The following is a 72089-nucleotide window of genomic DNA, read 5'->3' on the forward strand; positions in this document are numbered from 1 at the left end:
ACGCAAGATGCAGTGCACAGCAGCACATAGGCAGTGCCCTTGCCTAAAGAAGAAAAAAACCCGAGCCTGAATCTAATCAATCAGTGGGTCCGACAACACGTTAAACAACATCAAAGGATACAATTAGTTTAAAGCTACCTTTATGTTAAAGAATATCACCACTTTCCAGAGCATCGGTATATACAATTGAACTAGTTCCAGACAATTAAAAATTTACGCACTTACCATAGTGAACGAGCATTCATCTTACTGAATCTTGACCAGAATTGCTTACTGTATAATTAATTTTAAATAATGTATACTATTTGAATTAGGCAAAATGGCATTTGTTATTGCATTAATTTGCATACAATTGAGGCTAAATGTAGTTTTGCCTGTTAAGTTATTTTTTCTTTTTCCTTTTTTTTTTAGAATTGTCTATTTATTTTTTTTGCCTATTGATCTGTTGGATCCTTGGCGGTTTTCTTGCTTCTACTGGAGGCCTTTATTTGATAAAGATATTTATTGCAATCTTTTTTCCAGCTTCTAGTTGGTCTTTTAAAACATATAATTTCAAATATTTTAATGCTAAGTATACAGCTACTTTCCTTTGAGTTTCTAACATTGCTCTTAAAATTAGGAAGTTATTTCTCATTTAGGGAGATATTCTGCTTGATGAATAGAATCTGCAAGTCTGTTTTTTTCTATTTATGGCTTGATGCTTATATATTTAACTCCTTGATCTACTTACACATCTTTTGGTATAAGGTATGAAAATAGGATCTAACTTTTTTTTCCTTCAAATAAAAAAATCCGTGTCTTGAGTACCATATTGAATAATTCCTATTTTCATGTAATTATTAGTAAGTGAATTTATAGTGTCATCAATACCTCATGTTCTTTCTTTATTCCTGGTCTAGAAAGACCAATTTTTCCAGATTCACAAGTTCATAGCATACTGAATGTCCTCCATTCTAAGACAATGTTAAGGTTTAATAAGAAGCAACATATTTGAATGACAGCTTTCAGGGGGCATAAAACTCTATAGTAAATCTATACCTTGAGTGAAAGATGCCTCCCAATTTTGGAAATGTGAAAATGCATAACTAACTAACTAACTAACTAAATAAATAAATAAATAAAGACAGGGAAGAGATATTAAAAAAAAAAAAAAAGAAATAGAAAGACCAATTTTGCTAAGACCTCAGTTGCTTTGGTCTGGATATATTTTGCTCTATTTTGTTGTTTCTTTGAGGTAAAAATGGAGGTTAGCTTTTTCCCCCCTTAAATTACTGAATAACACACAAGAGATTGACTCATTTGCACTTGATATTAGTGAATATTTTGCCTGTTTCACATTTTGTAAGTTAATATCATTTAATTTTCACTACCAGCAATGCTTTTTGCTTTGTTTGCATGCACTAGTCTAAAACTAGGAAAGCCAATTTCTTAAATTACTAAAGGTGAAATCCTGACTGATTCTCGCTTTAAAATATACTCTTAAAGGGAAGTTCAAAGTTAAAAAAAAAGTCAATTCACAAGCCGAGAAAATAAATAACAGCCAACACGTCTATTGAGCTAAAGGACCGTATGAAATGAAGAAAAGTGAGCTTTGTTATGGGAGGAGGGGAGAAGAGGGCTGCCTGCCCAAGGACAGCACTGGAGTGGGGGCTGCCCAGACATCCCAGAGTCACGGTGAGGTCCTGAGAGAACCCAGCGGGGCTGCATGCTGGTATGCTGCTGGAAGATGTCTTTTGACATATTTAAAACCCCGTGGTGAAAACATTGTCTGCCTCAGGATACACCACTGGGTTTAAATATACTAAATGATGCCAAAGACGGAGCACATGCCAAGTTTATATGAGCCTTCCACAGCCACTCCTGCATGTCAGAATTGAGCACAGGTACTAGGATTGAGTAGAAAAATCATCCAGTGAAGATAGCAGCGTTGTGTTATCCATCAAATTATTGATACATTATTAAATTATTTCACTCTTCACACATCTGACATTTTGAGTTCATTCTTTTACAAATTAGTAAACAAACAAGCAAATTCTTTAAGCTAAATTATACAAGCTTTTCAAAGGTAAGAGCAGAAGATGTTCAGAAAGTGTTCATTGAGGGCCCACACTAGGTAGACCAGAATATTTAAATAAATTAAAGCTAAAGTTAAACATGCACCTTAGTTTACCATGCTTTGTTAATAAATATAAAGTGTTTGTATTGACATGGTACTTTATGTTCCCTCCCCATGGGGGAGAAAACCTCCCCCAGAAATGTCTGTCCTTACAAGCAGAGGGTATCATGGTATTGATATGACTCATCACTAAAGGGCATAGCTAGCCTGGGAAGAAAAAGGAAAGGTTTGGAACAACCTATGCCTTCGCTGGACATGTAAAACATCTTCACCTGATGTTGTCATTAACAGCGTAATGGAACACTCTGTGACAACGCCTAGGGTCTATTTAAATACAGGACCAAGGTGGAATTGGCCGTGCAGATGTGCAATACAACATCTTCACGTGTCTGCTATGGGTCTGTCCCCAACCACTGCATTCAACTCTTGGGACCCTGTATGTGTCTCACCTCATCCATGAGCTTGCAGGGATGGGGCACTAACCCCTGAATATTCCTGCTTCTGGTCTAGCTCCCAACAAACTCTCCTATGTACTCACTGAAGAGCATTCCAAAGGGGCCCACAGTTTATAGAGACGCTGTCTGGAAGGTCTCACAGACATTAATTTATATTTGGAAAAGAAGAAAAAGAAAACATTTGGGAGAACCATGGCTACTTTTGTGTGCAAAATAAAACTTTGCACACAAAAGACGTTTTGCCTTTTAAACAATGGATTCTTTTGCAGCTGAACTTCTAGACTGAAATCTTTTAGACCTTGAATTACACTTGAAAAATGAGCACAAACAGATGGTGAAACATGATTGCGAGGTTGTGGAAATTACTGACGTCAGAGTCAGAAGAACAGAGGTTTATGTTTCTGCTCATTTAGTTTCTAAATATGTGATCTTGAGCAATCCACTTGACCCATATACAAAAGACATAAACAAAATAGGAGAAAAAGTTAATATTAAAGCAGATACATGCAAATATGGGGTTGGCCAAAAAGTTCATTCAGTCTTTTCCAAGATGGCTCCAGTGGTGCTTAGCTGTCCTTAACGTCATTCGAAATGATTTTGTTAGATTGTATTGTGACAGCTGTCATATCAGCATGCATTAAAAAAACTTATCAAAATTGGTGAATTTTTGTGTAGCCATTTTAATATTGAAGATGGAAGAAAACAAGCAACATTTTCAGCATATTATGCTTTATTACTTCGAGAAAGGTTAAAAAAGCAACTGAAATGCAAAAAAAAGGTTTGTGCAGTGTATGGAGAAGGTGCTGTGACTGAGCAAACATGTCAAAAGTGGTCTGCAAAGTTTCGTGCTGGAGATGTCTAGCTGGACAATGCTCCACGTTTTGGTAGACCAGTTGAAGCTGACAGCAATCAAATCGAGACATTCATTGAGAACAGTCAACGTTATACCAACATATGTCTCTGGAGATAGCGGCATACTCAAAATATCCAAATCAAGCTTGAAAATCATTTGCTCCAGTTTGGTTGTGTTCATTGCTTTGATGTTTGGGTTCCACAGAAGTTAAGTGAAAAAAACCTTGACTGTATTTCCACATGCCATTCTCTACTAATACGTAATGAAAATGTTCTGTTTTTAAAACAGATTGTGATAGGCGATGAAAAATGGATACTGTACAATCATGTAGAATGGATGAGATTGTGGGCAAGTGAAATGAAAAACCACCAACAACACCAAAGGCTGGTTTTCATCCAAAGATGGTGATGTGTATAAGGTGGAATTGGAAGGGAGTCCTCTATTATGAGCTCCTTCTGGAAAACCAAACGATTAATTCCAACAAGTACTCCCAATTAAACCAACTAAAAGCGGCACTCGAAGAAGAAAAGTGTCTGGAATTAGTCAACAAAAAATGCATTGTGTTCCATCAGGATAATGCAAGATCGCATGTTTCTCTGATGACCGGGCAAAAGCCGTTACAGCGTGGCTAGGAAGTTCTGATTCATCCCCATATTCACCAGACATTGCACCTTTGGATTTCCATTGATTTCGGTCTTTACAAAATTCTCTTGATGGAAAAAATTTCAATTCCCTGGAAGACTGTAAAAGGCACCTGGAACAGTTCTTTGCTCAAAAAGGTGAGAAGTTTTGGGAAGATGGAATTATGAAATTGACTGGAAAATGGCAGAAGGTAGTGGAACAAAAGTGTGAATACATTGTTCAATAAAGTTCTTGGTGAAAATGAAAAGTGTGTCTTTTATTTTTACTTAAAAACCAAGGGACAGGGACTTCCCTAGCAGTCCAGTGGTTAAGACTTTGCCTTCCAATGCAGGGGGTGTGGGTTTGATCCCTGGTCAGGGAGCTAAGATCCTACATGCCTCATGGCCAAAAAACCAAAACATAAAACAAGCAATATTGAACAAATTCAATAAAGACTTTGAAAATGGTCCACATCAAAAAAAAAAAAAATCTTAAAAAAAAAAAAAGGAGCTTTTTGGCCAACCCAGTACTAATGTATTTAACATCTCATTTCCTCTAAATAATCATTACAAGATTATTTTCTGTAGTAATCAGTAATAATAATTTCCTGATTTGTTCTTTAGTTTTTTATATAACAATTTAAAAAGAATTGATATAAATTTTAAAGGTATTTCACACATGAAGTAAAATTTGCACTTACCAATAAAGTATATATTTCACAATTGGCACGCTATTTCAGTTTGCAACTTTATTTTATTTTTAATATACATGTTCTTAAATTTATTTATTTTATTTTTTATTTATTGACTACATTGGGTCTTCATTTCTGCACGCGGGCTTTCTGTAGTTGTGGTGAGCAGGGGCTCCTCTTCATTGCAGTGCATGGGCTTTTTATTGCAGTGGCTTCTCTTGTTGCGGAGCGTGGCTCTAGGCACTCAGGCTTCAGTAGTTGTGTGCATGGGCTCAATAGTTGTGGCTCTCGTGCTCTAGAGCACAGGCTCAGTTGTTGTGGCACATGGGCTTAGTTGCTCCGAGGCATGTGGGATCTTCCCGGACCAAGGCTCAAACCCGTGTCCCCTGCATTGGCAGGTGGATTCTTAACCACTGAGCCACCAGGGAAGCCTTCAATTTTAAATACAAGTGAAAACTCCAAGAGGTCACAAAGAGTGATGGAATTGAAGTAACTCAGGCTCTGCTTCATCTTTATAATTCGTGCCATCATTGCTTCATTTCAAATTTACTATCTAAATGCATCTAAATGCACCTAAAATCATATCGCAGGCTCTGGAGGCACACCACAGACAGCTTGAACAATCCTGAATGGTTTGAACTTAATCTCAAAACAAAAGTGCATGGCTGAGTGTGTTGGGGTCAACTGTATAACTGGGAGTTGTCCAAATTAGTCTCCACATAAAGCATAATGCTTACCAAAGTATAAGTGATAAACAAATGTACTAATTCAAAACTTACATATGTTCTTAAAACTCAACAATAACTGCTATTGTTTAGAACATAGACCAATAACATTTTTTTCAGGGAAGAGTATTTTTTTTTTTAAATGTAATTGAAGTATAGTTGATTTACAATGTTGTGTTAATTTCTGCTGTACAGCAAAGTGACTCAGTTATACATATCCATATATTCTTTTTCCTATTCTTTTCCATTATGGTTTATCACAGGATATCGAATATAGTTCCCTGTGCTATACAGTAGGACCTTGTTGTTTATCCATCCTATATATGATAGTTTGCATCTGCTAATCCCAAACTCCCAATACTTTCCCCCTCCTGGGGAAGAGTATTTTATCACTGCCATTTTTAAGAATTGTCAGAAGTAGTGATAACGAAAAGCAGATCAGCTTTCAGTCAGTTTTATTATTATTTTTAAATTCTCTTCAATGTTCCCCTGTTGCCTGCTTACCTTGGCCTTGGTAATCCACCCTCCCAAGTCTCTTGCATTTTGCCACTTTAATGGTGAGATAACCACTGACTCACACCCCCTCCGACCCCTCACCAGCCTATCATGGCCCAGACCTCATAATCACAGAGGGTTTTACATTTAGATATACCATCTGTATGAAGCTATTCTTATGGTCATAGAGACAGACCAACAAGAATGAAGGAAGATGTTCACCTTATAATTTTTAATTTGTGTCATTACTGGGCTGCTGCTTGTAGATTAATATTGCTTAAAATTCTGAAATTATCTTGTAACTAGCATGAGCATAATGGATTGTTCATTTGGGGTATTTACAATAGGTTATTTTGTTTTATGTAAATGTTAAAATGTGCCACAATTTTTAATAACCATTGTGTCATTTCTACAAAATGACAAAGTGATAGATGTAGCTCAGCCTATTTGCACTGCTAGGGTGACCAATCCTATGAGTTTTCTAGGAACTAAGGGGTTTTCTGGGATACAGGACTTTCAGTGCTAAGACTGGAACAGTTCAGGCAAACCAGGGTGGTTAGCTACCCTACCTAAACCCCTCAGAGAACAGCACACTCTGATCTTATAGGATGGCTGGTTTCTCACCAGCTGAGTCTGGGAGTCTTTTCTAGAGAGAAGCAGAAGTCAGCCATTTCCCATTCATGCTGAAACAGGCACTCAGACTAGGAGCCTTCAGCCTAGAAGCATGGCCACCTCCATACACCGCTGTCCTCTCCTGCCTGAATTGACGACCTCTCTCTAACTCAAACAGAGCATTTATTTGATGACAACAATAACGAAGGCTATTAGGTAATGTCCTTTATATAAGTCGCAGTAGAGTGTTTTACAACTAAATACAAGATGAATGTAGAAATTTTGCAAATTTTAAGAAACACAGCAGAGATTTAGCTTTCCGAAGATCACCCAAGGCTGCTGCTGCACCTGTGTGATGTAAATCAGAACTGGGATTCCAGAGATGAAATTTGAAGTGTCCAAGATAATTGAGGGACCCAGACTTTTGAATATGTAATGAAATAAGAGGCTTGGAGAGTATATGGTCCTGCTAAAACTGTACCCCTTGTGAGTTAAATAACGAAAAAATCAATACACAATGTTACTGACCACGAAGCTATTGTCTTGCGGTGATTTTGTGCTGAAACAGATAGTAGTAAAAGAGAATGATGGTGTTTTTCGTGCATCATGTTGCCCTCCAACCAATGGCATGATCTGGGGGAATCCATAAATAATGATTGATGGCAGGACTCAAGTGTTGAAATAAAGTCACTTATGATCAAGTTTGATGAAAATCTTTGCCTGTTTTTACTTTAAAAACAATAAAATAAAAGACATCCAAGTCTGAATGATAGTCATCAACATGTTAAAAAAATAGGTTATAGAAACTTCATTAACTGACCACCTAAAGTTTGGTCTTTTGCAGCACCCATAAGATTTAATCTGCAAGGTCTGTCAAAACAAAGGCAATTGTTGTTGATGAATGATTGAACATCCATTAGCTTTACGACAGTGGAGAGCCAAATAGGAAGGTCCCAGAACAAGGCTATGATTTGAACATTCACATCTGTGTTTGTTGGAAGGTATATTGGTACAAATATTTGGAAGGCCATTTGGCCTTCTATGCAAAATTTTAAATACAGTGTTCTCTGACTGAGCAAGGCCATGTCTAAGAATTTGGTGCATTGATATATTGGCCTGGATTTGCAAAAATATATGAACAAAGAAAGCTTCTTGCTGAATATTTATAATATTCGTGATAGTGAAAAGTGGACAACCTAGATGTCTCATAGTAGAGTTAAAAACTTTATTGTAGATCCATACTGAAGAATACTATGCAGCCATCAGAAAGAAGAAGGTAGGTTTATGTGCATTGGCTTGGAAATAAGACTGGGGTATATTGGGGTGAAGACGGCAAGTTGAAGAGCAGCATGTGCGGTATGACTTTATTTTGTAAAATAAATTTAAGAAAGTAATCTGAATACACATTTATATGTACACTCATAAATAATTCAGCAAATACTATGAGGGTGAGTCAAAAATTATCTGCACTCTGGCTGTAGCATTTATTTTAATTAACTTTTGGAAAAGATAAATACACTGTTTTTTGACATCATCTCCTTGTTTTTCAATACACTTTGTCTATCTGTCAACAGGGCTCCTTATTGCGGTGTCTTCTCTTATTGCAGCGCATAGGCTCTACGTGTGTAGACTTCAGTAGTTGTGGCACGTGGGCTCAATAGTTGTGGCTCTCGGGCTCTAGAGCACAGGCTCAGTAGTTGTGGAGCACAGGTTTAGTTGCTCTGCAGCATGTGTCGAACCCATGTCGCCTGCATTGGCAGGTGGATTCTTAACCACTGCACCACCAGGGAAGCCCAATTCTATGGTATTTTTGGCAAAAGAATTCAACTAGGTAATGTACTAAAGTCGCTTATCAAATAAAGATAATATATTATTTAAGGAATTAAAGTTATGTATTTGTACCTATTCATGTTGCTCTATTTTAAGTTTGGAGGATGGAGAATGCTTTTTCCTCTTCCCTAAGTTATTTCTCATTTCCTGGGTCTTCCCAAACTTACATCTGTCTCTCTCTAGACACCACTCCATTAAAGTAAATTTTAAGATATTTTAAAACAGGAAGCAGAAGCTATCTTGTGAGTGGCTCTAAAAAAAACTGTTATTTCTGGAAGTTTTCAAACAGGCTAAGGGAATAGAGTGGGTCAGGGCATACTTGTGCGATCCAACAAGTAATCCATCAATCATTAAGAGACTGAAGAGCAGCTATCCAAAGACCAAGAGGAACTCACCAATATGGCACTTCTTTCTCCACCTGTTAACGATGCCTGTCAATCAACTTAGCACCTGTGAAAGCAACCAAAGAACTAATGGAGAGAATTAAAAATATATTATTCAACTGCTTTGAATAATAGTTTAATCTTGGAAAACAACATTTGAACACATAAAGGGATTAAAAAACCTTATAATTGAAGTATAGTATACCAACACAAAAGTACACATATAATAAATGTACAGCTTGTTAAATTTTCATAAACTCAGCACTTCCATGTAAGTAGCATCCAGATTAAGAAATAGTACATTATCAATACCCTAGGAATGCCTTGTTGTTTTTAATGTCAGGTTACAGTATATGTGTGGGCCTGTTCCTGGGCTCTCTTGGGAAGGATCAATGTTGTCACAATACTGAGTTCTCCAGTTTATCAACATGGCCTATCTCTTACAAAGGGAAGCTTTATGATTCAACAGCCTCCCTGGGAAATGCAGGAAAATCAGCAAAAGAGTGATTAAGTTCATCAGTTTCTCTGGGGCTTCTCAGAGTCCCTCCAGGGAGATGTCCTGCTTCACCACTTCCTCCAGGAAGGACGTGGATATGCTCCTTGGCTTCATGGAGTGGGTAGACTTGCCAGGTAGAGCTTCCAGTTTACTAGCCATCACTCCCATTTCACCTTCCCAATCACTGCCCGTATGCAGTGTCTTCCTCCCTCCATAGGATATACTCCATCATCTTATATCACTTTTTCCTCCAGTTCCTCTGCTGAAAATTTTTAGGATGGCCCAGGGCAAAGCACTTTGGTGGCCTTCCATCTTAGTGTGGAGATCTTGGTCCAGCCTCCTTCCTTGCTGGTCACTTCTAGTGGTGCTGCTGGCTGTTCCTTGTGGACTTTGACCACCTATCCTGGGACTTTCCTAAATTTATTCTTCATGCTTGTGTGTCTTAAGGGCAAACAGGGATACATTCTTATTTTTTATTGACATATACGTGATGTACAATATGTTACAGATATGCAACATAGAATGCACAATTTCTAAAGGTTATACTCTATTTATAGTTATTATAAAACTGGCTATATTCCCTGTGTTGTATAATATATCCTTGTAGCCTATTTTATACCTAATAGTTTGTACCTCTTAATCCCCTCCCCCTATTTTGCCCCTCCCTTCTTCTCTCTCCCTACTGGTAACCACTAGTAGAGCCACTATAGAACCTCTTATTCTCTGTATCTGTCAAGTGATATCATATGGTATTTGTCTTTCTCTTTCTGACCTACTTCACTTAGTATGATAATCTCTAATTGCATCCATGTTTCCGCAAATGGCATTGTTTTGTTCTTTTTTATGGCTGAGTAATATTCCATTGTATTTATGTACCACATCTTCTTTATCCATTCATCTGTCAATTGACATTTAGCTTGTTTACATGTTTTGGCTGTTGTGAATAGTGCTGCTATAAACATAGGGGTGCATGTATCTTTTGAATTACAGTTTTGTCTGGGTATATGCCCAGGAGTGGGATTCTTGGTCATGTGGTAATTCTATTTTTAGTTTTCTGAGGAACCTTTATATTGTTTTCCATAGTGGCTGCACCAACTTACATTTCCACCAACAATGTAGGAGGGTTCCAAAAGGGATACATTCTTAACCTGAAATGCTTCCCCCTGATTTTCTAATTTCCATGATAAAAATTTTAACACAAAGAAAAAAAGAACAAATTGAAGGGTTCATACAAATCAACTAGAGTTAATAATTGTTAACATTTGCCATATTTGCCACACTTATCTTGTTAAGGTGTTGTAAAGTAAATACAGATATTATCATATTTCACCCTAAACATCAGAAGGCATCTCTAAAAAGTTAGTACCTTTTCCTACATGACCAGAATAACATTATCATCTCAATCAATATTAACAATAATTCTATCATATAGTCTAATACTTAGAAGTTATTCAAGATTTTCCAACTGTTCTCAAAACATCTTTATAGCTGGTTGATTCATGTGTTGTTTTGTTGTATATTTCTTCATCTTGAGCTACCTTACCATCCACTGTTGAAGCCCCACCATCTGGATTTTTTTGCTGAGTTGTTTCTTTACCTCTTCTACTTCCTTTCATCTAGAAGTCAAATATTTTTTGACAAAAAATTACTTTATAGGTGGTGGTGTATACTTTATATTTCATAATATTAGAAGTCACATGAACCTTGTGCTCTCAATATTTGCAATGTTGAGACTGATTCTGGCGTTAAGATGATAACAGCCTGATCCTAGGATTATAAAATTACATTTTCCTGATTGTGCTTAGCAAGTAGTCCGTGAGGTGAAATTTTGCAAACATGTAAAACACTGGCTCCCCATTGATCCTTCACGTAATGCATTTAACGCCTTTTGTTGATGCTTGCCTGAATCAACTATTTCACTAAGGGGTTGTAAATTGATTTCCTGATTCTATTATTTATTTTACATTTATTATCTGGCATTCTTCTATAACTAAGATGTAAATGCCTACATTAAAAAGAAGAAAGATCTCAAATCAACAAGCTAAATTTACAACTAAGGAACTAGAAAGAGTATAGGAAATTAAACTCACAGCAAGCAGAATAAAGTAATAAAGATTAGAGAGGAGACAAGCAAAATAGAAAATAGAATTATCTATTCTTTCTGTAGAGATTATCAATGAAATCAAAAGTTGGTTCTTAGAAAAGATCAACAAAATTCACAAACTTTTAGCTAGAATTACTAAGGAAAAAAAAAAGAGAGAAGACTTAAACAACTAAAATCAGAAATGGAAGTGGGGCCATTAAGACTGACCTTACGTGAATAAAAAAAAATTGTAAGAGAATACTATGAACAACTGCGTGCCAACAAATACGATAATCCAGACAAAGTGGACAAACTCCTAGAAACGTACAAATTACCAAAACTGGCTTAAGAAGAAGTAGAAAATCTCAGCAGACCATCAACAAGTAAAAAGATTCCATCAGTAACTTAAAAAAATTTCCAATAAAGTCCAGAACAAGATGGTTTCAACAGTGAATTCTATGAAACTCTAAAGAAGAACTAATACCAACTCTCCTCAAACACTTCCAAAAAATAGAAAAGGAGGGAACGCTTTCTCACTTATTCTATAGAGCCAGTATTACCTTGATGCCAAACAAAGATGTCACAGGAAAGAAAACTATAGACCAGTATACAAATATAGATATAGAAATTCTCAACAAAATACTAGCAAACCGAATTCACAGCATACTTAATAAAGGCTATACACCATGACCAAGTGTAGGTTGGCTTTTTTCACCAGAATTCCTTGAAGATTCATCCAAGTTGTCACATCAATAATGCTTTCTTTTTTATTGCTGAGTAATATTCTGTGGCATCGATATATCACAGTTTGTTTAACCATTTATGCATTGAATGACAGTTGAGTTGTTTCTGATTTTTTTGGTTATAATCAACAAAGTTGTTATGAATGTTCACATATAGTTTTATATAAATATATTTTCAAGTCTCTTGGATAAGTGCCCAAGATTGTAATTCCTGAGTCATATAGTTGTTTTAGTTGTTTCACGTTTAGTTGGTTTTTTTAAAATTAATTAATTAATTAATTTTATTGGCTGTGTGGGGTCTTTTTTTGTTTTTTGCTGTGCACAGGCTTTCTTTAGTTGTGGTGAGTGGGGGTTACTCTTTGTTGTGGTGCACGGGCTCCTCATTGCCATGGCTTCTCTTGTTGCGGAGCATGGGCTTGAGGCTTGTGGGCTTCAGTAGTTGCAGCATATGGGCTGAATAGTTGTGGCTCACGGGCTCCAGAGCACAGGCTCAATAGTTGTGGCGCATGGGCTTAGTTGCTCCGCAGCATGTGGGATCTTCCTGGAGCAGGGCTCGAACCCCTGTCCCCTGCATTGGCAGGCGGATTCTCAACCACTGTGCCACCTAGGAAGCCCTCATGTTTAGTTTTATAAGAAAATGACAAATTGTCTTTTAGAATGGCTACATCATTTTACATCCCACCAGATTTATGAGCGGTCCTGTTTCTCTACATCCTCAGCAACATTTAATGTTGTTGCTATTTTTCTTTTAGCTATTCTGATATGTGTGCATCTCATAGCCATTTTAATTTGCAATTCTCTAATGACCACTAATGTTGAACATCTTTTCATGTGTATTATTTGCCATCTCTATATCCTCTTCAGTGATGTGTCTGTATCTTTTTCTCATTTTCTAATTGAATTTTTTCTTTTGCTCTTGAGTTTTGAGAGCTCTTTATATATTCTAGATACTAGCATTTTGTCAGATTTGTGGTTTTGCAGATATTTTTTCTAAATTGGTAGCTTATCTAGCTCATCTTTTCATGTTCTTAACAGGTATTTCTTAGAGCAAATGTTATTAATTTTGATGATGTCTAACTTATCAAGTTTTTTTCTTGTATAGATCATGCTTTTAGTGTCAAGTCTAAGAATTTTTCACTTAGTCCTAGATCCTGAAGATTTTCTCCTGTTTTTTTTTTTCTTAAAGTTTTATACTTACATCTGTGATTCATTTGAAGCTAATTTTTGTATAAGGTGTGACATTTGGGTCTAGTTTCATTTTTAAAACTATGAATGTCCAATTGCTCCAGCACCATTTCTCAAAAAGGTTATCCTTTCTCTATTGTTTTGTTTTTGCATTTCAGAAAAAGTCAGTTGGGCAGATATGTCTGGTCTATTTCTGGATTTTCTGTTTCAATGATCTGTGTATCTATCACTCTGCCAATACCACATAGTCTTGATTACTGGTTAATATTTTTTTTAAAGCTTTGCCCTAATTATAAAGTACAATAAGGACTGAGACCCACTGCTGGAGCTAAAAATAAAGGTTCCAAGAGGTCTAATAGTCAGTGAAAAGTTTGCTGTACTTAGAGTAAAAAGACCTGGATTTTGTAGTCTAATTGCATCAGGATATGACTGTGTGGCCTGGCCAGATCTTTTAGCCCAGGCCTCATTTTTCTCATCCATAGAACTGGGATGCTAATACCTGTGTAGCTCACTCTCCAGTATGCTTGTGAGTATAAAAGGAAATATAGAGTCTATAAGGTTTAGATTAAAGCTAGTATTCAAATTTAAAAGGTTATTATTTGATAGACAAGGAAAATGAGATCCATAGAGACCAACATCCTTCTTACCTAAGGTCACCTTCTATTTGATTTGGCAGCATCAGCCAGAAAGTTTCACATGTTATTCAACAAATACTTATACATTCTTCCAGGCACTGTGAAAAGTCCCTGGGACACAGATACAAAAAGACATGGTCCTGTCCTTACGAATCTTCCTTTTTTGTGGGAATATATTCCATTTTTCAAAAGTTAAATGAATTCAAATTAAATGTATATTGAGCACTCCTTTGTAAAGAAAATTGTAGTTATCTTAACTACTCCCTTTTATTGAAACAGTTTTTTATTTTTATTTTTAATTAATTAATTAATTAATTTTATTGGCTGTGTTGGGTCTTTGTTGCTGCACACGGGCTTTCTCTATTTGCAGCAAGCTGGGGCTACTCTTCCTTGTGACGCACGGGCTTCTCATTGCGATGGCCTCTCTTGTTGCAGAGCACGGGCTCTAGGCACGTGGGCTTCAGTAGTTGCGGCACATGGGCTCAATAGTTGTGGCTCATGGGCTCTAGAGCGCAGACTCAATAGTTGTGGCACACAGGCTTAGTTGCTCCGTGGCGTGTGGTATCTTCCTGGGGCAGGGATCGTGAACCCATGTCCCCTGCATTGGCAGGCGGATTCTTACCCACTGCGCCACCTAGGAAGTCCTGAAACAGTTTTTTTTTTAAGCTCTTTATTGGAGTATAATTGCTTTACACTGTTGTGCCAGTTTCTGCTGTACAACAAAGTGAATCAGCTGTATTTATACATATATCCCCATATCCCCTCCCTCCCGCAACTCCTTCCCACCCTCCCTATCTCACCCCTCTAAGTTATCACCAATCATGGAGTTGATCTCCCTGTGTTATGCAGCAGCTTCCCACTAGCTATCTATTTTACATTTGGTAGTGTATATATGTCAATGCTACTCTCTCACTTTGTCCCAGCGTCCTCTTCGCCACCTCCCCCACCTCGTCCTATGTCAAGTACATTCTCTGCATCTGCATCTTTATTCTTGCCCTGCCACTGGGTTCATCAGTACCATTTTTTAAGATTCTATATATATGCGTTAGCATACAGTATTTGAAACACTTTATTTTTATTTTTAATTTTTTTGGCCGTGCTGTATGGCACATGGGATCTTAGTTCCCTGACCGGGGATCAAACCGGCGCCCCCTGCAGTGGTAGCACAGAGTGCTAACCACTGGACCACTAGGGAAATTCGCTGAGTGCTCCTTTAGAATTCCGGGACCCTTCTAGGTGGATGGATCCATGGAGCACTAAATCATTGTTCTGACCTCTCTGTAAGTCATCAGCTACATCATCAGACTTTCACAGGGCTGCACACTGACTTCAGTAGAATCAAAAGGAAAGGGGGAAGGTTTTCCTGGACAAAAGTAAAAACACTCTGAGGCTCGCATTCTTGTAACCCCTTCCCCTCTCGTCCCATCTCCAGTCCAGGATTTCTTTGCCATGTATTTATTAAAACAAAACAAAAACATTCCATGGAGCCAATTCAGAGTTCTGTACTATGAATAAAAAATACATTTTGCCTATCTCACATAGGGCAGAACCTGTTGGAAGGGTCAGCCTGCCTCATCTGTATTTTCCCAGGTCTCATTTTACAAATTGATTTCAGCCCAGGTTTGTCTTCAATGAGCAGACAAACCTGGGCTGAAATCAATTAGTAAAACGAAGTAGTTTTAACAGTCAGAGAAAGACTGGATATGCATCATTCCTCTTGAGAGCCTGCAATGAAGATCTAACTTGCAGAAAAAGGGCTATTATTATTTAATCATTTAAAGTATTTTTACATGCTATCTGGTGTATTTAGAAAGCAAAGCATGAGAGTAAAACAAAACACACAATAACAAAACATGCTCCAGTGCAACAAAATCATAATCCTGTTCCTAGACTCATAGCTGGAAGGATATTTGGAGGTAATTCCAAACACCTTCCCAGCCATTGGTAGGGCTCTGCTGCCCCCAGGTGGCTGAAGCCCTTCTCTGACAACGCTGGTGCTCTAGAGCTGATGTTAGGGTGATTTTTAGAACGGGGAGTGGATGGATGAATAGGGAGGTGGGTGGATTCATTCATTTACTCATTCATTTAATAAACATAGAATTCAACTATTTTGCCAGGCACTGTGACGAGTGCTGTTAGGAAGTGACATTTGAGATGTGAGATCTGAAAACTGCCTTGGCGTTAAGAAGACAAGGGCCATGGTCAGCGCTGCCCTGTGCATTGGTCCCAGGAGAATAGTAGTGGCAAGGGTTGGGGAAATGACCTATGATAATGGAGGCAGGATTTCTCAAATGTGCTTCTTCCCCCCAGGGGCACAAGCATATCTCACAGCCTATTAGTTGAAATCCATTGGGTTAACAAGAGAGAGAATAGAGAGTAGGTAAATGTGAGCTTTGGATATACACTAGAAAGTTTACAGGGGAAGTTTGAGGTGGGGACAGGAAGATAGTAGGCAAAACCCTTTGCTTCACTGAAAAAAATAAGTAAAACAGATTAAAACAACAGGATACCATATTTAACATGGCTTATCCTGAAAGATTATGACACCCAGTATTATTAAAGTCATTATAGTATTGATGGGTATGGAAACTGGTGCATTCCGTTTGACATAGCAATTCCACCATTAGGAATTCATTGTCCAGAACTTCTTGCAGAGATATGTAGGGAAAAGAGCAGGTGCCATTCGTTTCACCTGGACTTAAATGATGGCATCACAGATGCTTAGAGCTGAGGGGTTCCTTCTTGAGATTGAAAATTGCGCTGGCAGTTGCCTCTGTGGCTGGTTACTATTCTTATCTCCCTTTAAGATCCTGTAAAAGCCTTTATAAAATTCCCAATCTTTTAATTTCAATTGAATTCAAACCTTCATCTATTGAGCACCTGGTGAACGCAAGACTTTGGCTGGTTGGGAAGACTACAATGGAGGGATGACTTAGATTTGCTTCCCTGCGCTCAAAGAATTTGGTCTAGAGAAGACTGACTTGTGAAAATATGAAATACAGTAATTCAATAAAATAATGGCTATAACATAGCATTATGGAAATATGGGATAGGGAAGATACAGTACATTCTAATTAGAGGGATAAGGGAGGGGTGGATTCCTAGCAGATGTGATATTTGAGCCTTGAAACACAACAGGATTTTGATATGTCTGGGAGGTTGGGCGTAGGGAGGACCCTCTATCTTTAGGTTGGAAGAGCATGAGCTGTTATTTATTTACTCAGTCATTTAGTCTTTACCGAGCACAAGAAGGGGCTGTGTGAAATAGAGGAGCATGAGAACAACTATTAAGGGGAGATAAAAGTAGATCCCTGGAAAAAAAGTCATGTAATACTAAATGATCCAGAGGTGAAGCAGAAATGCAAGCTAAATACTATTTTTTTTTTTTGGTAGTGAATTAGCCACTTTAAAAATATTTCAGTGACTTAGCGGGCTGGGATAGGGAGGGTGGGAGGGAGTCGCAGGAGGGAGGGGATATGGGGATATATGTATAAATAGAGCTGATTCACTTTGGTGTACCTCAAAAACTGGCACAACAGTGTAAAGCAATTATATTCAAATAAAGAGCTTAAAATTAAATTATAAAAAAATATTTCAGTGAAGTCAGCAGGAGAAAGCATGAAGCATAAGATACATGTTTTTACCGCTGCCCCCCTCTCCAAGCTTCCAGATTTTGTAAAATGTTATTGTTTTATTTTCTGTTACATGAGCAATGCATGTTTGGAAAAATCCGAGGGATGAGAAAAATATTTAGAGTACAATTCTACCTTTAAAATCTCCTGCTCTTCTCCCATTCTCATTTTCTTTCCCTAAAAGCAAGTAGTGCTGTCACCTTGGTGTGTTTTCTTCCAGAATGATTTCTAGTGTATTTATGTAAATACATAACTCTGTTTTACATAAATGGATACATGTGTTTTCCTGCACTCTTTTTTTAAAACTCAATACCATATTTTGGAGATTTTTCTATGTTAGTACATAGAGTTAAAACTCATTCTTCTTTTTTTTTAATGATTTTCTAATTGAATTTTTTTTTTTTTTTTGGCTTTGTTGGGTCTTTGTTGCTGCACATGGGCTTTCTCTAGATGTGGTGAGCAGGGGCTACTCTTCATTGCAGTGCGCGGGTTTCTCAGTGCTGTGGCTTCTCTTGTTGTGGAGCACGGGCTCTAAGCGTGTGGGCTTCAGTAGTTGCAGCTTGTGGGCTCAGTAGTTGCGGCTCACAGGCTCAGTAGTTGTGGCGCACAGGCTTAGTTGCTCCAAGACATGTGGGATCTTCCTGGCCCAGGGATCGAACCCGTGTCCCCTGCACTGGCAGGCGGATTCTTAACCACTGTGCCACCAGGGAAACCCAAAACTCATTCTTCTCAACTAAAATTCCACAGTAAGGCTATACCTCAGCTATTTCACCATGTCCATTTTGATGGCCCATAATGTGAAAGCCACTAAGATCTTACTTGATTTATGTAAACAAACAAGCAAAAAACAATCCCAACTCTGGACCTAACAAAAACAGACATCTGTTTTTCCTATTTATTTATTATTGAAGTAGCTCCTAAAATTATTATTGAAGTATATTTACTTATTGAATATTTATGTATTTATTATTGAAGTATAGTTGATTTACAATGTCTTAGTTTCTGGTGTACAGCAGTGATTCAGTTTCAAATATATATATATATACTTTTTAATATTCTTTTTATTATAGTTTATTAATTGAACATAGTTCCATGTGCTATACAGTAAGACGTTATCTACTTTACACATAGTAGTTTGTATCTGCTAATGACAAATTTCTAATTTATCCCCCCCCCCACCTGCCCATTTGGTAACCATAAGTTTGTCTGTGAGTCTGTTTTCTATGTTTGTGTCTGAATAAGTTCATTTGTACTGAATAAGTTCATATTTTAGATTCCACATATAAGTGATATCATATGATTTTGTTTTTCTCTGATTTACTTCACTTAGTATGCTAATCTCTAAGTCCATCCATGTTGCTGCAAATGGCATTATTTCATTCTTTTTTATGGCTGAGTAGTATTCTATTGTATTTATATATAAATACCACATCTTCTTTATCCATTTATCTCAACAGATATCTTATTTGAAACTCTCACTTAAAGTTCCTCACCCAATTCCCTTGAACTCTACCCTGGAAAGGGAGACACAATCTTTGCAACCCCCAAACCTGTCCAGGATTCTGTCTGCAAACTGCAAACTCCCTTCTCTGCTCTCAGAAATTTTATTCTGCACGGGGGAAGCAGACCTTCCATCTCCCGAATTCACCTCCAATCTATGGTTTTTGCTCTCCTGTTTCCTTGACTTTTGATATCCAAAACGAAGCATGTCCACTAAAACACCAACAAAACAGATTAACAGAACTTTTTACCTAAGCAGTAGCTCCTTAAAAAGTGCTTTGACTTTCAACCCCACCATGAATTGAGAAAAAAAAAAGCCCCTCTTTTAGGTCTCTGAGATTCTAGCTGGTCTTCCCTGAGGCAAGTGCACTGATATCTCAATGGTGGAATGAAAGGTAACAGGACAAGGAAGCCCAGGAAGGGTGAGACCTGAGTTAATACCTCAAATATACAAGGGTGAGTCAAAAATTACCCGCACTCTGGCTGTAGAATTTATTTTAATTAACTTTTAGAAAAGACAAATACATCATTTTTTCGACATAATCTCCTTGCTTTTCAACACACTTTGTCCGTCAACAAGCTTTTGTATTCCCTCATTAAAAAATGTTTTAGGCTGAGCTGTGTGAGCCATGAATGCACCTCTGTCTTCACTTCTTCATTCAGAAGTGAATCTTTGTCCCTGTAGGGCTGCTTTCAAGGGACCAAACAGGTGAAAGTCCAATGGAGTAAGATAAGGACCATAAGGAGGATGTTTTAACACCTCAAAATGAAGTTTTTTCAGAGTGTCAACAGTGTGGGCAGAAGTGTGAGGACATGTAGACCCTCAGACCACAAAAAATGAGTCACTGCATGTGGCTCTTCTTTTGTGCAAATCACAAGTGGGGCATCCATTTTTGCTCACACCACAGTTACAAATGAGCTGATGTAACACGTTCACACCTACGCAGCAGTGACTGGGGAGACAGTAGCCTTGAACGGAAAGCAGTGATAAGACAATGAGGCCGACAGAAGTTTTAATATAACTGGAGTGCGGATAACTTTTGACTCACCCTCATAATCTACTACAACTTGAACATTTTCCCCCAATTAGGTACACTTTACAAGCACCATTTTAATGGCTGCCCAGTATTCTAGCCAACAAATATAATTTACCATTCTCTTATTTTTTAAAGTTATATTACAGATGATCCATTATGGTTATCTTAGGACATACTCCCTCACCCCATCACAAATTTATATTACATAATTTACATAGTAGTGTTATATTATGTTAAGGCTTTTGTTACTCATTCCAAATTGCTTTCCAAACAGTTGTAACTGTTTGAGTCTAGAAGGCTGCTGTACTTGCATTAAGCACCGGTAAAGCACATTAAATACTTTGCACCAATCTTGAAAAAGTTGTCTGTATTGGCTGTCACAATGTCCTCACCTCTTACTCATTCCTCAACTCATTGTGGTGTGGCTTCTGCTCAAACCAGTCCACTGAAACTGCTTCTGCCAAAGATCTTGTTGCTAAATCTAAGTCCTTCTCTTGTTTGTCTTCCCAAAAGCATTTGAGAAATTTCTATGCTCTCCTAGATTTCTTCTCCCCATATTCAGTCTCTTTTGCAGGTCTGTTCTCCTCTTTCTAGCCTGCCTATGTTTCCCAAGGATCTGTCTTAGGCCTAATAACCTTCTCACTCTAAAAGCTCTCTGTTACCTGAAAATTGTGTTTACCTTTTGGTGGGTGTTGAGCCAAAAGACACAACCAAGCCACAGATCAGGAGAAGGAAGGATTTATTATTACTTGCAGCAAGTACGAAGAACACGGGGGATCTTTCCCCAAGACGTGTCTCCCCCAAACAGCAAAACTGGGGACATTTTAAGCTAAGGGTACATGCATATTCATGAAGGGGCTTGAACAGAGGAAAACTGATCAAAGAATTGGGGCAAAGGTCGACAGAGTTCAAGCTTTAGTTGACTGAAATTAGGAGGGTCAACATCACCATCTGTCCTCCACCTGGACAGGGGCCTTAGTTCCTGCAGAACTCAAAGACTATATCAGATTGTCATGCACATCCCTTGAGGAGGAACTAGGACTCTGTTTTATTCCTGAATTATTATTTCTTGACTGCTTTTCCTTTGTTACTGCATTCCCTTGTCTTAAGATCATTATTGCTGAGACCTATTTAAGGGCAAGCATTGTGGCCAGGCTTAGATCACAAAGTGGCTTTGGCCAAAATGGCTTCTCGTATATCAAAGTCATTCCTGGTTCTCTTTCTCCTGGGACCCCCTAACTTATCTGCTTACATCTCCTCAGGCAATCTCATATATGTGTACTTCTAGATGTTGATGCCTCCTAAACCTCCAACTCCATCTCAGCTACCTCCAGAGCCCTACATCCATCTGCTCCCTGGATAAGCCACTCCAGTAGGAGGTCTCAAGCCCACCTCAATAGAAAAATGTGTAAACTTATCATCTTCCTTCACCCCTTCCACCCCTATGTCCCCCATCTCACACCACATGCGATGTGACCAAGCCAGAGACATGAGCGTCATCTCCTTCTGTCTCATTCCTCACTTTCAATTAATTTCCCACTTTTTTTTTTCTTTCCCTGTGTTGGGTCTTTGTTGCTGCCTGTGGGCTTTCTCTAGTTGTGGTGAGCAGGGGTTACTCTTCATTGTGGTGCTCGGGCTTCTCATTGTGGTGGCTTGTCTTGTTGCAGAGTACGGGCTCTAGGCACGTGGGCTTCAGTAGTTGCAGCACATGGGCTCAGTAGTTGTGGTACCTGGGCCCTAGAGCATTCGGGCTTCAGTAGTTGTGGTGCTAGGGCTCTAGAGCACAGGCTCAGTAGTTGTGGCACATGGGCTTAGCTGCTCCATGGTATGTGAGATCTTCCTGGACCAGGGATCAAACCTGTGTCTCCTGCATTGGCAGGTGGATTCTTAACCACTGCGCCACCAGGGAAGTCCCTCTCAGTCTTGTTGATTCTAGCTCTAAACATCTTTCAGATCAGTCCACATGTCCCAAGTCCTCTGCCACTATGAGTCCAGGTCTGTATCAATGCATGGTGCCTGGATTACTGGGTCAGGCTCCTAACTTGGTTACCTGCCTCTAGTTTTGCTTCCCTCCAATCCACTTTGGTTTTTTTTTTTTTGGCCACACTACTCAGCTTGTGGGACCTTAGTTTCCTGACCAGGGATTGAACCCAGGTCCCAGCAGTGAAAGCCCTGAATCCTAACTACTGGACCACCAGGGAATTCCCCCTCCAACCCACTCCTGACACAGCAAGGAGAGTAAGCTTTCAGAAGCGCAAATCGAAATTACACCTTTCCCAGCTCATAAACTTGCAGTCCCTCCCCACTGCCTCAGAATAAAATCCAAGTCTCCTGTTTCCTGAAGCAGCAATATGGGTGTCTGTAAATTTTTCAAATTACCATACAGTAAAATTGATTCTAGAGTTCTATGACCTTTAACACATTTATAGATTCTGAGGCCACCACAACAATCCATCACCCTCCCCCCAAACCTCCCATGTTATCCCTTTATAGTCAAGTCCTTCCTCATCCCTAACCCCTGACAACCACTGATCTAATCACTACAGCGATAGTTTTGTCTTTTCCAAAAAATGTAATGCAATCTTTTGAAAAAAAACAAAACAAACCCAAGCCCCTTAAGGTGACTTCTACCTAGCTTTCCTTCCTCACCTCCAACAACTGCCCCTCCCCCGCCTTTGCAGTTAGACTGGACTATTTTCAGTTCTTGGGGTGCTCCAAGCTTTCCTCCATCTAGGCAACCTCCCCCATTCCTGCCCTTTGGAATAGAGGAGCCCTCCTCTGCTCCACAGTGCCTAGTGCTTCTCCATTACGGCACGTCCACGCTGTTGTAATGGCCAGGTTATTTGTCTACCTCTTCCATTGGACACTTCCTTCTGCGCGGGGACCTTGTTTGAGGCAGTTCCACGTCCAGTTTCCCGGCCGTCGCCGCCACACCCACCCTTAAAGCCCCAGTATTCCCTGGGGCATCAATACATCCAGAGGCCCTCGCCGGGAGCAGAGCTTCGAAGGCTTAGCAAGCATGTGCACAGGGGCGGGGCGAGGCGCCGTGGCCCCACCCACTGTGTGACACGCTAAAAGGGGGCGGGGCCACGGCCGGTCCCCTCCGGCACCACCGCTTCTGCGCTTGCGCGCGGGGGACAACCGTTGCGGGGCGCCCGCGGCCCTGAGGTAGGACAGTCGGCTCCTGACGCTCTCCCCTTTCGGCCTGAGGTACCCGGCCTGGTGGCCCCAGGACGTTCCCAACGCATGGCGGAGAGCTGTGGACGATGCCCATGAAGTTCTTAGTCCTTCTAGTTGCGCTGTTGCTATGGCCTTCGTCCGTGCCGGCATATCGGAGTGAGTGACCGGCCCGAGGCGGCGGCCACCCCGGGGCCGCTGGTGGGGGAACTTCCCGGGTTTCAGGGCCGGTCCGAGACCCGGCTCTTCCTTTCCTTGGGCCTACGTGCCTCCCAAACCCCGCTGACCAAGGGCCGGCCTCTGGTACTGAGGTGTGTCCCTGTCTTACTCCGCGCGACCGGGCAGTGAACCAGGCAGGCAGTGGGTCCCAGACGTGACCGGGGGTGCGCCGGGCTGGGCGCCGGGGGCTGCGGGCGTGACCTCTTCACCCCGGCAGAGACGGTCCTTGTTCACTTGGCCCCCTTTACCAGAGTCGCTGCAGGTGTGATAAAGCCGGGTGGGCCGGGGCAGCCGGCTTTTGTATGGCTGGCTGGCCGCTCATGGGTTTCACATTTTTAGCCGTGAATGTGAAATGTCATCTTTCGTGACTTGGGTAGAAAGTATGAAATTCCAATTTCATTGTTCGTTAAGTTTTTTGGAACCCAACCAACTCATTCTTCTATGTATTGTCCAGGCTGCTTTCCCGCCTTTTAACAGCAGAGTTCAGTAGTTGCCACGGAGACAGGATGGCCTGCAAAGTCTGAACAATTTGCTGTCTGGCCTTTTACAGAAGGAGTTTTAGCCTGTGGTTAAACGTGGAGAGCGTGTGGATTGAGGGCAGCTGTCTAGGACACTCGCTGACCTCCTGTGCACTCCCACAGAGCATCCTCCAGTGCATGGGATTCAAAACCTTAGCCGAGCAGAATTACAACTTACCACGTGTCCCTCCCCAATGGCAGAAAACTAATAAGGTCATATTCAGTGGTGCTGAGACTACTGTATTAACATCACGTGGACACCTTGAGGAATTTAAGTATTTAAGTCAAGTTTCTGATAGCTGATATTCCAGATAGGACCATGAGGCTTGTTCATCTAGTCTAACTGTAGTTCATTGAAACATCTAGTAATGTTCGGGTTTGGTTTAACTATCTAAATAAATAAAATTTAACAGGTAGGTGTGAAAAAAGTACTAAAGTACATGCTCGCTATGCAGAGCTATATTTCAGACTTGTTAAAAGGTCTTGGTTAAAAATTATATTCAAAAATGAAAACACAACACAACCTAAGTCATAAATAGCAGTGGGTAAAGTTCTGAATAAAGTGCCCTAGATAACTAAAGTTAGCCTTTGCAATACTAGCACTCATGATTGTTAGTTGTTTTAAACAAAAGTCTTTGTAAAAATTTTTCTTTTTTGCTGTAAAGGAACAGAATATACTGAAGATGATAGTTGTCTTTTCTTGCTATCTAGTGGTCATTATTATTAACACCAGCTATTGCATTTTGGTAGTTGTAGAGCAGTAGGTCACAACTGACTAATATATGCAGACTTTTGTTGAAGTGACATTAATACTGTCACACAGTACTCTGTGAGACTACTGGTTAGTAAGACCTGGATACTCAACTCCACACAATCTTCTGCCTAACTCCATAATTTCATGGCCTGTGCTGTTTCTTTGTACCCTCTTAACCTAAACTTTCTTGAGGCTTGTAGGAAATGAAAAGATACTTCTCAGAAAAAGGAATGATCTTGTGTTGAAAATATAGATGATACAAGACATACGGAAAATATATACAGATCACAGATTATGGAAGATATATTAGAAACTGTAATTTACATCTTTTCCATGGAAGTGGATTAAGGGATATGTAGGGCAATGGTAACATGGCTACTTTCTCTGTGAAACTAGGCTTATTATTGTGTTTGATTTAAATCAGTTATGTATTCTTTATTTTGTATGTCCACTATTCCAACAGTGTTGGCAAGAGAGTCATATAAAAAAGTGCTCTCTCGTGCCAAAGAAAAGACATATAGGTTTTCATAATGAAAAGTGCATCTTTAACAATTTTTTTTTGAATACAAGACAGTTTTGAGGTTATCTTATACAAACATCACAGGTATTGTATTAAGTAATTACAGTCATTGAAAACATCAGTACTTCTTGTAACTACTCATACCTTTTTAATAGGCCCAACCCAAGATTAGCTAGTACTAGTTTAATCTAAATTCAGCTTGATACAAATGAGACTTGGGTGTACAGTGGTTTACACTCGTGTATGTACACATACATCCTGATGATGCTGGATAAACATCTTTTTACTATATACTTAAATTTATAGACATTTAATTAATTTCCTTATATTTGATTTTTCCATAGTTTTAAGTGTTTTTCAGTTTTAAAAATTGTGCCTCTTTAATGCATTTGCATTATACAACTTGCTTTTTTTCTTTTTAATGAGAATACTTTTTGCTTTTTTTAAAAAGTATAACTCCTAAAGTAATATTAACATAAGTTACATATTTAAATACTATTAACTGCTATTAAAATAAATTATATAATTTGCCTTTTATAATTTTAAGTCACAAGATATTCTTGGGCCTGAAGCTACAAACACAAGAATGTGAAATATTAGTTTTAGGGCTTTTTTTTTGGTATCTCATGAATAACTTGTTTTTTCCTAGTCATCTCTTTGGATAAATCAGCAAGAGTAGAGGTAATGACAAAGGATTGTTTTAAGCTAGGATAACAAAAACTCTTAACTTGGTTCTCTAGGTTAGTGTTAAAAGAAGGCTCAATATGCGAGGCTTTGGCATCTGTCTTTGTCCTTAGGAAGGCTTATGTCCTAATGGACCACAGAAGGCAAGGGAAGTAGTAGAAAGGCAATAATTATTCAAATCTATTGGCAGTTGATGGAATTGAAAAGGAAAAATTGAAAGGAAAAGCAGATTCCTTTTATTTCAAGAACATTAAAAAGGTAAAATTCACTTGGCTCTGGTGCTGCAAGTTCACTTTTCACTATTTCAGGGCCCAAGGCCATGGTACTTGAGAGAGTCTTTCAAACCTGTGAATGGAATGTCATGACACATTTCATTAATGCTTTAGATAATGAGGAGCAGGTCTTCTAATGTGAATGTGGCCTTTGGAGGTATAGTAGTTTCATTAGCCTATTAATATTTTATGGGAAAAAATTTCTGTTTTTCTCTCCTTTTGAGCTGTCTTCTGTGTTCTTTTGATAGGATCTCATGTGTTTTTTAAGACTTCTTATTTTCTGACGTTAACTAGTTGTACCAACACCATTTTGTATGTTCTGTGTTCTGAATGGGATTAGCCAGCCTTCTGAGGAGACAAAGTAGAATATGGTATCAGAGACCAAAGTATCTGGGATGCATATCAGTGATATTATTATTATTTAGGTCATTTTACTCAACAGAACTAGAAGAGATGTATTTCAAGGTCATGAATTTGTTTGGGTTCTGATTAAATTTTAACATTAGTCATAGGATAACTTTCTGATTTTTAACTCTTCACCTAAACTAAATTTGTATTCCTTTTTCAAAATATAGTTTAGTGAAGCTGTTTTGGTTATCTGTTGCAGCATAAAAGACCATCCCAAATTTTTATTTCTCAAACAATTCTGTGAGTTGTCTGGACTCAGCTGGGCAGTTCTGCTTCATATGCTGGAGCTAAGGAAGTTCAATTTGGATGAGAACACCCAACAGGGCTGCTCATATTCCAGGGTCTTTCTCTACATGACTTCTCATCTTTCAGTAGTCTAGCCCAAGTGTCTTTATACCATGACAGCTTGCTTTCAAGAGGGAACTTTATAAGCCCCCAGTATGCAAGCTCTTATCAAGCCTATGCTGTGTCAGATTTGCTAATGTCCTATAATAGGCCAAGGCAATCACATAGGGAGAGCCTATATTCAGTGTGGAAAGAAAGACATTACCCAAAAACATAAATGCCAAGAAGTACAAAGCCATAAAGTTGTATTTATTCTTTTTTTTCAGCTTCATTGAGGCATAATTGACTAATAAAATTATAATATATTTAAAGTGTACAGTATGATGATTTGACATATGTATATGTTGTGAAAGAATTCCCACCATTGAGTTAATTATTACATATAACCTCCCATCTTTACCTTTTTGTGTCTATCAACTGTTGTCACCATATTATACATTAGATCCTCAGGCTTTATTTTTCTTATAAGTGAAAGTTTGTACCCTTTTACCAGCCTCTCTCCCTATATTTCTCCTGTTCCCCAACCCTAAAGTTATGTTTCTTTCACAAGGACACTTAATTAACATAAACATAATTACTTGTTTGTTTTACCTGCCAGCAAAAATTAAAATTTGAATTAAATTATAGGAAAACTGCCGGAAGAATAAAATACGTTTCTTTTTGTGACCACTTTTTTGAGTACACCCCACTAATGAAGCATAGTTATTACAACTTTGATTTGAGTTGGAAGTACTTCAGCTCAGTTGTTCAAGTTCATTTTTTTTTTAAATTTATTTATTTATTTATTATTTTTTTTGGGGGGGTACACCAAGTTCAATCATCTGTTTTTATACACATATCCCCATATTCCCTCCCTTCCTTGACTCTCAAGTTCATTTTAATTTGAAGGTTTTGATATTTTAGCTGGCAGTTCTTACATGATGACAGCTTTCAGGTGTTCTTACTTGCAACACTTCTGTAGAGTATGGGAAATCTATTCTTTGTGAGCTCATTTCATGACATGGATGGAAAATACAAGCAATTTGTTCTCCAAAGTTAAGACATTCAGCCAGAGTCTAGCCCACCTATAAATGATTCAATGCATGCGTACATGTTAAGTTTTATATACATGAGTTCTTTGTTGATAAAGCCATTCTGGTTTTCACTCTTGTGATGGTAAAAATCCTAGGTATATTTAAATCTTTTAAAAGATGAGCATCCATGATTCTTGGTTAAATTTTGGGTGCCATCACCAGTTGCTGTATCAGGATTACAGGCCAAGGGCAAAGTAAAAACATGAATTCTTAAAGCACAATGACCAGACATATTCCATTGAACTTTAACTCTTTTTGTCATTATGTGAAAAGTTTAAAAATTGATCTTTCCTCCTTTACTGAGCTACTAGATTTCCCCGAGTTATATGGAACATTTTGCTACTACCTTTAACTTACCAGGTATTTATTGTTATACCAGTTTTTTTAAAATTAACAATATTATTGGGCTTTAAGGCCTTAGTTTTTTAAAATATAAAGTGTATTTTAAGCATATGATCAGATAGTACCCATCTTATATTGAGAGAGAGATTTTTTAGAATTCCATCTTGACTTGTAGTGTTTTTGAGTGTGTTTCTTTGTACTGCCTAGGTATTACATTTTGTATATATAACTTACCACAATCTATTGGTATCAGCATTTTATGAGATTCAGTGAAATGTAGAAACCTTAGCTGCTTTTATGTTCTTTTACCCTCTCCCATTCATAATATAATTGTCATATATATTGCTTTTACATACATTGAGAACCACATCAGATAGTATTATAATTTTTGCTTCAACTGTCAAACATAATTTGGAAAACTCAAGAGGAAAAGAAAAATTCACTGAATTTACCCATATTTTCCCTACTTCTGTTATCTTCCTTCCTTCTCGATGTTCAGGATTCCTTCTTTTATCATTTTCTTTCTGTTTAATGAGCTTTATATAGTCATTCTTTTAAGGTAGGTCTTCTGGCCACAACTTGTCTTAATTTTCCGTTACCTGAGAGGTCTTGATTATCCTTTCGTTCCTGAAGGATATTTTCCCTTGATAAACAATTCTAGGTTGCTGGTCCTTTTCCTTTTAACACTTGAAAAATATTATGTCATTTCCTTCTGACCTTCATTATTTCTCATGAGAATACAAATTGTCATTTGTTTCTTTCAAGATTTTTTTTTCATCTTTAGGGTTTTCAGAAGTTTGACCATCGTATGTCTTGACGTGGATTTCTTTGGGTTTATTCTGTTTGAGATTCGCTCAGCATCTTGAATCTGTAAATTCATGTCTTTTGCCAAATTTGGGAAATTTTCAGCCATTATTATGTCTTTGAATACCTTTTCAGAGTTATCCTTTTTTCCTTTTTTCTTTTTTCCTTCCAAGGCTCAGATGACATGAATGTTAGATCTTTTTGTTATAGTCTCACAAGACCCTGAGACTCTGTTCATTTTTTTTCATTTCATTTTCTATTATTCAAATTGGGTAATTGCTGTTGTTTGGTCTTGCACTTCACTGCTTCTTTCCTCTTTCCTCTCCATTCTGCTGTTGAGCCTACCCATTGAGTTTTTCATTGCAGTTATTGTGTTGTTCAGTTCTAAAATTTAATTCATCATTGTATATCATTTCTTTGCTGAGATTTTCTATTTATTTGCTAAGACTTTCTATTTTTCATTTGTTTCAGGCATGTGCATAATTGCTTGTTGAAGCATTTTTATGATGCTGCTTCTAAATCCCTGTCAGATAGTTCTAACATCTGTATCATCTTAGTGCTGGTATCTGTTGACTTTTTTTTCTAAATTGAGATTTTTCCTGGTTCTTGTAATGACTAGTGGCTTTTCATTAAAACCTGGATATTTTGGGTATTATGTTGTAAGACTCTGGATCTCCTTTAACTCTTCTGCTACAGATTAAATAGACCTCTGGCATCATGGAGTGCTGCCTCGTTACCACAGGGTGGAGATGAATAGTCCTAGCTCCTTACTTAGCCTTCTTTACTTGAAGAGAAGAGGTATTCATACTTGTAGCAGCACTTCTGTGGGATAAGGGGAGAGAGGTTAGGGCAGCTCAGTGAAGCTTGATGAGGGTGAGAGTCTATGTTCTCCACTCAGCCTTTGCTGATATGGGTAGGATTGCAGTGTTTTCTATGGTTTTGGCTTTTTGCAAAATATTCTTTCTTGCTAGGCTCCCCTTTTCCTGGTCCTTTGGCTATGAAGAGAGCAGTCTTTTCTTGGAGCCTCTTTTGTCTGTGTCCATTGGTATTTCTGGATTGCCAGCATCTCCAGTTCCCAGTCTAGGGTATATGTAGCGAAATGAAAACCCAGGGAACTCAGTGCTGTGTCATTACTCAGGTCCTGACGTCCTTAGTTGGTCTCCCTTCATCTCTCCACCTTTCAGAGTCTTTTCATCTCATGCTTGTCTTACATGTAATATTCAAGGGTTTTACCTGTGCTTAGTAGGACAAAGGGTTCCGGGAAAATACCTGTTATCTATCTTTTTGGAAGCGTAAGTCCAGATATATTGTTTTAAAACATTTTATTTGAGGCTTATGGAAGAGGCAGTGTGTTTTACAAGTAAACAAGGGTACCTAAGTGGAACATGCATGGGAAGTATGTGATGAGCTGTTTTTATTTTTAATTTTGGTCAAAATATGTTGGAGTTAAGTTTACAGTGCTTTTGTCTATATTATTTTCCAGTTTGTGAATAAGGTACTAGTTATTGGAAAGAAGAGAGAAGTTTTAAGTGACTATCAGATATCTATTTGTTATTTAGATAGAATTTTATCTGAGTAGTGATTCATAGTACTCTAATTTAGAGATACTGTAAATAAATTCAATATCCTCAGAGTTTATCTAAAATTGTCCTTTAATTGTTAATTATTATAGGCAATTAACCAGTGTACATTATTTTACTAGCAACATTCTTTTTACTTTAAAATCAGTTTGATACCAAACCTCAAGTTTTTTGTTTTAAAAGTCTTTAGATAAATACATATGCTGTTAATTTAAAATTGCTTTAATTTGAAGGTTCATAATTAAGAATGTTAGTAATTATAGCCGTTATTGTCAAAATAAAATACAGTTCATAGTAAGTATTATCAGAGAATTGCAACAGTTCAAGACTATACATAGAACATCTTAATGGAAATATTCTGTTGGTCCTTATGATTTTACAATATTGTATAAGTTTTATAATAACCAGTTTTTAAGATACCAAGTGTTTGGTTTGTAACACATTTCAAGTGAAATCCCATGTTCACATTTTATTTATGTGTTGTTCAATACAGTTCTTGAAAAGTTTAGCTATATGGACCACAAGTACAAAATCCCAAATTCTGCATAGATTTGGATGTGCCCTGTTTGCTTTACAGTTTTGTAATTCTGTGATAACTACACAGTCACCATACAAGTAAAACACATAAAAATTCTTTTTTAAAAGTAGAGTTTTACCAGTTTGGTAGAAGAATTTACCAATATTCTTCTGGAATTTTACATTGTTAGGTTAAATAAAGAACTTCCAAAAGAAATATTAAAATTACCTACTTTTATTATAGCCCTATATTTTATTACCCTTTGAAGTAAAGTTTTTTTATATTAAAGCTCCTAAATTTGAGGATATATATCTTTTAAAATTTATATCTCCCCCCACCCTTTTTTTAACCAAAGAAGAAGTGGGAGTGGTTTAGTTTTCCTTTTTATTCATCTTAGAAACTATTGGTTCTTTGGCCAAGATTTAGGGTGACCTTTTTTTCCTTTTTTAAAACTTTAGTCCTCAAGGAACTAGGTGTGTTTCTAAATAAGCTTTTTAATGTTAGCATTTTAATACTGTCACTACATTTTATTTCAATTTTTGGCATGCTGTCACTTTTTAGGAGCATGAAAACTTTCCCTCCACCCCTTTTTGTGAGTGTAAGGTTTTCTGGAAAAAAATTGTTAGTTAAAACACTTAATACATTTTAGCTTTACTGATTAGGAAATCTCTCCAGAAACAGATAAAGGTGTAGCCTTTGGGGTTTTTACAAAAAATACATTTATATATTTCCATTCTTTTAAATAGATGTTGTAGAGGAAATTGGTTTTTTACACCTATTGCCAATTGAAGTTTTATTCAATTAGATATATTCATGCAATTAGATGTTTTAATTAGTGCTTAATAGTGCATTTTTAAGAGCTTGAGACTTCCAAATATCATTTTAAAAACTTGATTAGTTTACAGTATATTTGCATAGATAACAGAGCACTAAGTTTTCTTGGGGTGATTTTTTTTATGTAGTTTCTTTAAAAAATAAAATAAGCCAGTTATTTTATATGTGTTAAAACCATTATTTTTGCTTAAAATGAGTAACTAGACCAAAAAATCATATTTTTAATTAAAAAAATTTACAATATCTTTGGCCACAGAAACCACAGTTATTTTTTTTAATGTTTTATTTATTTATTTATTTATTTATTTATTTATTTATTTATTTATTGGCTGTGTTGGGTCTTCATTGCTGCACACAGGCTTTTTTAGTTGCGGCGAGCTGGGGCTTCTCTTCATTGTGGTGCGTGGACTCCTCATTGTGGTGGCTTCTCTTGTTGAGGAGCACGGGCTCTAGGCGTGTGGGCTTCAGTAGTTGCGGCACACAGGCTCAATAGTTGTGGCTCACGGGCTTTAGAGAGCAGGCTTAATAGTTGTGGCGCATGGGCTTAGTTGCTCTGTGGCGTGTGGTATCTTCCTGGGGCAGGGATCGAACCTGTGTCCCCTGCATTGGCAGGCAGATTCTTTTTTTTTTTTTAATAAATTTATTTATTTATTTATTGGTTGCATTGGGTCTTCACTGCTGCATGTGGGCTTTCTCTACTTGCATTGGGTCTTTTTTTTTTTTTTTTTTTTAGAACTTTTATTGAGATACAGTTAACATACAATAAACTGCATATATTTAGAGCGTACAATTTGGTTTCCCAATCCCCCAATTCATTCTCCCCCCAACCCTCCCCGCTTTCCCCACTTGGTGTCCATATGTTTGTTCTCTACATTTGTGTCTCTATTTCCTGGCAGGCGGATTCTTAACCACTGCGCCACCTAGGAAGTCCCCAAACCACAGTTTCTTAGCTGTGATAGGGAAACCAAACCACTCCTAACTCTTTGGTAGAAGAAAAAAAAACTTATGAGTTCTATTTTCAGATTCATAATCTTAAATTTAAGAAATTTTATATTAATTTCCTCTTACTTTAAAGTAATAAAAGTTATGGCATAATGAATCTGGTAAATGTCTTCGGTTAGCTCTGCTAACTAAAATGAAAATAACATCTATTGATAACATTAAATTTTATAAATTTTAGTTCTTTAAAAATGATTTTTTTAAATCTTTGCATTAATGTCCAGTAACTATAATGCAAAAGTTACAAAAATGAGATTTTAAATATATAATGTATGTAGAATAAAGTGCACAAACACAATGTATAGCTTAATAAATTTTTATAGTTAATATTCCTGTGTAACTACTGCCTAAACCAAGAAACAAAATATTACCAAGTAGTTTAGCTTACAAGCATTATATTTTACTGTATGCAAATATATAAAATTTTGCATAGAAATTTAAATGACTGGAATTTTCTAAATTTCTTACACATACAAATCTGCGTTTACCAGAAAGAACTTGTATAAGTGGAAAGGTTATGCATGCAGTCACATGAGTCATTAGGTTAGCCAAATAAAATTCTTGACAGTGACAGATCAAACGGCTTATATTTTTCATCCATCTGATAAAGTATACTAATAAAAAACAGGCTTCCCTTAAATTCTAGTATTGTAATGCTGCTACCAAGAAAGAATTGTCAGTTAAAACATCAATAATCTCAAATTAAAATTAAAGAATTAGAACAGATAATACATCAGACAACTGTGCATTTAACAACAAAACAATTTTAAAAATTGATAATTTGACTATTCATTAATTGGAGTAGAATGTAGTCAAATTACACAAAGGCAGTTGTAATGTTCAACCTTGTTATTGTGTAAATACTTTTATGCTAAGTTTTAATATTAATAAATTGTTATTGACAGAATCAATAATTATACCAGTTTTAATCAAGATTTCCAGCTAAAGTAATAGTTGTATGGTTTATTATGTCACAAAAGGGAATGCAGTTATAATTTAGATAAGGAGTTTAAAATTAAAGTAGGTATGGCTTAAGTTAATGTTAAAATTCATTTGGAAAAGGTCAGTAAAAACGAACGTTTTTACATATATATTTTCTAATTCTGTTGACTAAAATGGGCAAAGAACAATGTCACTCCATAAAACCAATCTTGAAGTACACCTCTAGCCCACAGACTTTTGTCTCTAATATTGTGTTCCACTAAAAGAAACTAGGACTTCTTGAAAGGATTTTCATACTTTGGCAGATAAAGTACAGATTGGAGGGGTAAGGGTAGAAGTGGGGTAGGAGATGGGAGGGAGGCAGGCAGCAGTAACTGCCAGAGAGCAAGCAAGGATGTTTTGAAAATTCAGAGGCTCCCTTAAAAGGACACAAGAGGCACCTTACAGTGGCTCCAACTGGCTAAACTGTGACCATTGGAACATTAAAAAAAGAAAAGATAATACTATAAGTTAAGACTGTAAAAAGCCTATGAGTCATAATGAAAGTCAAAAGTATAAGAACTACTTTTCAAATAATAATTTACATAGGTGAATTTTATTCTAATATTTAAAGATATTATTTACATTTAATTTTATTTATGGTCCTAAGGTAAGCAGAAGTGTTTCCATACACAAAAACTAATACAAATCAATGCTTACAAAAAGACCATACTTCCTTCCTGTAGATAGACAGGCTCATGATTCTTTTGCTGCTACCCCAGAGGCAACCCTACCAACAGGATTCACATATTAGAAGATAAGCTACCATATTGTTTCAGAAGTCAATGAAATTTGTCAAGATGGTCCACTCACACTAAGGAGCCCTCCCAACTGATCCTGATGTCTAAACCACAACAGGATAAAGAGAACTTGATGCTCCAAAGCCAAGTGAAGTCAACCTTTTAAATGTGCTTAATATATACAGAATTATACTTTTTCCTTACATTTATTTGCTTATTGGTAGATTTACCAGTTGTTGCTGGTTGCTACCTTAACTTCTTTTCTTGCCCTGTGTGGTTCTTGAAAAGAATGGAGTGGATGAAAACATTCCCAAAGACGATGTTAGAAGCCAAGGACTTACACACCATGTCTTCTGCTTTCCTGGTCCAAAATAATCTTGCTTTGTAAATTTCAGTTTCGTCATTTAGTCTTAGGAGGTAAAATGAAAAATAATTTGTGTTGCTTACTCTTCAGATGAAAAATAATGTTCCAGATTCTTGGATTTATGGCTTCAAGGCCAAGAAAATTTAGTGACTTAAAAATGTATAAGAGGCATATCAATAAAAATTTTCTTAAAACACTGATCAAGTGTAGTAGTATGTATAGTATGATTAATTATATAAATATACATAACTTGAAGGCTGTTAAAAAATGTGTAGCATGGCATTACTCCTCAAATTGATCTACACTTTCAACACAATCCCTGTCAAAATCATAGCCTGCTTTTTTTGTAGAAAATAACAAATTGGTTCTAAAATTCATACGGAATTGCAAGAGACCCAAAATACCCATAACAATCCTGAAAAAGAACAAAGTTCAAGGAGATTTCGAAACTTAGTGTTACAGCTGCAGTAATCAAGACTGTGTAGTACTGGCATAAGATTAAACATACACATATGGGAGTTTGGAATTAACATACACACACTACTATATATAAAACAGATAATCAACAAGGACCTATTGTATAGCACAGGGAACACTACTTAATATTCTGTAATGATTTATATGGGAAAAGAATCTGAAAAAGAATGGATATATGTGTATGTATAACTGAATCATTTTGCTGTATACCAGAAGCTAACACAATGTTGTAAATCAACTATACTCCAATATAAAATGAAAATTAAATTTAGGAAGAAAGAAGAGAATAGAAAATATAAAAGTGTGTCGCACATGAAAAAAATAGACGTATATATATTTTTTGTTATTGTTTTCTTTGGTTTTTTTAAATTAATTTTTTATTTATTGACTGTGTTGGGTCTTCGTTGCTGCACACAGGCTTTCTGTAGTTGTAAAGAGTGGGGCCACTCTTCGTTGCGATGTGCAGGCTTCTCATTGCGATGGCTTCTCTTGTTGCGGAGTATGGACTCTAGGGCACACAGGCTTCAGTAGTTGTGGCACATGGGCTCCTTAGTTGTGGCTCACAAGCTCTAGAGCACAGGCTCAGTAGTTGTGGCACATGGGCATAGCTGCTCTGCGCATGTGGGATCTTCCCGGACCAGGGATCGAACCCGTGTCCCCTGCATTGGCAGGTGGATTCTTAACAACTCTGCTACTAGGGAAGCCCCCTAGATGTATATATTAAAGGAATTGAATTGAGGGTCCAGAAAGGAACTTTTACACTTATGGTCAATTCATTTTCAACAAGGATGCCAAGACAGTTTGGTGGGGAAAAGAATAGTCTTTTCAGAAAATGGTGTTCGGACACCAGGAAAAGAAATTGAAATTAGACCCTTACCTCAAACCATATACAAAAATTAATTCAAGCTGGATCATGGATCTAAATGTAAGAGCTAAAACTATAAAACTCTTAGATGAAAATATAGGTGTAGATTTTTGTGTCCTTGAATTTGACAGTGGTTTTTTAGATGTGATACCAGAAGTATAAGCAACAAAAGAAAAAAGTGAACTACATCAAAATTTAAAACTTCTTTGCTACAAATGATAACCTTAAGAAAATAAAAAGACAACTCACAGAGTAGGAGAGAATATTTTCAGATCATACAAATGATAAGGGACTGGTCTCCAGAATATATAAAGAATTCCTACAACTCAATAAAGCAACCCAACTAAAAACTGGGGAAACTATCAGAATAGAGATTTCTCTAAAATAGATATACAAATGGTCAACAGACACATGGAAAGATGTTTAATATCATTAGCTTTAGAGAAATACGAGTTAAAACCGCAATGAGATAGGATTTCACACCAACAAAGATGGCTGTATCAAAATGACAGACAATAACAAGTATTGGAATCATATGGAGAAATTAGAACCCTCTTAAGCTACCAATGAGAATGCAGCTGCTTTGGTAGTTCTTGAAAGGGTTAAACCTAGTGTTAATTCCACTCCTAGGCATGTACTCAAGAGAAATGAAAATGTATTAATACATCCACACAAAAATTTGTACATGAATATTCATAGCAACATTACTTATAATCACTAAAAAGTGGAAATGACCCAAATGTCCATCAACTGATGAATGAATAAACAAAATGTATTAAATCCATACAATGGTCTGTTATTTGGCCATAAAAAGGAATGACATACTGATATATGCTACAGCATGGATAACCTTGAGAGTATTATGCTAAGTGAAAAAAGCTTTAGTCACAAAAGAACACCTATTGTATGATTTGGTTTATATGAAATGTCTTGAATGGGCATTTATTTCATAGAGAGATAGAAAGTAGATTAGTGGTTGCCTAGGCTGAGGGGTAGGGGTGGGCTTCTTTTTGGGGTGATGTTTTAAATTTAGATTGTGGTAATGGTTGCATAACTGAATATACTAAAAACCATTGAATTGTATACTTTAAAATATGTAATAGATAAATCATGAAGATATTTTAACATTGCCTAAGATTATAATTTACTTAAAGCTATGCTAATGTGATGTTATTTTAGAGATTGATAAAATCCAATAAAAGAAAATTAATAGAGGGCTTCCCTGGTGGCACAGTGGTTAAGAATCCGCCTGCCAATGCAGGGAACACGGGTTCGATCCGTGGGCTGGGAAGATCCCACATGCTGTGGAGCAACTGAGCCCGTGTGCCACAACTACTGAGCCTGTGCTCTAGAGCCCACGAGCCACAGCTACTGAAGCCTTGCCTGCCTAGAGCCTGTGCTCTACAACAAGAGAAGCCACCTCAGTGAAGAGCCTGCACAGCACAATGAAGAGTAGCCACCCCCCCACAACTAGAGAAAGCCCTGTGCGCAGCAACAAAGACCCAATGCAGCCAATAAATAAATAAATTTTTTTTAAAAAAGAAAATCAATAGAATGTAAACAAATTTAGTTAAATTTATGTGATCTAAACCTGTATTATGCCCTTTAGTAGGAACCAGTTAGAATTTTGGGGGCTTCCTGAAAATTGGAGCTGTTTAACGACAATGTTTGTGATGTTGTTTTAGATAAACTTCAAATTTAGAAATTTAGAAAAATATGGTTAAAGCAGTATCTTTTATTATTATAAAAAACTGCCCTGCCTGTTTTGCCTAAAATAAGAGAACTTTTTTAATTGTCGATTTTTAATAACCCCTAATTTAATAATTTAATAATTAATAACCCCTAATTATTATTGGACTATTAGCCAAAAGCAAACAAACAAAAAACAAACTTAAACCAAACCAAAGCAAACAAACAGAAAACAGTCTTTAGACCAGTAGATTTATTTTAAACATAACATGGAATTTAGTTTTCCTCTACAGCATTCTTTTATAGAAAATTTTTTGCCTGTGATTATTTCCTTAAGGTAAATTATGTGAAGTACAATTAATTTACATACTTGCCAGCATTTGGTTCATTCTTTTAATCATTCATTTAACAAATGCCTTTTGACTGTCTACTGTGGCTGTAGGCACTGGTTAGAACAGGGGAAGCAGAAAACAAGGCCGATATGGTCACAGCTCTCAAAGAGCTTATAATATGTAGCAGTTAGCAAACATTAAATATATGCATAGTTAAAATTATCCCAAGTTCTATAAAGAAAAGACCAGCCTGCTAGAGAGAGACTAATGAAAGATCTGAGAATCATAAAGTAAGAAAGTTACTTCTTTTAGTAACATACTCACATGACAATCCTAGGTTTTATTGTTTAAAAATTTTTTGGCCTAATTGGCAAAAGAAAAATTGTTTTTAACGTGAATTTTTTAATGAACAGTGAATTTTAGCAAGTTTTCATGCTAATTGGCTTTTATATTATTCCTTAACCCTCTTCTTCCTCCTCTAATTGACTATTCTATGAGAAGGAAGTATATATTTTGAATGTATTGTTTGTTGATTGAAGTTTTATATTTCATTACTTATTGTTAAATCATGATTTTATTATTTTCCTCATAATTAACTCAAAATTAATTAATTTGCATTTTAGCTCTGTGCGAAGTGAGTTTGTTCCTTTGTAAGTCATTGACTGTCAGTTCCTACCCATACTTTGTATTAAGAAAGCATGTTAGGGACTTCCCTGGCAGTCCAGTGGTTAAGACTGTGCTTCCACTGCAGGGGGCACGGGTTTGATTCCTGGTTGGGGAAGTAAGATCCCACAGCATGGTGTGGGAAAGAAAGAGAAGAGAAGAGAGACGGGGAAAGGGGGACAGAGGGAGAGAGAGGAAGACAGAAAGAAAAAAAAATGTTAAATTTGAATCAGTTATTTTTAATATTGCCAATACATCTTAATATATGAAGGGTTATATTTTGGTCCAGTTAACAGTAGAGAAAAATTTTGTATATTTTATCTATTTATGATATTTTAGTATTCACATGTATTTAAAAATAGAACTGTATTCCTTCAGAACAATTTTATTATACTTTTACTGGTTTGCCAGCATCCTTGTGTCATCTTTTTATGACAGCGTTGTGTAGTTGTTATGTGTACTTGCTTGAAGTAAGGCAGCCTGTGTTTGAATCCTTATTACCACTTATAAATTAAATATAATAACAGGCAAATTACTTATCCCTTCTAGGTGTCCTCCTTTTCCCTCTTTATAAAAACACTTAACATCCAAACCCTTTAGTATAGTGCCTGGCACATAGTAATCACTCAGTCGGTCAGAGCTGTTATGGTCTTTTCAATCACTGTTTTCCAGTTTCCCCATTCAGATTTCACGCCAATTTTGTTCCTACAGTTGTTTTTCTATTTTGTTTACTTTTCTGTTATTTCTGTAATGTGACTAATTCTCCCTGTATTATTTCAAGAAGAGAAATGCAGACTGTCTCAAGCTCAGCTGTTGTTGTAACCTCCATATCTGTGAATCCTGTTAAACCTCAAGCCTGCTTAGCAGGTAGCCATCCTGCTTAGTAGAGGCACTTTCCAGGCAGCATTATGGCTTCTCAAGGTGGAAGAGATTCTTACTTTAGCCACATTCTAAGACATTGCAACGTTTGGTTGGATCACTAACTGGTAAATGTAGAGGGAATATTATAAAGTACACCAGTGTAGACTGCAAATATCCAAAGTATAATAACCAAACTTCCAGCGGAGTAGTTTGGTCTTTGTAAGAATTTGAATTTTGTTCACCTTTCTAGCACCTCCTGAAGAAAGGGGAAAAGCAGATTTTCACAGTGGCTAGGGCCATTTTTAGGGATATTTGAGGCTTGATTATCTTTTACTGCCTTGCTTTGTGAACATTCTTTAAAAAATTTATTTTATATTGAAGTGTACTTGATTTACAATGTTGTGTTAGTTTCAGGTGTACAGCAAAGTGATTCAGTTATGCATATATCTATTCTATTTCAGATGCTTTGTGAACATTTTTATAATGATCAAATTGACTGGCAAGAGCAGTCAATATGAAATATGTAAATGTTTTCAGAGAAGAAAAGCAGGAGGTGGGAAGTGTGTGGGGAGAAGATGGATTTAACAATGTAGAACAGTGTACAGAGGAAGGGTACATGAAAAGGGCAGGAAAAGCAAGATAGAAGGTAGGGTGCTCTGTTTTTAGGCAGCCGTGAACAGGATTTTTAGTGTTGCCTGAGTTACAGTATAAAGGGATAATGAGTACTTCAGGTTTTTAAGGAATCAGATAGCAGTAAGTATCTCCTGTTTCTGCCTAATAGTAACCTGGGTATCCTATTTACTACTTTGAAAAGAGACAAGTTAATTAAAAATCAAATGTTTAGGAGACTTCAATCTAATAGCAATATCATTTAAACCACTGTTGGTTGCATATTTTAGGTTTGCTTATGAATAGTTGCCCAGAATTGAAATTTTTCCAAAACAGGTTTTTAAAAACATTTTATCGTGGAGAAGTTTAAATATATACACAAGTAGAAAGAGTGATATAATCTTCATATATCTATAACCAGCTTCAACTGTTATTAACCTATAACTAATCTTGTTTCATTGATATTTCCACCCTCATTCCTTTCCACCTTACCTCCTTGGTGCCTCTCCCCGAGGCTTGGTCCCTCTCCCCAACTTCTAAGGCTTGGATTATTTAGAAGCAAATTCCAGACATCACATAATTTTATCAGTAAATATTTCAATATGAAGCACTAAAATATAAGTACTTTAAAAAAATACAACAATGTGAATTTCACACCTAAAAAGATAATAATTTCTTAATATTATCAAATATCTGGTCAGTGTTCATACTTTCCTGATTCTCTCTCTTTTTTCCAGTTTAATTGAATTCAGATTCAAATAAGGTTCATACATGTAATTCATTGATATGTCTGTTAATTCTCTTTTAATCTGTAGTTCCTCCTTCATCTCTATTTTTCCCCTTGCAGTTGTTGAGTAAATTGGATCATATGTCCTGTAGTTTCCTGTAGTCTAGATTTTGCTGAGTAGATGCCCATGGTGTACTTTACATTTTCTTTTGTTGTCTCTTGTACTTTCTATATGTTGTTAGATCTAGAGAGACTTGTTAGATTCAGGTTTGACCTTTTTTGCAAGACCATGTCATAGGTGGTATTGTGTTCTTTTATCAGGAAGCATGTGTCTGACTTGTGATATAAATAATCATTGATACATTGCAAAATAATTATATTCTAATTATAAATGGCTTCTTCATTTATTACCTGAGATAATTCAAAAATTGAAACCTTCTCTCACCTTTAGCTGTATTTCAATATGCAATTTGCATCTATTTCCATATTTTCTGTTCTGTTCCATTCATCTGTCTATTCATGTACAGTGCTATACTATTTTTATAATAGAGGCTTTATAATATATTTTTTTAAACTCTTTATTGGAATATATTTACTTTACACTCTTGTACCCGTCTTTGAGGTACATCAAAGTGAATCAGCTGCATCTACACATATATCCCCGTATCCCCTCCCTCCCGCGACTCCCAGCCACCCTCCCCATCCTGGCCCTCCAAGGCATCTCCCATGAAGTTGATCTCCTTTTGTTATACAGCAACTTCCCACTAGCTATCTATTTTACAGCTGGTAGTGTAAATATGTCTATGCTACTCTCTCACTTCATCCCAACTTCCCCTTCGCCCCTCACCCCAGCCCCGTGTCCTCAAGTCCATTCTCTACTTCTGTATCTCCACTCTTGCCTGTCACTGGGTTCTTCAGTACCATTTCTTCAGATTCCATATATATGTGTTAGCATACAGTATTTGTTTTTCTCTTTCTGGCTTACTTCACTCTGTATGACAGACTCTAGGTCTATCCACCTCATGACATATAGCTCATTTTCATTCCTTTTTATGGCTGAGTAATATTCCATTGTATATATGTGCCACATCTTTATCCATTCATCTGTTGATGGGCATTTAGGTTGTTTCCATGTTCTGGCTATTGTAAATAGTGCTGCAATGAACATTATGCTACATGTTTCTTTTTGGATCATGGTTTTCTCTGGGTATTTGCCAAGTAGTGGGATTACTGGGTCATATGGTAGCTCTATTTTTAGTTTTTTAAGGAACCTCGGAACTGTTTTCCATAGTGGCTGTACCAGCTTACAATCTCACCAACAGTGCAGGAGAGTTCCCTTTTTTCCACACCCTCTCCAACATTTATTGTCTCTAGATTTTTTTGATGATGGCCAATCTGACAGGTGTGAGGTGATACCTCATTGTGGTTTTGACTTGCATTTCTCTAATAATTAGTGATGTTGAGCATCTTTTCATGTGTTTGTTGGCCATCTGTATGTCTTCTTTGGAGAAGTGTCTATTTAGGTCTTCTGTCCATTTGTGGATTGGGTTATTTGCTTTTTTGGTATTAAGCTGCATGAGCTGCTTGTATATTTTGGAGATTAATCCTTCGTCCATTGCTTCGTTAGCAAGTATTTTCTCCCATTCTGAGGGTTGTCTTCTTGTCTTGTTTACAGATTCTTTCGCTGTGCAAAAGCTTTTAAGTTTCATGAGGTCCCATTTGTTTATTCTTGATTTTATTTCCATGATTCTAGGAGGTGGGTCAAAAAGGATCTTGCTTTGATGTATGTCCTAGAGTGTTCTGCCTATGTTTTCCTCTAGGAGTTTGATAGTGTCTGGCCTTACATGTAGGTCTTTAATCCATTTGGAGTTTCTTTTTGTGTATGGTGTTAGGAAGTGTTCTAATTTCATTCTTTTACATGTAGCTGTCCAATTTTCCCAGCACCACTTATTGAAGAGGCTGTCTTTTCTCCATTGTATATTGTTGCCTCCTTTGTCAAAGATAAGGTGCCCATATGTGCTTGGGTTTACCTCTGGGTTCTCTATTCTGTTCCATTGATCTTCCTTTCTATTTTTGTGTGAATATCATACTGTCTTGATCACTGTGGCCTTATAGCATAGTTTGAAGTCAGGAAGCCTAATTTCACCAACTCCGTGTTTCCTTCTCAAGATTACTTTGGCTATTCGGGGTCTTTTGTGTTTCCATACAAATTGTGAGATTTCTTGTTCTAGTTCTGTAAAAAATGCTATTGGTAATTTGATAGGGATTGTGTTGAATCTGTAAATTGCTTGGGGTAGGATAGTCATTTTCACAATGTTCATTCTTCCAATCCAAGAACATGGTATGTCCCTCCATCTGTTTGTATCGTCTTTGATTTCTTTCATCAGTGTCTTATAGTTTTCTGATAGAATCTTTAGGGTTTTCTATGTATAATATCATGTCATCTGCAAAGAGTGACAATTTTACTTCTTCTTTTCCAATTTGGATTCCTTTTATTTCATGTTCTTCCCTGATTGCTGTGACTAACACTTCCAAAACTATGTTGAATAATAATGGTGAAAGTGGACACCCCTGTCTTGTTCCTGACCTTAGAGGTAATGCTTTCAGTTTTTCACCATTTAGGACGATGTTGGCTCTTGGTTTGTCATATATGGTTTTTATTATGTTGAGGTAATTTCCTTCTCTGCCCATTTTCTGGAGAGTTTTTATCATAAATGGATGTTGATTTTTGTCAAAACTTTTTCTGCACCTATTGAGATTATCATATGGTTTTTATCTTTCAGTTTGTTAATATGGTGTACCTCATTGATTGATTTGCATATATTGAAGAATCCTTGCATTCCAGGGATAAACCCCACTTCATCATGGTGTATGATCTTTTTAATGTGCTGTTGGATTCTGTTAGCTAGTATTTTGTTGAGGATTTTTGCGTCTATATTCATCAGTGATATTGGCCTGTAATTTTCTTTTTTTGTGATATCTTTGCCTGGTTTTGCTCTCAGGGTGATGGTGGCCCCGTAGAATGAGTTTGGGAGTGTTCCTCCTTCTGCTATAATTTGGAAGAGTTTGAGAAGGATAGGTGTTAGCTCTTCTCTAAATGTTTGATAGAATTCGCCTATGAAGCCATCTGGCCCTGGGCTTTTGTTTGTTAGGAGATTTTTAATCACAGTCTCAATTTCCGTACTTGTGATAGGTCTGTTCATATGTTCTTTTTCTTCCTGGTTCAGTTTTGGAAGACTGTACTTTTCTAAGAATGTATCCATTTCTTCCAGGTTATCCCATTTATTGGCATGCAGTTGCTTGTAGTAGTCTCTCATGATCTTTTGTATTTCTCTGGTGTCTGTTGTTACTTCTCCTTTTTCATTTCTAATTCTGTTGATTTGCATCTTCTCCCTTTTTTTCCAGATAAGTTTGGCTAATGGTTTATCAATTTTGTTTATCTTCTCAAAGAACCAGCTTTTAGTTTTATTGATCTTTGCTATTGTTTCCTTCCTTTCTTTTTCATTCATTTCTGATCTGATCTTTATGATTTATTTCCTTCTGCTCACTTTGGGGTTTTTTGTTCTTTCTCTAGTTGTTTGAGGTGTAAGGTTAGGTTGTTTACTTGATATTTTTCTTGTTTCTTGAGGTAGGACTATATTGCTATAAACTTCCCTCTTAGGACTGCTTTTGCTGCATCCCATAAGTTTTGGGTCTTTGTGTTTTCATTGTCATTTGTTTCTAGGTATTTTTTTGATTTCCTCTTTGATTTCTTGGTTGTTTAATAGTGTATTGTTTAGTCTCCATGTGGTTGTATTTTTTACACTTTTTTCCTGTAATTGATATCTAGTCTCATGGCATTGTGGTCAGAGAAAATGCTTGATATGATTTCAATTTTTTTGAATTTACCGAGGCTTGATTTGTGACCCAAGATGTGATCTATCCTGGAGAATGTTCCGTGTGCACTTGAGAAGAAAGTGTATTCTGTCGTTTTTGGATGGAATGTCCTATAAATATCAATTAAGTCGAGATGGTCTAATGTGTCATTTAAAGCTTGTGTGTCCTTATTTATTTTCTGGTTGGATGATCCATCCATTGTTGTAAGTGGGGTGTTCAAGTCTCCTACTATTATTGTGTTACTGTCGATGTCCCCTTTTATGGCTGTTAGCATTTGCCTTATGTATTGAGGTGCTCCTTTGTTGGGTGCATAGATATTTACAACTGTTATATGTTCTTCTTGGATGGATCCCTTGATCATTATGTAGTGTCCTTCCTTGTCTCTTGTAATAGTCTTTATTTTAAAGTCTAATTTGTCTGAGTATTGCTATTCCAGCTTTGTTTTGGCTTCCATTTGCATGGAGTATCTTTTTCCATCCCTTTACTTTCAGTCTATATGTGTCCCTTGGTCTGAAGTGGGTTTCTTGTAGACAGCATATAGAAGGGTCTTGTTTTTATATCCATTCAGCCAGTCTGTGTCTTTTGGTTGGAACATTTAATCCATTTACATTTAAGGTGATCATTGACATGCGTGTTCCTATTACCATTTTCTTAATTGTTTTGGGTTTGTTTTTGTAGGTCTTTTCCTTCTCTTGTGTTTCCTGCTTAGAAAACTTCCTTTAGCACTTGTTGTAAGGCTGGTTTGGTGGTGCTGAATTCTCTTAACTTTTGCTTATCTGTAAAGCTTTTGATTTCTCCATCGAATCTGAATGAGATTTTCAGTATCAGTTTTCTGTGACTGTTCTAACAAATTACTCCAAACTTGGTATCTCAAAACAACAGAAATTTATTCTCTCACAGTACTAGAGGCTAGAAATCTAAAATCAGTTTCACTGAGCCAATAGTAAGGTGTAGGGCAGAGTTGTGGTCCCTCTGCAAGGTCTAGGAGAAAATGTTTTCTTGTCTCTCATTCTTTGTCTTATGGCCGCTTCACTCTAATCTCTGCCTTCTCTGCCTCCTCTTCTGTGTTACTTCCTCCTCTTCTGTGTGTATATGAAATGTCTGTCTCTTATAAAAACACTGGATTTCGAGCCCTCCCAGATAATCCAGGTTAATCTCTTTTATCAATATCCCTAACTTAATCTGAACAGACCCTTTTTTCTTTTCTCTATAAAATTTTTGTTTACCCCTCTTTCTCCCCCCACTCCCACCTCTGGTAACCATAGATCTAATCTCTTTTTTCTATGGGTTTATCTGTTTTTGTAGTATAATTGACCTACAGCATTATGTTAGTTCCTGTTACACAATATAGTGGTTGGATATTTCTGTACATTTCAAAATGATCACCACCATGAGACTAGTTGCCATCTGTCAGGGTAACATTTACAGGTTCCAGCGATTAGGACCTGATCGCTGGATGTCTACATGCAGCTTAGTATAATTCCTCATATAAATTTTGGGCATGTCTTTTTAAATTTATGTTTTGATATTTTCTTTCATTTTTTGTTATATAGCATCTTATTTCCCATTTTATCTTTCAACTGGTTTATATTTGTATATTGATTTTTGTATGTTGATTTTATAGCTTGCTATTTTACTAAATTCTTACTCCATGTAGTAGCTTTTCAATGGATTCTTTTGTGTTGTCTCGATTATAATTATATCATATGCATATAAAGATAGTTTTATCTTTTTCTTCCCACTTCTCATGTTTCCAGTTATCTTGTCTAATTACATTGACTGATACCTCCCACACGACGTTAAATAGTAATGGAGATATTAGTATTCTGATCTTGTTCCTATCTTTAGCAGGAGAGCTTCTAGTGTTTTTTACTAAATAGAATCCAAAGCCTATTTCTTTTTAGGGATTTAAATTTATATTTTAAAATGAGAAATGTAACCAGTCTTGCCTTCATAGAGAATAATATTATCTTATATAATGTTATGTACCTTTTAAAGTGTTTTCAAATAACTAATTTATTTAGTTCTATGAGATAAAAGGGCAGATATAGTATCTTAATTTTATAGTTAAGTAAATGTTCAGAGAAATTAAGTAGTTACCTAAAGTCATGATGCTAGAAAGTGGTAGAATCAGTAGCAAAATGAAAGAATTTTTTTGACTGCACTAAGCTACAAATTCATTTTACTTAATATTTTCCTTCAGGAAAACTCTAGATAGAGGACAATGCATTTTATAAATATGAGAACTTAAATAAGTTATTTTCCTTTTTAAAATGTGACTTTTAATAGTTCACTGTGTTAAGTGATTGGATGTGTGTGCTTAGAGCATAAAACATTATAAGTAAGTCTAAAGACCCCTTTAATGACCAACTTCAGTCCCATTCCCTCAGGGGCAAATGCCCATGTGAATTTGGTATGTTATCCTTCTAATCCATTAAAAAAAAATCTCAATTCACAGACAGTGTATGATACCATGTCACTGATTCATAAAAATTATAAGGATAATATACAAATCTACCTTATGTTCTGTATCTTTCTTTTTTCACCCATCATCATCAAATGGATCTTGGAGTATGCCAGACTTTTCTAAACATGACATAAAATGCAGAGTCTGCTTTTAGAATCTAGATGTCTAGTAGACAAGTCTAGTATCTTTCCACTATCATATTGCCTCACTAAACTGTTCTGATTAAGACTTTTAAAATTTAGAAATATAATTTCAATTTTCATTAAAATTCCACCTGGTCTTTCTAAGTTGTAACAGATGAGTTAAGGAAGAGAGGACGTGAAGCATTTTTGGAAAAGTGCCTCCTGAGCAGAAAGTTTGTTATTTCATTTTGTCTGCAGAGGGAGGGTTTAGATAGAAGTTATTCATTAGTGTTTGGGAAAAAGTAACTTACTTCCTTGAATTAAATCAATTTGTATCCATGATAGTGGCAAAATCAATTCAAAATTACATGTAATACAAAATTCTAGCACTTAAAATTAAAAACTTCTGACTCTAAAGTAGGGGAGTTGAGCAGAATTTCAGAATATATTATTCAATAATCTTTTCCATTTTCAACATTGGAAATGAGAACTTCACCACTCAGATGCTGCAAAATACCAGTATAAATAGAACTACTGTTTTGTTGTAAGAGTAAAATGTTGATGACTTAAACCAGGAATCAGTAAACTTTTTCTGTAAAGAGCCAGATAGTATTTTCGGCTTCCTAGGCCATAGAGTCTGCTCCAACTATTCAACTCACTGTTGCAGCCAAAAGCAGCTGTACACAATAAATAAACAAAGGGGCAAGGCTGCCTGAGTTCCAAAAAAGCTTTATTTATAAAAACATTTGGGTGGATGTGACCCACATGCTGTCATTAGATCTGGGTTGAAGGCAGTGGTATACTGGTAAATGTTTAACAACTGGCTTTTCCGAGAGATGGGTACACCCTGACTTATAGCATTTGCCCATTTACATGATGTAAATACTCTCACCATGGTTGATTTCACACTACCTACTTGACATCACTCAACAGGGAGATGAGAGAGATACAATGGCATTTATAACATACTTGATGTAAATAACCTCAAGAGCATAAGTAATAGTAAAATGAAGTAAAATAATAAGAAAATGATGAAGTTTTGAATATTACCTTGTTTTGAATACATTTACTTAATTGTAAAGTCAGATAATTTGTTAACGATGTCTGAATTTACCATCGGGCTCACAAAATTTCTAAGAATTTAATAATTGGCTCTGGTGAGTGGCTGTGAGCCTACTACAGCATACCACTGTGTTAGAGAACATAATCAAGAATTTTGTTTTAATAAGTTGCCTACTGAATCATAAGTTACATGGGAAAGTAAAAGCAAAGCGATATAGAGAATTGTGTTAATATGCAACTTCTGCACTAATCTTGCTCATCTGCTTTAATAAGAATCTGAAAAAATGATTTTGTTCATTTAAGTGAGAGTTGACTGTGCCAAAGGTGCTTTATTTCTTGGTTTTTTATCTAAACTTTTAAGTGATAGCATATGAAGTAAATTTAGGTGAGTGGATGCTGTCAATATGTCACATATAATAATAAATGTTACTTATTGTTTGGTTTTTTTCTCTTAAGGAGTAACTGTGACACCTGATGAAGAACAAAACTTGAATCATTATGTACAAGTTTTACAGAACCTAATACTAAGTGTCCCCACTAAGGAGCCAGGTCGTCAGAAAAAATCAAAGTCTCCAAATAATGTTAATTCTATAGGATCGAGGGTATCAAAATTTAAGGAGGTAAAGTTTAAACATGATGAAACTCCAGCTGAGAATGATGTTTTAATCAATCCTGTCAGTGAAGAAACTACAACTTTCCCTACTAGGGGCTTCACACTGGAAATAGAGAAGAAAAAACATACTAAAAGTACAGCATTCTGGTCAATTAAACCAAATAATATTTCTGTTGTTTTACATGGGAAAGAACCTTATATTGAGAAAGAAGAGCCAGAGCCAGAGCCAGAGCCAATTGTAAATCAAACTGAGGCACCAAAGCAATTGCCAAGTGTTACTGAATCATTTACAAATCAAGGTGTCACCTCTTTAAGTAGGAACACTGACTTGGATACCTCCACAGAAGAAGATGTTCCTCAGCTCTCAGGAGACTATGAAATGGAAACTCTTGAACAACACAATTTGTATAATGAAGACATTTTGAAAAAAATTGCAGATATTGATTCACGGGTGCAACAGGTACCTCTTCCTGAGAGCTTCAAGCCTGAATATAGAGCAGACATTCGAGCCTCTAAAGACCACCTAAAACGAAGCCTTGCTCTAGCAGCAGCAGCAGAACATAAATTAGAAAAAATGTATAAATCCCAGATGTTACCACTAGGACAAAGCAGTGGTGGAGTTGATGACATTGAAACTGTTATTAACATGCTGTATAATTCTAGATCTAAATTACCCGAATATTTAGATATTAAATATGTTCCACCAGAGATGAGAGAAAAAGCTACTGCAGTATTCAAAATATTGAGAAAAATATTATATGGAAGTCAAGGAGAAACTCAAAACCTCATTAGGAAGTTATTAAACAATAATATAAAACTTTTAAAGCTACTTGATACTCATGACAAAGTTGATTTAAGCTAAATGTGCATTCATTCACAGGAGAAATAAGCACATTAGTGATTCAGAAGTTGTATGAAAATGTTTTCTATTGTAGTTCAATGTGCTAACATCTTTATATGTCATGTGTTATGAAAAGTTTTTGTATGCACTAAAACCCAACAATTTAAAATAAAATTTTGGTTCAGGAGTTTTTAGTTTTTTCTCATTAATGTTAAAAGTTATGAAGATCTAATCCATAAAATGTTTAAGCTTTGATTTTACTTAAGTAGGTTAGTAAATTCATCCATTTTATAATACTTAAGAGACTTGTGCAGTCTGTATATGTAGTTGGTTTTAAATAATTGCATGTAAATGTAAAATTTTAGGATATGCGATCTTTATTATTCTTTCAGAGGATCTGAGTTTTCTATCTCAATAGCATAGTTGGAGCTTGTATCAGAACTACTTTTATTTGAATGTATATGTGCCTCCTTTGAAAGGTAGATGATATACATCCCTGTTCCTTTGTTGTTAAATATTTTTGGAGTATCAGTGAGGGACTGTAACCTGTATTTGTAATGAAATCATTCTCAATGATTTTCTCTTTTTGTTTGTTTATATACTTATACACTGAAGCTTTGCAAACCTTTTATTTAGGAGTGTGACTAACACCACTAAGGGTAACTAATATTGTAATTATTGTACAGATAATTCTGTTTCATGATTTGACCAGTATTATATTTAAATTCATTTATTATTTATCATCAGTCATTTATAGTCTAATAAATATTTATTAACCTTTTACTATGTGCAGGACAAAATGCTAGACTTTGAGGATATAATAATAAGACTTAGTTCCTTCTCTCTTTGAAATTGTATTATAGCAGCAAAGACAGGCAACTTCAACAATTTTTAAATTTCGCTTGTGATAAGTTGTTATAAAAGTATGAGAAATTTGACCTCACCGAGACCGAGAATAATGGGGAAGCTATCCTGAGAAAGTAGCATTTAAAGTGAGATCTGAAGGATAAGGGTGTGTGTAAGGGAGAAGGGAGCATTCCAGGCAGAGGGAACAGCATGTGTGAATGCTCTGAGTTGAGAATGAGTATGGCAAGTTCAAGCAGTAGCTGAAGTATAGAAAGGCAATGGGGAGCATCTCAAGGTGGAGCTGGTAAGGTACACAGGGTTGGGATAGATCTTGCAAGGCCTCAAATTGCATATTAAAGATTTTAGCCTTTATCCCATGATCAATGAGAAGCCATTAATAGATTTTAAGCAAAGACTAGGTATGGTCAAATTTGTGTTTTTAAAAAAAAAAAAAAAAAACAACCCAGTCTGGCTACAGTTTTGAAAGTAGGCAAAAAGGAGAAGTGTACTGTGTGCAGGTATAATGTGAAGCTCTGTAAGCTTTTTAAAAAACTTATCACAGTATCACACATAAAAATTTAATAATTCTTTAAATCATCAAATCTAGTCAGTGTTCACATTTCTGATTGTCTAATAATATAAAAAATTTAGTTTGTTTGAATGAAACAAACTAAATAGATCCAAGTAAAGTTTACATGTTGAGATTGATTGATTTGACTTAAGTCTCTTTTAAACTACTCCTCTTTTTTTCCACTTGAAATTTATTTGTCAAAGAAATTGGTCATTGGACCTATGATTTTACATGGAATGGATTTTGCTGATTATATCCCCATAGTGCCATTTAGTGTGTTTTTGGTAAGTTGGTAGTTGGATCTAGAGAGGCTTTATCAGACTCAGGTTGGTTTTTTGATTTGTTTTTGTTTTTTGTTAAGGTGTTGTATTCTTCAATCTGGTATGTTTCTTTTCGTATTTTTAGCAAGCTTTGATGATTATTACATAGGTAGATTAATTGATTCAGTGTTACAAAAATGGGCTGTCATTCCTTCCTGCTGGAATATGACTATAAAAAGAAACTTCCTCCCATATATTGTTTGAGTCCCCAGGGGTCCAGGGTGTGTTGGAAAGGCATCAAATGCTTGAATCTTTTTCTATGTTTAACAATTTTCTTTCTTTTGTAAAATAATTAATATATTTATTTATTGGCTTTTTGGCTGTGTTGGGTCTTCATTGCTGCATGCGGGCTTTCTCTAGTTGCGTAGAGCAGGGGCCACTCTTTGTTGTGGTGCATAGGTTTCTCCTTGTGGTGGCTTCTCTTCTTGTAGAGCACGGACTTCAGGCACATAGGCTTCAGTAGTTGCAGCTTGCGGGCTCTAGAGTGCAGGCTCAGTAGTTGCGGTGCACAGGCTTAGTTGCTCCGCCGCATGTGGGATCTTCCTGGCCCAGGGATTGAACCCTTGTCCCCTGCGTTGGCAGGTGGATTCTTAACCACTGTGCCACCAGGGAAATCCCTATGTTTGACCATTTTCAAAACATGTAGTTCATAGAATCCTCCAGTGGTGCCCAGTTTTTAAAAATTAGATCTTTATTCTGTTAGAACAGCTGTAGGCTTGCAGAAAAATTAAAAAGTACAGAGTTCCCACATACCTCCCTCTCCTCCCCCATAGTTTCCCTTATTACTTATATCTTGTGTTAGTGTGATACATTTGTTACAACTGCTGAACCAATGTTGATACGTTATCATTACTGAAGTCCATAGTTTACTGTTGTTTTACTCTTTATGTTGTACATTCTATCAGTTTTGACAAATGTAAAATGACATGTATTCACCATTACAATATCATACACAGTGGTTTCACTGTCCTAAAAATGCCCTGTGCTCCACTTCATCTCTCTCTCTCCCACCCCTCTTCCCATGGCAACATGGATATATTTACTGTCTCTATACTATTGTCTTTTCCAGAATGTCATATAGTTAGAATCATATAGTATATAACCATTTCAGATTGGCTTCTTTCACCTAGCAATATACACTTAAGATCCCTCCGTGTCTTTTTTTTTTTTTTTTTTATTGGCACATGGGCTTAGTTGCTCCGCAGCATGTGGGATCTTCCTGGAGCAGGGATTGAACCCATGTCCTCTGCATTGGCAGGCGGATTCTTAACCACTGCGCCACCTAGGAAGCCCCCCTCCATGTCTTTTTGTTGCTTGACAGCTCATTTCTTTTAGTACTAGATAGCATTCCATTGTACAGATATACCACAGTTTATCCATTCACCTATTGAAGGACATCTTGGTTGCTTCCAAGATTTGGCAGTTATGAATAAAGCTGCTATAAACATCTGTGTGCATGTTTCTGTGTAGACATACATTTTTTAGTTGTGCCAACCTTTGAAAGTGAGATACTTCACCAAACTGTTACATTTGGCCAATCTGATAGATGGAAAATACTGGCTAGTTGTTGTTTTAATGTATATTTCTTAATTATGAGTTGGACATCTTTTCATATTTGTATTTTTAACTGTGGAAATGGTCTATTCATGTCTATTTCTCTACTGACTTGCTCTTTCTTAGTGATGCATACAACCTTTTTATATAATAAACTGGAATTTTGTGTCAGTTTTACAAATATTTTGTCTAATTTATTATTTGCATTTTAATTTTTCCATGTAGAAATTTAAAACATTTATAAATCAAATTTATACATTTTTGGGGGTGTCTTTATGTTTTGTCTTGCCTTTCCCACTCTGAGATTTTACAAAATTCCCCTGTTCTATTCTAGTGTTTAATAGTTTTACCTTTTGAATAACAGACTATTTTTCAGAGCAGTTTTAGGCAAAATTAAACAGAAGATACAGAGATTTCTCATATACCACCTATTCCCATACATGCATAGCTTCCTCCATATCAACGTCCCCGACCAGAGCAGGACATTTGTTAAAACTGATGAGCTTACTTTGACACATCATTGTAACCCAAAATCCATGGTTGACATTTGAGTTCATTCTTGGTATTGTGCATTCTGTGTGTTTGGATAAGTGTATTGTGTCATAAAGAGCAGTTTCAGTGCCCTAAATATCCTCTGTGTTCTGCCTATTCATCCCTCTCTCTAATCCTCGGCAACCATTGATCTTTTTTGCCTTCTCCATAGATTTGCTTTTTTCCAAAATGTCATATGATTGGAATCATATCACTTGTAGGCTTTGCAGATTGGCTTCTGTCACTTAGTAATATGCATTTCAGATTCTTCCCTATCTTTTCATGGCTTGGTAGCTTATTTAGTTTTAGCTCTGGATAATATTCCATTGTCTGAATGTACCCCAGTTTATTCATTTGCCTATTGAAGAACACTTTGGTTGCTTCCAAGTTTTGGCAATTATGAATAAAGCTTCTGTAAACATCCATGTGCAGGTGTTTGTGTGGATACAAGTTTTCAGTTCTGTTGGGTAAATACCAGGGAGCACAATTGCTGAATCATATGGTAAGAGTATGTTTAGTTCTATGGAAACTGACAAACTGTCTTCCAGAGTGGCTGTACCATTTTGCATTCCCACCAGCAGTGAATGAGAGTTTCTGTTTCTCCACATCCTCACTAGTACTTGGTGTTGTCAGTGTTCTGGATTTTTACAGTTCTAATAGGTGTGTGTAGTAGTCTCATTGTTGTGACCTCTTATTTTTTAATTAAACTTTTAATTTTTTGATAAATATAAATATGCAATTGTAAGAAATAATGCAAAGAAATCTAGTTAATGTACTCCTTACTCATATCACTTATGGTAATATCTTTAAAAACTATAGTACAATATCACAACTAAATACAAATATTGATACAGGATACAGAATATTTCCATCAACACAAGGATCCTTCATATTGTCCATACAATACTTTATAGCCACACCCATTTTCGTCCTACCTCCACCTCTCCCTAACCACTGATAACCACTATTTTGATCTCCATTTTGATGATTTTTGTCATTTTAAGAATGTTATATATATAGAATCAAACAGTACATAATCTTTTGGGATTGACTTTTTTCATTCAACTTAATTCTGCAGAGATTTATCAGGGTTGTTGCATGTATCAATTCATTCATTTTTATTGCTGAGTAGCACCCTACAGTTTGTTTAACCATTCACCTGTTTAAGAACCTCTGGGTTGTCTCCAGTTTTTTGACTGTTAAAAGCAAAGCTCCTCTAAACATTCATTAGCAGGCTTTTATTTGAACACAAGTTTTCATTTCTCTGGCATAAATGCCCAGAAATGAAATTGCTGTGCTGTATTGTAGTTGCATGTTCAGTTTTATAAGAAACTACCCACCGTTTTCCAGAGTGGCTGTATCATTTCATATAGCCACCGGCAGTATATGAGTTTCTCTGAAACCTCACCAGCATTTGGTGTTATCACTATTATTTAATGAGTGGTTTTAGTATATTCATAAAGTTGTACAACCATCACGCTATCTAGTTCCAGAATTTCATCACCGCAGAAAGAAACCCTATGTCTCTCCCCTAGCCCCTAGCAAGCACTAATCTGTGTCATGTCTCTGTGGATTTTTCTATTCTGGACACTTGATATAATCATACAATATGTATTCTTTTGTGATTGATTTTTTCCCTTTAACATAACATTTTCAAAGTTCATCCACATTGTAGCATGTACCAGTACTTTATTACCGCTTATGAAGGAATAATATTCTATTATGTGGATATACCACATTTTGTTTATACATTCATCAGTTGATGGACATTTGGGTTGTTTTCACTTTTTGGCTATTAGAAATAATGCTGTTATATATGTACATGTTTTTGTGTTGATGTATGTTTTAAATTCTCTTGGGTGTATACCTAGGAGCAGAACTACTGGGTCATATGGTTACTTTATGTATAACTTTTTGAGGGACTTCCAAACTGTTTTCCAAAGAAGTAAACCATTTTACATTCCCACTAACAATGTATGAGGGTTTCAATTTCTCCACATCTTCCCTAACAGTTGTCAAAGTCTGCTTTTTTTATTATAGCTATCTTTGTGAGAGTGAAATGTGTATATCATTGTAGTTTTGACTTTAATTTCTCTAATGTCTAATGATGTCAAACACGTTTTCGTGTGCCTATTTGCCATTTTGTATATCATCTCTGAAGGAAAGTCTATTTAGATCCTTTACCATTTTAAAATTAGGTTATTTGCCTTTTTATTATTGAGTTGTAAGAATTCTTTATTTTGGACACTGGTTCCTTATTAGATACATAATCTGAAAATATATTCTTCCATTTTATCAGTTGTCTTTTCACTTTTTAAATAGTATTGTTTGCAGCACAAAAGTTTTAAATTTTGATATAGTCAAATTTATATTTCCTTTTGGTATTTGTGCTTTGGTGTTATATCTAAGGAACAACTGCCAAATGCAAGGTCCCTCATTCAGTATGACTGGTGTCCTTACAAAAAGATAAAAATGCCATGTGAAAACAGAGAGACACAGAGAGAACACCATGTGATGACAGAGGCAGAGATTAGAATGCCAAGGATCAACGAGCACCATTGGAAGGTAGGAAGAAGAAAAAAAGAGTCTACCCAGAGTCTCCCAGAGGGAGAATGGTTCTGCTGACACCTTGATTTTGGAATTGGAACCTCCAAAACCATGAGAGAATAAATTTCTATTGTTTAAAGCCATCCAGTTTGTGGTGCTTTAATATGGCGGCCCTACTCCTCCTCTTCCCCCCACTCCCCCAGAAGAGATTGTGTAAATTGGTGTTACTTCTTTCAACATTTGGCAGAATTCTCTAGTGTACCCTTAGTTTTCCATTGTCTGAAAATATCATTCCCCCTTCATTCCTGAAGGATATTTTTGCTGGATATAGGGTTCTGGGTTGATAGTTGTTTTTTTTTTTTTTTTTTCCTCTCATCACTTGAAAAATATTGTACTGCTTTACTCCTGCCTCCATGGTTTTTGATGAGAAATCCACTGTCATTTGTTTTGTCTTTACTTAGTGGTAAGATGTCACTTCTTATTGCTTTCAAGTGTTTTTCTTTGACTTTAATTTTGCGAAGTTTGCCTATAATATGTCTTGGTGTGGATTATTTTGGATTTAGCCTATTTGGAATTTGTTCAGATTCTTGAATCTATAATTTTATGGGTTTTGCCAAATTTGGGAACTTTTCATTCATTATTTCTTTGAGAACTTTTTCAACTCTACCTTCTCTCTTTCTAGGACTCCAGTGACAGGCATGCTAGATCTTTTATTGTAGTACCGTGTATCCTGGGGCTCTCTTTATTTATTTTTTCAGTTTTCTTTGTCATTCAGATTTGGGTAATTTCTGCTACTCTGTCTTCAAGTTTACTTATTCTTTCCTCTATTCTCCATCCCCTGCCCCCCATTCTTCTTTTGAGACATTCACTGAGCTTTTTGTTTCAGTTATTGTTTCAATTCTAAAATTTTCATTTGGTACTGTTTTATATCTTCTAATTCTTTGCTAAGATGCTCTATTTCTTTGGGGAAATTTTATACTTTTTCATTTATATCAATCATTTATAATGTTCATTGAAGCATTTTTATGATGACTGCTTTAACATCTTTGTCATATAATTCTAACATCTCTGTTATCTTGATGTTGACATCAGTTGATTGTTATTCCTACTGGGTTAGTGGTGAAAGTTCTGACTCTTCACTAGGCAGGCTTCCTCTGATACCACTGTAGTGATGAGCAAGAAGGATGACTTATTACTGCTGAATGGAGATGGAAGTCCAGGCTCTCCACATGGTCTCCACTAACATGTAGTGGGGGATTCAGTACACCAATCAGGGATGAAAGTTCTGGCTTCCTACTCAGCTTTCTCTGACACCATGCTGGTGAGGGCAGCGTCCCTACTTGCTTTTGCTGGTGGAGATGGTTGGATTGGAGGTCACAGTTTTTCATGACATAGTTGGCTGGAATATGGTGGGTTTGTACTAGTTGGCTGGAATAGAGTGATTACTAGCTGAAAGTTTTCTGCATTGCTAGCCTGCTCCTTCCCGGATCTTTGGCTAAAGAGAATGGCTTTTGTGAGGTTTTTATGTATGTGCCGTCTCCTGTTTCTGGGTTGTCAGCTTCTTTAGCTCCAAGTCTAAGATATATGAGGCAAAGAAAGAAATCTGGAGAATGCGCTACCATGTCATTTCTTGGGTTCAGCAGTGTTTAGCCAGTATGCCCCCCTTTTTTTTTTGTCCACCTTTTAGAGTCTTCTTATGTCTGTTTTGTATATGGTGTCCAGAGAATTTAGTTGTGTTTAGGAGTTTGTACTTTATCCTAAAGACAATAAGAATATTTTAAAACATTTTAAGCATTTTTAACAAGTCATTGTAGTTGGCTGCAGTGTAGATAAAGGACAGGAAGGAATAAGACTGGAAGTAGAGGCCAGTTAGGAGACTTATAGGAATCTGGTGAAAGATGATGATGTTCTGGATTTGGATGGTAACAGAGGAAATAGAAATAAGTAGTTGAATTTGAGAGATATTTATGAATTAGGAATCCATGGAACTTGGTGATTGTTTGATGTCTACAGTGAAGGAGTAGGAATGACTCCTGTGTTTCTGACTTGAGCCATTGGGTACATGGTAGTGTACTTTGTTTTCTTAATAGCATTTATCATAATTATAATTCTATAGTTATTTGTATAATTATTTGTTTACTGTTTGTCTACCCTCACCAGACTAAGTCTAGGAGAGCAGGGGCCATGAGAGTTTTGTTCACTGCTGTAATCCTAGCACTTAGCACAATGTCTGGCCTATAATTATATGCTCAATAAATATTAACACATTACAGTATGTTTAAGAGGAAGCACTCTTATGGGTGAGATGATTTTGGAAATGTTGTTTTTTAATATATTAAATTTAAGATACCTATGAGATATGTCCCAGTTAGATATATTGGTCTAAAGCTTAAGAAATAGCTGTAAATAAGTATTTGGGAGCTATTGGCATGTAAATGGAAATTTAAGTCATTGAAATAGAGGGATTCTCCATATAGTATACAGAGAAGAGAAGAAGGCCTAGAACTAAGGCTTAAGGAACTCCAATTTAAAGAGACAAATAATGATTAGTGATGTTGAGCATCTTTTCATGTGTTTGTTAGCCATCTGCATGTGTTCTTTGGAGAAATGCCTATTTAGGTCTTCTGCCCATTTTTGGATTGCGTTATTAGCTTTTTTGATATTGAGCTGCTTGTATATTTTGCAGATAAATCCTTCATCAGTTGCTTCGTTGGCAAATATTTTGTCCTATTCTGAGGGTTGTCCTCTTGTCTTGTTTATGGTTTCTTTTGCTATGCAAAAGCTTTCAAGTTTCATTAGGTCCCATTTATTTATTTTTTATTTTATTTCCATTATTCTAGGAGGTGGGTCAGAAAGGATCACTAATCATTAGAGAAATGCAAGTCAAAGCCACAATGAGGTATCACCTCACACTGGTCAGAATGGCCATCATCAAAAAAATCTAGAAACAATAAGTGCTGGAGAGGATGTGGAGAAAAGGGAACCTTCCTGCACTGTTGGTAGGAATGTGAGTTGGTACAGCCACTATGGAAAACAGTATGGAGATTCCTTAAAAAACTAAAAATGGAACTACCATATGACCCAGCAATCCTACTCCTGGGCATATACCCTGGGAAAACCATAATCCAAAAAGAAATATGTACCACAGTGTTCATTGCAGCGCTGTTTACAATAGCCAGGACATGGAAGTAACCTCAATGCCCATCAACAGATGAATAGATAAAGAAGATGTGGCACATATATACAATGAAATATTACTCAGCCATAAAAAGGAATGAAATTGAGTTATTTGTAGTGAGGTGGATGGACCTAGAGCGAAGTAAGCCAGAAAGAGAAAAACAAATACCTTATGCTAACTCATACATATGGAATCTGAAAATATGGTACTGATGAACCCAGTGACAGGGCAAGAATAAAGATGCAGATGCAGAGAATGGAGTTGAGGACACAGGGTGGGAGGTGAAGGGGAAGCTGAGACGAAGTGATTAGCATTGACATATATACACTACCAAATGTAAAATAGATAGCTAGTGGGAAGCTGCTGCATAACACAGGGCGATCAACTCCATGATTGGTGATGACTAAGAGGGGTGGGATAGGGAGGGTGGGAAGGAGTTCCGGGAGGGAGGGGTTATAGGGATATATGTATAGATACAGCTAATGCACTTTGTTGTATAGCAGAAATTGGCACAACAGTGTAAAGCAATTATACTCCAATAAAGAGCTTAAAAAAATAGACAAATGAGAAAAAGGGGTTCCTAAAGAAACTGGGGGTGGGAATAAGAGAAGTAGGATGTATACTAGGAAAAGTATAGTTAAATAGAAGCCAAAGGAAAAGTATTTAAAGAAAGAAGGAGAAAAAAAAAAGGAGGATGAGTTAACACTGTTGTAACTGAGAAATCGAACAAGATAAAGATTGAAAATCATCTACTCAGTGCAAAAATGGTTGTGATAGAGGTGTTGGTGAGGAAGGCATATTGGAAGATTAAGTTGAGAAAAGAAAATGGCGATAGAAAATGTAGACAATTCTTGAAGTATTTAGCTGACTAGAATGAGAGGAAAAGATGATGAGGGGAAGTAAAGCCCACGGAAAATACTGGTTTGTTATTTTCAGATAGGCGAGCCTAAGTCATGTTTAGGAGCTGATGAGAAGGAGCCAGTAGAAAAGGAGAGGTTGAAGATGGGATGAGAGGGTGAAATAGTCGGTGGAGCAAATGAGATCCAGAGCACTGGTAGAGGATTTTTACTTTGGGTGAAAAGATTAACATCTTTATTGCAATAGGAGGGAAGGAGAAAGAATGGGTTCAGATAAAGGTGGGCTTATAGGTTCAGTAGCAAAAAATTGAGGGAATTCCAGATTGTAGCTTATTTTTTTTTGGAATGATGTATAATACCTGTTGATATTGAGTGAGTTAGAAGGTTTAAAAGAAATAGCATATGTGAAGGGACTGGTACATACTAAGTGCTTAATAAATGAAAGTTTTGTGTTACTTGCAGCTTTAAAGACGTTTTCTGTGATCACATAGAGCCAGTGCCGTACAGCATGATTTGAGAACATCAAAATATCTCCATTATATTCTGGCAAAGTGCTTGAAGCTCTATTTTGAGAAAATGTTTACATTGGATTAAGGCATTTTAAGATAGTTTTATGTGTTTATATTTTGTTGATTTTTTTTTTTTTGGCCACACCATACAACATGCGCTTAGTTCTCCAACCAGGGATCGAATGTGTGCCTCCTGAGTGGAAGCTTGGAGTCTTAACCACTGGACCGCCAGGGAAGTCCCAGTGTTAGCTCTTTTTTTTTTTTGTTCGTTTGAAAATTCATTCTTTAGTCCTTGCTTTCAAAGATACATATGATAGTGTATATTTCATTAAGAGTTTTATAGTATGTGCTCTTATAGTCATTGATCCATTTTGAGTTAATTTTTGTAGTGGTGTGGAGTAGGAGTCAAACTTTATTTTTTTGCGTGTGGATATCCAGTTGTCCCAGCACCATTTGTTGAAGAGACTATTTTTCCCCAATGAATGGTCTTGCACCAATGTTAAAAATCACCTGGTAATAGATACATGAGTTTATTTCTGGACTCTCAATTCTATTCCGCTGATGTATACATTTATCCCTATGCTGCTATGACACTATTTTGGTTACTGTAGATTTGTAGGAAGTTTTGAAATGGGGAAGTATGAGTCCCCCAACTTGTTTTTCTTTTTTAAGATTGTTTTTGCTATTCAGGGCACCTTGTAATTCCATATGAATTTGAGAACTGGCTTTTCCATTCCTGAAAAAAAGGCTGTTTAAATTTTAAAGGGGATTGCATTGAATCTTTAGATATTTTTGGGTAGTATTTCTGTATTAAAATAGCAATATTCCATCAATAAAGGATGATTTTTTTGTTTTTTTTAGGTCTTCTTTAATGCCTTTTAACAATGTTTTTTATTTTTTAGTGTAAAAGCTTTTCACGGGCACTTTATTCTTTTGAATACTATTGTAAATGGAATTGTTTTCAACTGGTTCATTGCTGGTATATATAAACAAAACTGATTTTGTTGGTGTCGATCTTCTACTTGTGCAACTTTTCTGAATTTATTAGTTATAGTAGCTCTTTTGTGGATTATTTGGGATTTCTATATATAGGATCATATCATCTGCAAATAGAGATAGGTTGATGACTTCTTTTCCTTTTGGGTGCATTTAATTTCTCTTTCTTGCCTAATTGCTCTGGCTAGAACTTCCAGTAAATGTTGATTCGCAATGGTGAAAGTGATCATCATCATCTAGTTCCTAGATCTTAGGGGGAAAGCTTTCAGTCTTCTACCATTGAGTATGATGCTAGTTGTGGGTTTTTTATAAATGCCCTTTATCATGTTGAGAAAGTTCCAGTTGAATCTAGTTCTCTGAGTATTTTTGTCATGGAAGGGTGTTGAGTTTTGTCAAATGCTTCTTCTGCATCAATTGAGATGATAATTTTTTTCACTTATTTTATTAATGTGGTGTATCACACTGATTGATTTTCTCATGTTGATCCACACTTGCATTCGTGGGATAAATCCTACTTGGACATGGTGTCTAATCTTTTTAATGTGATGCTGGATTCTGTTTGCTAGTATTTTGTTAAGGATTTTTGTGTCTATATTCATAAAGGATATTGAGCCATGATTTTCTTTTCTTGTAATGTGTTTATCTGATCTCATAGAATGAATTAAGAGGTATTCCTTCCTCTTCTGTTTTTTTTGAAAGAGTTGTGAAGGATTGGTGTTAATTTTTCTTTAAACGTTTGGTAGATTCACTGGTGAAGCCATCTGGTCCTGAACTTTTCATTCTTGAGAGGTTTTTGATCACTGATTCAATCTTTGTTAGTTATAGGTCTGTCAAGATTTTCTATTTCTTCTTGAGTCTGTTTTTGGTATCTGAGTTTCTAGGAACTTGCCCATTTCATCTAGGTCTAATTTGTTAGCATACAATGGTTCATAGTATTCTCTTACAATTATTTTTATTCTGTAAAGTAGTAATGTCTTCATTTTCATTTCTGATTTTAGTTATTTGAATCTTCTCATTCTCTTTCTGTGTCATTCTAGCTAAAGATTTGTCAATTTTGTTGATCTTTTCAAAGAACTAACTTTATTTTCATTGATTCTGTTTTCCTCTTCTCTAAGTTTATCTTCACTCTAATATTTATTATTTGCTTACTCCTTCTAGCTTTGTGTTTACTGTGTTCTTGTTTTTCTAGTTCTTTAAGGTGTAATGTTAAATTATTATTATTATTAATTTTTTTAAATTTTTTAGCCACACTGCATGGCATGTAGAATCCTAGGTCCCCAACCAGGGATGGAACCCATGCCCCCTGCATTGGAAGCACAGGCACCAGGAATGTCCCCAAATTATTTATTTAAGATATTTCTTCTTTTTAATGTAGACATTTACTGCTATAAATTTCCCTCTAAGCACTGCTTTCATGGCATCCAGTACATTTTGGTATATTGTGTTTTCGCTTTCATTTGTCTCAAGTATTTTTTAATTTTCCTTGTAATTTCTTCTTTGATCCATTAGTTGTTTGAAAGTGCACAGTGTAATTTCCCCATATTTGTGAATTTTCCACTTTTACTTCTGTTATTGATTTCTTGTATTTTTCTATTATATTTGGAGATAATACCTTGAATGATTTCAATCTTTTAAAATTTACTAAGACTTTTTTTGTGGACTGATATATTGTCTAGTTTGGTGAGTGTTCTGTGTGCACTTGAGAAGAACAGGTATTTTGCTGTTGGGTGGAATGTCCTATATATGTCTGTTAGGTCTAGTTTGCTTATAGTATTGTTCAATTTCTTTCTGTTCTATTTCCTTATTAATCATCTGTTTAGATGCTTAATCCATATTAAAAGTAGGACATTGAAGTCTCTGTCTATTATTATTCCTTCTATTCTTTGAACATTTTCACCATATATTTGGGGGCACTGGTATTTGGTATGTATATATTTATAATTGTTATGTCTTCTTGATGAATTGATCCTTTTATGAATACATGTTCTGCTTTTTCTCTTGTAACAGTTTTTGAATTAAAGTCTATTTTGTCTGATAGTAGATAGCCACCCACCTCTCTTTTGGTTACTCTTGCATGGAATATCTTTTTATGTTCTTTTACTTTGAACCTATGTATGTCTTTAGATCTAAAGTGAATCTTTTTTGACAGCATATAATTGGATCCTGTTTGTTTGTTTTCACTCATTCTACCAATCTCTTCCTTTCAGTTGGAGAATATAATCCACTTATGTTTAAAGCAATTACTGATAAGGAAGGACTGACTTCTGCTATTTTACTATTTTCTGTATATCTAATATCTTTTTGTCTCTCATTCCCTCTATTACTTTTCTTTTGTGTTTAGTTGATTTTCGTAGTGAACCATTTTGATTCACTTCTGATTTCCCTTTGTATAATTTTTAGATTTTTCTTAATAGTTATTAAAGGGATTACATATAACATATTAAATTTATAATGATCTAGTTTGAATTGACACCAGCTCAACTTCAGTAACATACAAAAACTCTGCTCTTATAGAGCTCCGTCTTCACCCCATCTTCACCCCTTTATGTTGATGTTGTTACAAATCACATCTTTATACATTGTGTGCTCAATAATAGATGTATAGCTTTTAAAATGCATTGCCTTTTAATCATTTAGGAGATAAAAAGTGGAGTTAGAAACTAAAAAAACAATAATGCTGGCTTCCATATTTACCCATGTAGTTACTTTTACTGGGGACCTATGTTTCTTCATACAACTTCATGTTACTAGCAAGTGTCCTTTTATTTCAACTTGAAAGACTCCCTTTAGCATTTCTTGTTGGTCACGTCTACTGATAAGGAACTCCCTCAGCTTTTGTTTATCTGTGCATGTCTTATTTCTCCCTCATTTTTGAAGAATAATCTTGCCACACGTAGAATTCTCAATTGACACTTGATGGTGTCCATTAAGCTTTGTTCACTTTCCTTTATACTTTTTATTTCTATTCTTCAGACTTTTATAATTTTAGTAATCTTATCTTCAGGTTCATTGATTCTTCTGCCTGTTCAGATCTGCTGTTGAACTCCCCTAGTGAATTTCTCATTTAAGCTATTACAGCTTTCAGTTCCAGAATTTCTATTTGGTTCCTTTTCATAATTTGTATCTCTTTATTGGTATTCTCATTTTGTTCTTACTTTATTTTCCTACTTTCTTTTAGTTCTTTGACCGTGGTTTCCTTTAGCTCTCTGATCATATTAAAGATAATTGATATAAAGTCTATGTCTTTCTGTCCAATACCTGGATTTACTGCTTCTTTGTATGTCTTGTGACTTTTGTTGAAAACTGGACATTTGAATATTACAGTGAGGGAACTTTGGAAATTAAATCTCTCCTTCCCTAAGATTTGCCATTTTTGATCATCTCTTTGAGGCTTCAGTTATCTATGGTTTAGTGACTTTTCCAGATTATTTTTTCAAAGATTATATTCCTTGCCATGTTTTGTTGTTGAAGTCTACATTCCTTTAGCATATGGTTAGCTAATGTTTTGACAGATTTCCTTGAATGTTAGGAGCCAAAAACAAACAAACAAACAAACAAACAAACAAACAAACAAGCAAACCATCTCTCCTAGTCTTCACAGATTAGTTCTATGCTGGGGCAAGCTGTTTAGCCTTAGCCTTCGCTTCTTCCTTGTACCAAGTCTAGAGATTAGCCAAAAGTGGAGGTTTAGGATCTTCTCAGGTCTTTTCTGAGTATGTGTGTGATTTTCTAAATTCCCCAACATACTTAGAAACTTTTTAATACCTAATTTCCCAAAGAAATTCTTCCCATCTTTAGGCTTTGGATTACCTATTTTGTTTGCCCCAGGTGGTATAAAATTTTTTTAAAGTATGTGTTATGTATGTATGTATGTATGTATGTATGTATGTATGTATGTATGTATTTGGCTGTACCGGGTCTTAGTTGCAGCATGCAGGATCTTTAGTTGTGGCATGCAGGATCTAGTTCCCTGACCAGGAATCAAACCCCGGCCCCCTGCATTGGGAGTATGGAGTCTTAACCATTGCACCACCAGGGAAGTCGCAAATTTTTTATATATTTATAATGTTTTTGAGCAGTGCTTACCACTTTTCTGCCCCAAATGAGTTGAGTTAAGCAAAGCTCTACCTGCTTAGGTAGAGCACAGCAATCCTTTCAGTAGTCCCTAAATGGTTTAGAACAGATAAACACAGTAACTTGCAAATAAGGTCTGCTCTGCTTCCTCTGAAATCAGGGACAGGGATAGCCTCACTGGGCATGTGGACTGCTATCCTCAAGACCATAACTGAGCTGGGGAGAGGGTGGAACAAGAGCAAATAAAATAAAAATACCACAAATCTTTCCTACCATTTTAAAGTCCTCTTTTTCTTGCTTCAGCACTTGTTTGGTTGCTGTAAGCCTTTGACTATTTTGCAGAGTTCTGAAAAAGTTCTGACAGTTTCTGCTTATTTTTTGATATTTCTGTGGAGAGGTGGGAGTTTAGTACCTGCTCCACCATTTTGCTCATGTCAAGCTTATAACATTTTAATATTAAGAAGATCAAGGTATTCATCCTTCTGTTTTGGAATTTTATATATTCGAGGATTTTTAAAGATTTTGTAGATATTAATGATCAATACTCTTTTAAGGTAGGTAGAGTATAATAAAAAGTTCAGGGACTATGAAAATTGAAAAGGAGCTGAGAAATTATCTAATCCAACTCCTTATTTTGTAGCAGGGAAAACTTAGGTTCAAGGAATTAAAATGACTTCTCCAAAGGCACAAATCTAAGTGATGGTAGAGATAAGATGATAATTTATAGGCCCTGACTTCCAGTCTAGCATTCTTTTTGCTATCTAGATTTAAATCCCTTATTTTCCTAAAATAGGTTTCCTATCCCCCAATTTTTATTCATAGGATAAAGATAGCACTAAAGTGAATTTAATAAGGAAAAATTCACACTAATCCTACCACCTCAGTATATTTTTCTTTAGTTTCTTCTATTATTGCAAAACCAAATGACATTGCTTATATTATTGCAATGCTGTTTTTTCCCATCAAGTACAAATTTTTATGTTGTTACCTAGGCTTTCATAATCACTTTTAATGTTTGCATAATACACCATTGAGTTTATACATCATTATGTATTTAACCAATCCCTAATTATTAGAAATTTAGGTTGCTCCTAATTTTTAAAATAATAGATACAGCTGTGCTAAATATTAGCAGTTTTAAGCTTTTAATTTGTAAAAATAATTTCTTAGAATCAAATCTCTGGAGAAGGGTTAAATCATGATGTTTAATATGCTTTTCCAAGTTATTTTCCAATCCGATTGTGCCAATAGTCTTTCCATTAGTGTAAGTCTACCATCCCTGCCCACAATAAGGTTTAATACCCCCAATCACATTTTGCTTTCTTATAACAACAACAGTATAGAAGAATATAAAACATTTCAAAAATCCAGGGAAAATAACCCATTTCATTTTTACATTTTCACTGTTGATCTTTGCACTATGATCATCCTTTTCAAACTTTTATTCACACGTAACATATAGAACAAAGTAAACTTACACATCCTTACTGGGAAACATGCATATGTGTCATAGTTTAAAAAGCAAGGAAGGAAGGAATATAGATGATAGATGCATAGATAGATACAAAGATTATAGACAGTTGTTAAAATGTCAGCAACTGATATTCTGCTATGGTTCTCTCTCTTGATCAGAAAACAAAATCTATAAGATAGAGCTAGCTAACTGAAGCAAATAGGTTTTATTATACATTATTGAAAACTTAAAAACAGTGAAGTTGTTTAAAGAAGAGGGAAAAAAATCAATTTTTCTTTATATAATTAAGAGTGAATTTTGAAAAGTGAAAGATAAGGTATGTTTCTTCACATATGAATTATATTTTGGATTGTGCTTTTGGTGTTAAGTCTAAGAACTCTTTGCCTAGTCTTAGATCCTGAAGATTTTCCCCTATCATTTTTTTTCTAGAAGTTTTAGAGTTTTATGTTTTACATTTAAGTCCATGACCAATTTGAATTAATTTTTATATAAAGTGTGAGGTTTAGGTCAAGGTTTTGTTGTGTTTTATTTCTTTGTTTGTTTTTTAACCTATGGATATTCAGTTGCTTCAGCACCATTTATTGAAAAGGCTATCCCTCCTGCATTGAAATGCTTTGCTCCTTTGTCAAAAAGTAATTGAATGTATTTGTGTACACGTATTTCTGGGTTCTTCATTGATCTGTGTATCTGCTGCACTGCAAATACCACACTGTCTTGATTATTGTAGCTATATGGTAAAGCATAACGCTGGGAAGGGTGATTCTTCCCCCTTTATTTTTCAAAATTGTTTTGACTATTCTAGAGTTGTATTCTTTCCATATAAATTTTAGAATGAGCTTATCTATGTCTACCAAAAAATCTTGTTGAGATATTGATAGAAATTGCATTAAATATATAGATTAATTTGAGCAGAATTGACGTCTTTACTATGTGAGTCTTCTAATCCATGAATACAGTATGTCTCTCCAAGTATTTAGGTCATCTTTGATTTCTTTTGTCAGCATTTTGTACTTTTCATCTTGTGTGGGCTTGACATGAAATACTCCTTTTCCCTCCAAAATATCTTCTGTGAGTTTAAAGTCTAAGCAATTTCTATGGTTCTGTTGAGTTTTAATATTATATGTAGGTTCCAAAGTATCACTTTTGTATTACCTATCTTTTAATAAACAGTGTATACTATATGGATTTAATTTGGAGACTTCCCAGTAATATAGTGGACTCTGATAAAGGTGGACTCAGCTACAGGTTTGTTTTGAGAATAAGTTCTTAACAGTAAGTAAGTCTTAACTGTCGGTGGTTCTACACAGTCTTAGCAAACTCCAAGACCACACAGTCCTGCAGTTCACTTGCCATTCCCCACCAAGGCAGTTGCTTGCTCACGTTCCCTTCTTTGGCCAGTTTGCCACCATCTTGGACCCTCCACATCTACTCCTCAACTCTTTTGTCTCTAGCTGCTTACCTCAACCCCAAATTCCAGCACCTTCCAGTTATCCAACCCAATTCTACATCAAGCTCTAGGTTCTTCACAGCTCAAAATGTATAAAGAAACCCTGAGAAATATTTGCCAGTCTCCTCAGAGTCTTATGTTTAGCAGCACAAAGAACTGTCAGTGGCTTTGGCTCTGTAGATTTTGGCGGGGGGCGGGGGGTGATTTTTAATACAGTTCTTCTAGGCAGAGTACCTCTCCCACTATGGAACGAGAATTTTCCTTCTCTGTGGCATGTGTTCCATGAGTCGTGGGGAGGGCCTGGTCTCCCATTTGCATCACTGACTGTAACAGGGGTGCGAGACTTGACCATTTCAACATTGGCTGGAAATCTAATACTAAATCAGCCCACTCAGGAGCAAAGGCAGAGTATATTGCCAAATATCCTGGCTGCTGTGGACATCTCTCTGTTCTTGCTTTGAAGAAATGACTAGGAATCTGGAGGCAGGCTTCTGGATTTGTCTCCACTAGACTGGGCTGGGGTTCCTTCCATCCTTATTCAGCTCTGTAGAGCGAGCTGAGCAGGCAACCTACCCCAGGTGGCCAGTTCCATTGACTGGGATTCCTCAATCCTGGGTACCCCTATGTAGGCAGCAGGAGATGGGGATAGTGCCAAACTTCTTACAAACTTCCCAGAGGTCACTGACATTTCTCGAAGGAGGCAAGGGTTGTCAGATGAATTTTCTGGTCTGGGTCACCAAGATGGGACCTGGGGGATGTGTCAACCCGTAGCCTTTGGGCTTTACTTTCAGTCACAAAACAGCCTCCCCTGCCCAGACTTCATAGATCTGTGCCCGTGTGGTGCTGAAAATAAACAAGACCTTCAGAAGGCCTAAAATATGACAACTTGTGAACACAGGAGGGTGCCCTAATCCACCAGCACACAAGAGCATTTTTAAACAACATTAAAATGTTTTAAACTGTGAAATTTCCTGGACTCTCAGTGTGTTAAAATTGGAGGAGATCTACAAGCTAGACTGACCCCAGCCCCTCACTTAACAGATGATGAAACAGAGGTCACAAGAGGGGAGACCTTGCTCAGGGTCACCCTGCAAGCCAGTGGCACGACCAGGACTGCCCCCAAGTCCGCCCACTGTCTTCACCACCAGTTTGGGGATGAAGGTCAGCATCTCCTTTTCTTATTCTTGCTGCTCCTTGGAGCTCATCTTTTGAATTCTGTGCCTGTGTCCCTTCTTATCTAGTCCTACCATCACTGCCGTAGTTAAAGCCTCTCGTCCTCTTGCCAGGATGGTGATGATGGTGATAACAATATTAATGATAGCAGCAGCTGACACTGATTGAATGCGTCCTGCTCACCAGGCCCTGTTCTAAACTTTACGAGTATGAATACTTTAAAATCTAACAGCCCTTTGAGGGAGATATTAGTATCACTCTCATGTTATAGATGAAGAAACTGAGGCACAGAAAAGCATAAATGGTGGAGCCAGATTTGAATTTGGGCAGTTTGACTCTGGAGTTCATGCTCTTAACCATTTTATTAAATTGCCTTTAGGGTATATAAGCATAATGGATAACATTACTACCCTATTTTACAGACCAAGAAACTGAGTCTTGGTGAGATTAAGCAAGGTCACAAGGCTTGTAAGGAAAAGAGTCAGTCCTCAGACCAGAATCCTGGCTCTTAAATACCAGTTATACTTCCTTCATGTCATCATGACCCCCCCTGCCCCCATCAAACTGACAAAATCTAAACCTCCAACAGGAGGGCCCAAGAAGCTGTATTTTTAACGAACAAATTTAAGAATCACTGGTATCAGGGGTTTGGGATCGACATATACACACTGCAGCTGCGTGCAGTGAAGTAACGTTACAAGGAATTATCTATTTTGTCATAGTATTTAAGTCATAATGTCATTTCAGAATTCAGTTCTTTAGGTTTTTTTTTTCCTTTAAAAAATGTATATTCTGGGTAGTTTCAATTGGTAAAAAAAAAAATGTAATTGTGATTTAATACTGCATAGTGTTTTGGGTATTTTTTTATATGCAAAGGTCTTATGAGCCAATAAAACTATTTCAAAGTAAAAAAAAAAAAAAATGGATAACCAACAAGGACCTACTATATAGCACAGGGAACTCTGCTCAATATCATGTAACAACCTAAATGGGAAAAGAACTTGAAAAAGAATAGATACATATATATATACATATAACTGAATCACTTTGCTGTACACCTGAAACTATCACAACATTGTTAATCAACTATACTCCAGTATAAAATAAAAAGTTAAAAAAGAAAAAAAAGAACTACTGGTACCAATGGTCAAGATTAAGGGACTTTGGAATCAAATGGGACAGAGCATGGGATCCTGGGCCTATCACTTTAACCCCTTTAAGCTTCATTTCTCTCTTCTCTAAAACAGGAATATTAGTTATTTTAAACCATAGCTAGTATTTATCACCTGCTCACTGTTGCCCAGGCCCAGTGCCTCACATGCACAGTTTCAGCTGATCACAGGGCCATCCCACCAGGCTGTGGTGGCAGTTAAATGAGATAACACCAAGTGTTGACCCAGCAGGGGCTCATGCTCAGCAGAGGATAGCTATAATCTTAGCTACAATGATTACTCTTTGTCCATTTTGTGTCTGCCTCCCCTCTGGATAGGTAGATTGTTGCAGTTACGATGTGTGTCTTGAACTCATTTCTGTGTCTGGCCAGGGTCTGGCTCGTAGCCAGTGTGCAGTCTGTAGAAATCTGTTG

The 72089-nt window shown here is 36.3% G+C and overlaps 1 protein-coding gene across 1 annotated transcript; it reads left to right on the top strand.

Moving 5' to 3' along the window:
- Positions 1–26353: 26353 nt before the first annotated feature.
- SPESP1 (sperm equatorial segment protein 1) lies at positions 26354–50614 on the top strand. Its single transcript, XM_057720800.1, has 2 exons — positions 26354–26393; positions 49430–50614. Exons 1-2 carry the CDS (start codon positions 26354–26356, stop codon positions 50446–50448), a joined length of 1059 nt encoding a protein of 352 aa, XP_057576783.1. The 3' UTR covers positions 50449–50614.
- Positions 50615–72089: the final 21475 nt, after the last annotated feature.

Source organism: Hippopotamus amphibius, chromosome 2 (genome assembly GCF_030028045.1).
Source record: "Hippopotamus amphibius kiboko isolate mHipAmp2 chromosome 2, mHipAmp2.hap2, whole genome shotgun sequence".
Classification (NCBI taxonomy): Eukaryota; Metazoa; Chordata; class Mammalia; order Artiodactyla; family Hippopotamidae; genus Hippopotamus; species Hippopotamus amphibius.

What these genes read in the sequence shown, in the direction of transcription:
- SPESP1 (XM_057720800.1), top strand. Translation starts at nt 26,354, where the DNA reads ATGAGGAGCAGGTCTTCTAATGTGAATGTGGCCTTTGGAG. An exon ending in TGTGAATGTGGCCTTTGGAG is followed by an intron (nt 26,394 to 49,429) that starts GTATAGTAGTTT and finishes TTTTCTCTTAAG; the next exon opens with GAGTAACTGTGACACCTGAT.